Source organism: Varanus komodoensis, unplaced genomic scaffold (assembly GCF_004798865.1).
Source record: "Varanus komodoensis strain SLA01 unplaced genomic scaffold, ASM479886v1 scaffold11, whole genome shotgun sequence".
NCBI lineage: Eukaryota > Metazoa > Chordata > Lepidosauria > Squamata > Varanidae > Varanus > Varanus komodoensis.
Genome location: NW_025335317.1, coordinates 1,816,010 through 1,887,913, shown reverse-complemented (window position 1 = coordinate 1,887,913; position 71,904 = coordinate 1,816,010). Strand labels below are relative to the sequence as shown.

Genomic DNA, 71,904 nt, shown 5'->3' with positions numbered 1-71,904 from the left:
CTTAATGGACCATAATGAGTGGTGCAAGAAAAAAAATAATTTATAGTGTGCCACTGAGCCCTGGAATTTGTCCATGAATATTTCACCTATGGCGGGCAAGCAAAGGATTATATAATGTTCAGCAAAGTAATCTCTTATTCCCTCCCTGCACCTCTCCCCCGCTCCCATCCCCCCCCCCCCCCCACCCTTACGGTGTGCCTGCGCGCAAAGCTATCCCGGAGGACAAAAACCAGCTGGGAGTGCATGTTGGTGCCAAGCGTGCCAAAGTGCTCACATCTCAAAACGCGCATCTGCCCCACTCACCACTGATGCCTTGTAAGAGCTTTTCCAGGTGTTGCGACTTCTGTCTCACTGACGGGATTCCAGCCAGAGCTTCCACTGCGGGGGATGAGACTTCCAGAGTTCACCCCACTGAATCGAATTGCTGGCCCCTGGAATGGGCTCCACTACATGTTAAAATGGCGTGCGGAATTTGGCTGCCCTGGGTACCTATTAGCTAGTGCCCCTGGCAATATTCTTTTCCCAGACACCACTCTGCTGACAACCCTATTTTCTTTAGGCTACAGTGCTGCACCCATTTACCTGGTGCACAGGATTTCTGCCAGGTTCATAAAGATGCAAAATTGCACAATGTGACATGCTGTGCCTTGACACGTCCATCTTATGCCATTAAAGCAGCGAACCCCACTTAAGCTTACCATTTTGATGACATGTTAGTGCCCCCCATGACTCCTTTCCCATGGATTCAGCATTCCCAGAAAATCTCTTAGGATATGGAAGTTGATTATTATTAAAGAGGAAATGGAGAAAGAAAAGCAAAGATAGAAAAAAGGTGCTTGCATACATGGGAAGGGTTTCTTTGCTTTTAATTTTCTCGAAGGTAATATTTTGTTCAGTGTGGCATTTTCACCTCTAATGATAAGCAGCATTTTCCAGAATCCTCTCCTGTTTGGAATCGTTCAAAATACAAGATTGCTTGCCTTCTTTGTTGAAGAGAAAAGTGGGCATAGAACTTTTCCAATAATAAAAGCGGGAGTGTGTCTGTCAGGGCACCAGCTCCAAGGCCGTGAAACCTGGACACCGGGATCCTTGCGTGAGGCTCGGAAACACGCCGGCAGGCAGGGCCAGTAGAACGGAGCTGTCGCCTTCCAGCTGCCATGTGTTGCACAAGCCACAAGTCCTGAGCAGGCTGCAAGGTCAGGCCTGCAGAGAGTGCACTGCAGGATTCTAGCCTGGAGGTTACCAGCGCATGGCCAACTGAAGCGAGTTTATCTCCACACAGATGCACCATGCACTCGCCCCTCCCGAACCCCACGCTGAGAAGGGGGTGGGTCTCAATGGCCTTATGTGCCCCCTCCCACTCCTGTGATTCTATGCTTCCATGGGGAAGGTGAAAAATGAATGGCCAGTGAAATGCCTCTAAGTAGCCAGTTCCAGTTCCTTCATCGCTGCTTCTCCAGGTCTCCATTTTCTTCTAATTTCTTCAGTGGAGTCTCCCTTTGAACTGATGCCTGAGCCAAGGGTATGCAAAGTCTTCCTTAATTTCAGCTTCTTCTTCGTAAAATTCTGACGTTCTTCTGCATCCAGGATTCATGCTTTCTTCATGTTCAGCTGCAGTCCCGCCTTTGTGCTTTCTTCTCTGACCTCCATCAGGAGTTGTTTCGATTCCTGACTGTATTCTGCCAGTAGGAGGGCATCATCCGCATATCTTAAAAGTATCTTTCACCAATTTTCCTTCCTTTTTCCTCTGGTCCTAATCCAGCTTTCCTTATGATATGTTCTCTACATGGACTGAACATATAGGGAGATAATTGTCTAGGCACTTCAACTAAAGGTTTCTTTCTCCATATTCTGCCATAGTCCTTTTCTGTCCTATTTCTCCAATCTTATTCCATTTCTCCATCATCTGACCTCACAATAGCTTCTTGGCCATGCCACAGATTATGAATCAGGGCAATCAAGTTCTGCGGCACATCCAGTTCTTTCACACTTGATGGAATGGATGATACGGACAGTGGAGGGCACAGCACAGACTTTTCTTCTCAGAAGCAAATTTGATTGGAGATTGCATCTTCTACATTTACTGCTAACCCCCTGTGCTTGGAAAAAAGCAAGATTTTAACCCCCACTATTTGAAACAAGTGGATATGCCCAATAAAGTCCTTCAGTGCCATGGTGTTCTATTTGCAATTTTTCTGTAAATGTTTTGGGCACTCTACAGCTTTTTGCTGGTCCCAGACATTCCCTTCTCCTCATCTGGATTTGGGCCTGAAAGCCAAGGAAAAGTCCATTTTGTGGTGGCTAAGTTTTAAACAAGCACAATTTGCACAGTTCTGTCATGAAAGCATGCAAGAGGTTAATTAGCCTGGCTTCTATAAAAATTAAATTATCGTAATTATTTTAGTTATGCACATATATTTGCATATGTAATTTAGTGCCTAGAACTTGGGGTGATTTCGTGCATTATGGGCCTGTGCCCCAGATCATTCAGGGGCTGAGCACCAGCCCTGCAATACCATTTATTGGCTGGGTGTCTGCACAGTTTAGCTGACCTTCCTCTCTGAAAAACGCCATGGAAAATGGCTAAATCACAGGTCCATTTGTACCCGTCCCTGCCCAGCTCTCATGGGACTTGCCCTGAGCCAAGGGCCTGAACCACAAGTCTGTGAACAAATGGCAGAAGTGCTAAGCTATAACGTAGCCAGTAGTGCTTAAGTGTCCTGTGGATGCTACGAAGACCTATCGCCACAGATAAATTAGAGGAAAACAAATATTATTGCACGGTTTTGTAGCCACGATAAAGTCACTGGTAAAGCCACTGATGCAGTAAGATCCAGTAGAGGCATGCGGGCGCTCGAGTAATTAAAAATTGCAATTTACTACTTGTTTGCAAACTATTTTATTTGTGCAAGACATGCAGGCAGGATTAGTGAATCATTTATGTTTTTGCAAGCACTTTGAGTACTTCCAGGCATCTATTTCTTCCAGCAAATCGAACACGGTGCATTTGCAGGAGACTGAAATACTGACAGGCCGTCATGCTGGACACCCCTAAGCTGCCCAGCAATCAGTACAGGGACTGCTGCTGGTCAAACATCAGCAGGAGCAGCACTGGGTGTGAACCAAAGCTAAGCACAGAAGCACTGAGCCACTGGGACAAAGGGTACCTCTTTCTGGAGGAGGACGGTCTGTGTCATGAGCGAGGCTCCTCCTTCCGTACATTCCAAGCCACAGACCTTTCTTGCAAGAAGTTCTTTATTCACCAAAGCATTTTCCAGAAGCGCAGCCACCTAGAATGAACCTCTGAGCATGCACAGAGCGGTTTGTTGAACCCAATCATTCTGGGGCTGAACAATGCAGCCACATCATCCTTGCTCTGCTCCGAAACTGCCACATCTCTTCCTTTTGAAAGTACCTCTCTTTTCAGAGATGTAGAAATAAGAGTATGGTGGAGTCCCACCTCTTGAAGCTAGGCAGGACTGGAACTAGGAAGGGGAAACGGGGATGTCCATAGAAGTCTGATGCCTATTGGAGCTCATGAAAGAAGCAACCCATTCAAGAATATTCTCCTCCAAAGTAGAAAAGGGGGGGTGGGGCTTCTAGTCTTGTCTGAAATGTTAAGGAGCAGCCTCTTTGGGTGGGTTTTAGAACTTCAGAAGTGGGACTGCTCAAGCCCCGTGTCTCCTCTTTGCGGGCCTTGTCATAATGGGCAAATTCTGGAGCACACAAAGACGTGTGATTTGGAAGGCAGTGGAACCGTGGGCTGAATGATGTAACACTGACACATGTTTCCCATCGGGAAGGCACGTACTGGTTTGAAGCTAAAAATAGTTAACAGTGCTGTTTCTGTTGTTATTTTGAAGCCTAGAATTCCAATGGGACATTTCCAACTTTCTCTGGTATGTTCAGATGTTTAGACTCCACTAAATGAATTTACATGTCCGTTCACTAAGAAGGAAACTTACGATGTGGTGGATGTAGGTGGTGACAATGGCATATCTAAAGAGCATCAGAGAGGCTGCAGCTTCACAAGCACACAGCATAGCTGCCCCCTCAGGGTGGGAACACTGGAACCAGGACCTGAAATGCGTCACGTGGAACATCATTAGCTATTCTTCCTCTTGCGCACATATTAACATTCTTCCGATGACATACTTGAAAAACCACACTGGATTTTGTCTCTTGTTTTCCATCTGAATGGCTCGATGTGAAAAATGGGATTTCTGGATCTTCCAGTCCTCTATAGAAAGGGTTCTAAGATCTGTCTGGAAAAATGGTATTTTATGGCAAGATAAGTGTAGTTCTTTATTCAAAGCACAAAATATGGGGATGTATAAGAAAAACATAATGATATGAATTTTACTCTAGAGAACAATTGCACGGTACAACAAGACTCCTGTTTCGCATAGATGCTCTGATTTACTTTTGGAACGTTTAACAATTCACCAACTGCTAACCAAGAGTTTACTGCATTTAAAAATCCCACAACACATCAAAGTAATATCCTAGGAGACACTCCTCATCTCTAGTAGAACAAACAAACAACAAAAAACTGTGCATTTTGTTTACAAAGAAAAAGGATAGGAAAGACGAGGGATGGAGAGAGAGAGAGAGAGAGAGAGAGAGAGAGAGAGAGAGAGAGAGAGAGAGAGAGAGAGAGAGAGATGGTAAAATGCAGAGTGGACCAAGCAAACAGGGTTGGCATAGTTTCCAAAGGCAAGAGAGTTGGTAAGACAAAACCAAACCACGTACTTTGGAGGGATGAGAACAAGAACCCAAGAGGGCGGTGTCTGTCACACATTGCGGGAACGTTTGCCATTCGGTTCCCTACCATCTCCTGGATGGAACCCTGTTTCCTCACATGGAGCCAACACTTTCCTGGCAAACTTGCATCTAAGTGGTTCATTAAAAAAGGCAGCCCAACATACCAAGGACAACTCTGAAGGTTTTGAAGCCTCTGTGAACATTTGCACATTAAAGTAAAGGTTTCCCCTTGACGTTAAGTCCAGTCATGCCTGACTCTTGGGGCGGTGCTCTTCTCTGTTTCCTGGCCGAGGGAGCCAGCGCTTGTCTGCAGACAGTCTCCGTGCTCATGTGGCCAGCATGACTGAACACCAAGGTGCGTGGAACGCTGTTACCTGTCCACTGAGGTGGTACCTTTTTCTCTACTTGTATTTGCATGCTTTCCAACTGCAAGGCTGGCAGGAGCTGGGACGGAGCAACGGGAACTCACTCCGTTGTGCAGATTCAAACTGATGACTTTCGATCAACCAGCTCAGCAGCACAGCAGATTAAACCACTGCGCCACCTGCGGTCCCTTTGTGCATTAATGGGGGCTAAAAATTAATTTGGGCAAAAATAAAAATTCAGACCTACTCTCACTGAGTTTTTAATTGCTGACTTAAATCCAGGAAAGGAAAGGGTGACAAAAGGTTGCTAAAAGGGATAATAAGGAGCAAACGGAATGGCTGAAGGCTCGGCCCATCACGAGAAACCATCCAAGCAGCCATGGCTTGGTCTACTGCTTCCCACCATGTCTGAGAGAGTTGTCTGAACCAGACAACAAGCTAAGCCATGGTCAGGTAAAAAAAATCTAAGTCTCCCTAGGCAAGAGCAGCAAAGAAGGTTTGCTTTCATTACAATAAATAAATAAATGATAAAATAAAATAGCAAGTTTCTGGCCTTGTAGAACTCAAGATATAACACAAAACTTTTTAGTCACTCAGCTGAGATGCCAATCATCAGCTGCCTATCATTCTTTACTATTTCTTAATATTCAGATCTATTCATTAAGACTAGCGTTATTTTCTATCCGACCTATCCGCATCAAGTTCTAGCATTTTTCTATTTTTGTTCTGCATTTGCTATGTTTTTACTGTCCACCCACCCCTTTTTTCTCTTCTGTCTCTTAGTTTCTTTTCCTCCCTCTCCTTTTTAAATGTTTTCTCTGTTCGACTGTGCATCCATGAATTAATGGCATATCAAGTCTTAATAATCAGTGATATGAGTGCTCACCCTGCTCCCAGGCATCTGCCCTGGAAGGCTTACCAGGGACAGAGGGAGCGAGTCCAGCTGGAAAGACATTCCTGAGGGTGCCTGTGTGGGCATCTGCCCAGGAAAAGGGTCTGGCTGACCACAAGGAAAGTATTTCTTCTCCAGCTGTGTGTGTGGGAATACCAGGAACAAGGTAGGAGTGGTGGGGAGGGTGAGAATCAGAGCAGAAGACCTGGGCTTCTCTGGCTAGTGCCCTGTTTGGTTGTGATGCCTGCGTGTCATTGCATGTATCAGGAAATCCAGATTAAATCAATTGGCACGCAAATGCTCGGTGCACATCCTAAGTTCCAGGTGCCGTGTTTCAAGGATGTCGACCAGATACTTGGAAAGGCTTGTGCAACCGCTTCCAGAATGGATCCTTGCCCATCCTATTTTATAAAAACAAGTGCAGTTCTTTTATTGAAACTTCAGAGATGCCAGAAAAGTATGCACCCAAAATCATCCTTCCCCCGTGCTACACGCAACAGTCATGGTTGTTCTGCTGCGTGCAACGTGGGAAAAGCTTGCTGCTTGAGCAGCCTTCATCCCTCAAGCTTCTGTGGACTTCCTCGAGGCGCAAGAGATGGCCGAGCATGAGAGGAAGTCTGCAAATGCTAGGAGGAAGGGTTCCACGGAACTTGCAAGGCTCCCCACTGATAAGGGCCGCTTTCTCACCTTCCCTCAGAGTGTCCTCCAGACTTGCAGCTCTTGCTTCCATCAGCCTCACGCAACCATCCACAGACTCCACAGATCCCTGCAGTATTTTAATTGGCAATAGAAGCTGACGGTGCTGTCCCATCTCCTAATTTTCAGCTTTCAATTATAATTCAGACCACATCGTTATTTCATTATCAGCAATTCTGTTGCTATTTTCTGTTTGTTCGCTGGATCGCTTGCTGTGCCTTTACTTTCGCAGCTGCTCATTCCTAGAGAGGATTGGTTTGTTCAGGTGCACCCAAGGAATGCTCAGCCACAGCTGCTTCTAAAACTAAGAAAGGCTTTGGATTCTCACGAAGCCCCCCTCCCATCTAGCCCACCACCCACTAAGACATCTAAGGCAGAATTAGTGAGGGGAGGCAGGGATGAAATCATCATTTTGCTGGAAAACATGCCATTGGATGCTCTCCAGCACTCTAAGGAGGAGGAATATATCCCTGGATTAACAATGTTAAATCCCCCCTCCTACACATTTGCCAGAATTGGAGACTGTCTGATTCTCTGTGCGTGTATACCTTACCCCGGCTCCATCAAGCCTGGCCTTTCAGAGAGACTCTGGCCCCTTCTTCCCATCTTTGTCAGAACCTGTATCTGCAACCTTTGGAGGATCTTTTAAAGGAGGAGTGGTCTTAGTCCTATGGGAAGCTTACAAGATTCTCTTTCCCATTTTATCCTCACAACAGCAAACCTGTGAGCTGAGGTAGGCCAGGAATCCAGGACTGACCCAAAGTCATCCAATGAGTTTCATGGCTGAGTGGAGACTAGAACTTGGCTCTCCTGAGTCCCAGTCCAAGATTCTAGCCGCTATGCCGCTCTAGCTCTCAATCTGCACAATGTTTTCTGATTTTTAACAAAATTATGCACCCTCCTGCTCTTGCATCTCATGGAAAGCAGCCCTGCAAAGGTTCATAATTAACACCAACTTTTTCTACTCCTGAGCATGCTTAGGCTGGTTTGTGCGATCATTTGAAAAGAAAATGTGACTTCATGTCACCTACATAGGCATTTTGGAAAGAATGGGGAGGGGGAATATCCTGGCTTGGAGGTCTTTAGCCACTAGGTGGCAGTCCAGCCAGCGTGAGAGTCTGTCCTGGTCTGGGTGGGGAGGGGGCAAGGTGGAAAGGCGGAATGTGCCCCCCCCCCCCTTTGCATTCCTGTCACTTGACCCTCTCTGCAGAGCGGTTCTCACTCAGCCTCTGTTCTGCCGCTCTGGCTTCCTCCTGCCGCACGTGCTCTTGGTTGTTCAAGGCAGGAAAGAGGGGAGAGGAAAATGAAAAGCACATTGCCCAGTAGTGATGTTAGGCTGACAAGTCTGCAGTTTTCTAAATCCAGCTTTTTCCTTTCTTGAGGATGGGAGAGCATTTGCCCATATACAGATATGTGGCACAAAATCAGGAATTTTCAGGGATTGGTGAGTAGGGGCAATTTGCTGTGGCTCCCGGGGAAATAATTCATCTGGCCCCTGAGAAAGTGTGTAAGTGCTCTCCGATCGGGTCCTCACCTATTCTGGGCTTCAAATCCCTCTGTAGATCATTTATTTGTTCTTCTTGTCTCAGGTCGAATGCAACTCTTTGTTGAGGATACTTCTGCTTTTCTCTATCACATGTTTTTAAAAAATCAGCATTTTCCACAAACCAAGGACCTGCCTCTTCCTTGCGCTTCTTTTGCTCCGAACGGAGACAAGGAAGAGTGTTGATGCTTTTGGCTTCAGCTTGTTTTGGCTCTTCGCCTTCCTGACCCGCTGGCACAGGTCCAGCCAGCTCTACTGCACTCCTCTTTGCTGATCCGTCCTTCCATCCATCTTCCATACTTGACTCTTTGAGGCTGAGCTCCGCACCAAAGTCCTGGTAGAACCACACAAGCTTTTTGAATTAGCCCCTGTTTTTCCTTCTCATGTGTGCGACTATTCTTTCAGTATTTCAGTAGCTCCTATCCTTCCTAAATGCATGTTCTTTTCAAGAATTCTGGCCACTGGATCCTGCCCACCCTCTGCAACCTTCCCTTTAGTTTTTTTAAGTATTATTTTTGTATTCTCACCATCCTCTCTACCGCAAATTCCAAGATGGCATAGTCACGTCTCCCAGATTCTCACCACTTTCTTTTCAGTATTTTCTGCTTCCTTTGAAACATTGCAATTTGCTTCCCAAAAGTTTTATCCTTGCCTTTTCCTGACTGGGTGGTCAGGAATAGACTCCAACCACTGTGTTTCTTTCATTCCTTGCTCCATTTATGTTAATCCAGATGCCCTTGATGGGGCTCTCGAACTTGTCCCCCTGCATTTCTGTGCAAAAACATGTATCCTTAACTTCTAGTGTGATTCCACCTGCCTTTCTCTTCCTTCTGTTCACCTTGAACAGGTTGCATCCTTCAATTGGTGAATTCCAGTCTTATATGTTGAAGGTTATATCTTTCAATTGCTGAATTCCAGTGAGTTTTACGTTCTGATGGGGCAGCACACCCTTAGGCTTGGGAAAGTTTAAAAAGCTTAGCTCCCAGTGAGTGACCAAGGCTTAAGCTGGTGGACTTTACTGGTCTGTGTGACTGGAGGGACCCAGGATTAAACCTTTCCTCAGCCTCGATGCATTTGGGCCTCTGAACGCACCCTACTTCCTAAGTTTGGAGGAGACCCCTGTGTGCCTCAGGGAGGAAACTGTTAAAAGTAAATGAAATCTCATCATCTTTGACCCTGACGTGTGCCCTGAACCAGGCAAACTTGGCTGCCCTGAGGTAACGGGTGTAATTTCAAATTCTAGAATGAATTTCCCACAAGTCTCAATGATCCAGAAATAAACGAGCTCTTACCCACTCTGAAAAATCTGGCATTTCTAAACTAACACAGCCTGTGAAAGAAACCATCATTCCAAGACGGCAGCAGCTTTTTTTTTTTTAAATACATTTATTGCATCTTTATTTCCTAGCAATGGTCTTCTGAAAAATACTATAGGCATCTCTACTCAAACACTTAGGACAAATCATCTCAGGCGACTTCAAATTAAAAGCTTGTAAAATACGTAACCTCTCCCAGATTTTGCAATTAATAGGGTATGTCTGCAATTAGCCTGACTTACAGAAGGCTGCTGCAATGTTGTCATTAAAAGATGTTCTGTAAAAGTGCTGCTGTTATTATGGGGGCTCAGGAGACCCAGTCCCTCCTAGAGGGCAAACAGTGTAGTGGTGGAAAACAACAGCCATAAATCACATTGTCAGGCAGAAGAGAGAGCGGGAGCAAAAGCACCGGCACTTGAAGGCCATTCGCCACAGACTCCACGCAGCAGCCTCCTACTCAGGATTTACTGAACCTGTAATTAATTAGAATTTCCTTCAAGCCAAATATTTATTAAACAAGGATTTGTGCTGACAGTGAAAAAACACACAGAAAGGCAATTCATCACCAGCCACTTCCACAGTTCAGGCTAAGGTTCCTCACCAGTTTTTTACAAATTCAGTAAAGAAAGGCATTCCTGGGTTCGGAGGAAACCCCAGAGCATTTCTGTCGAGCACAATCCCACATTTTATAAGCATATTCAGAATGCTTCTCTGAGGTGGTGCCTGCGCCTTCACTCCTTCCACAGATCATATTTGCCCTGGAACGGCTTCATCCATGCGCTTTCCTCTCCACATTACAGGCTGGAACACTTCAGAATTTCATAAAACCCGTGAGTCTGCGACAGCTCACAAGCCATGGAGGACCCGTGTGTCGTCTGAACTCGGGTTGCTTCCTGCGGATAGTTTGCGTTTGGCTTGTAAGCCAGCGTGACAGACCCAGATGCCAGAGGCTCGCAAAACCCGTCCAGCCGCTGCTCCACTTGCAGAGGAAACTGCTCCTGAAACTCTGCCCAGCAACAGATTGTGCCATGGCCACGAACAAGCACACTCCTTCACACCTCTTCAGCTCATGGGAGGCACCAGGGCTGCCACCGTCCTCAGCTGAAGCACACGTTATTTGCACCCCCACCTTGCACAAGGCTGCGATCCGTCCAGCTGCAGCTGCAGTGCTCAGCCTGCCTTCCTTTGCCCGGCTGAGCCCTCCTGCAGTTTCTTTGTCATCTGTTATCCTTTCTCCATCCTCCTTGTGTAACTGAACCATCATTCTTTCCTCTTAGCTGTGCACGTGATGGAAAATTCTGCTGCTGCTGCGGTTTCCCGCATCCTTCACTACACTCGGCTCCTTCTCAGCTCAGTCCTGCCTGAGTGGGAGGACAGCGCTCCAAGCGGTGAGGGCAGCGGCAGCCGCCAGAGCAGACAGAGCCAACTGGGGCGCTTGGCAGAAAAGGGGGCCAGGGGTGCTACACACGGGGCTTCTTGAAAACAGCCACTTCTGGCGTGATGATTGGAGGGAAGAAAGGAAGGCCGTGGGTCTACTGCCCGACCACTGCAACGCAAACCATAAATTGGGGATAAATGAGGGAAAAAACCATTCCCGTTCATACTAGGGAGCACTGGGCTGAAAGAGGGGAGGTGGAGATGGGCAGGGGGAATGGCAGACCAGAGAACTGGTAGGTGAACCACGCTTCTTTCCCACACCGATGAACAAGAAAACTACGGATGTGGTGAGGCTGCAAAGGATCATGGGATGTCATTTGCCACCAAACCCCATAGGATGCGTCCCCCTGCTAGCCAGAGGACTGAGGAGAGGAGGGACACAGCAACCCCACAAAATGGCTGACTGTCTGTCAGGCACCCCCACGTGCAACTGTGATGGTTGAGCATGTCACATGAAACTTGCCACTCTTTCTAAAACTGTACCTTCATAGCCATTCAAATTTTCATGGGAAAAAGAGAGTTCCAAGATGGATGGAAGGGCAGTAGAAGGGTAATGAAAAGTGAACAATTATAAATCCTATTAAAAACACATTCTTCTGTAACTGTGCAATGGTTAAATATTGCCGTACTTGGTGTGAGTGAAGTAAAGTGGAATGGGACACTTTTGGTCAAACCCAAAGCCTTTTCCTCAGGAAAGGACAAACTCAGAAGAAATGGAGAACTCTTGGAAAACCTATCAATATAACCATCATGGAAGTTTACAGTCCAATAGCAATGTTGAGCAAAAAGAAATTGACAGTTTTTATGCAGGCAACCAAAAGGAAATTGATAACATAGCAAAAGCTGATAATTATGGGTGACTATTGTTCCCAGCATCAGTCTCTTCTCCAGGGAGTCCTTCCTTCTCATTAGGTGGCCAAAGTTCTCGGGTACGTTTACAGTAAAACAAATGGAGAGAAAAAGGTGCTTCAGATTCTTACAGAGCAGGCCAAATGGATAAAAGATGACAAAAAAAGGCCATGGTGCTCAAGTCCTGCTTTGGCTCAGTTTCCCCCAAATCAGGTCTGTGACCCCCAGAAATGAAGTACAAACAAAGGGGTCAGGACTGAAGCTTGAGATTAATAAACAAAAGGTCAAGGAATTCCTAATTTCTTTGAATGTTCATATGTCCAGGGCCTGATGAACTGCTTCCTGGAGTAATAAAGGGACTGGCAAAAGAACTCTCAGAACCATTTGTCTTCCAGAAATCATGAAGGATGGGTGAAGTGTCAGAGAACTGGGGCAGTGCAAACAAAGTCCCTACCTATTGTGAGCTATGGTCCCCCTGCTTCGCACTTTCAGAAGCTACAGACCTTTCTTGAAAAACATTCTTTATTGAGAATCACCCAGAATGAATCTCCGAGCATGAACAGAGCAGTTCATTGAACCCAATCTGGCATTCATCTCCAGAAACTCTCCTTACAAGCAGGTCTGGGCCCTATCCCTCCAGGAAGGGCCTTCTGAAAATGAGCATGTTTCCTCTCAACATGCCAGTCCTGGGGTTGCAGTCCTCTGCTGACATGGCGCCATGGGGTCACGAGCTGTGCCCACCTAGTCTGTCTCTGAAAAACGCCCTTGTTCCATGTCCCACCAACTGTACATCTTGGTTATTCCCAGGGACTACCTGTCCACCTGGGGAGTCTGTCCTTGAGAGAAGAATCTCCACTTCTCCAAAAGTCTGGAATTGGCCCACATTCCAAGCCCCCCTCAACTCCTCCTCCTCCTCCTCCTCCTCCTCCTCCTCCTCTTTTAAAGCACAGCTGGCAGACCTTGAGAACATGTTCCCAAAGTGGGCAACTTTCTCACTCTCAACACTACCTTCAAAAAGGACAAAGAGTAGGATCCCTGGAACTGCAGACCAGCCAGCCTGACCTCAACCTCTGGGGAAATTTTGGAGCCAGTAATAAAGAAGCCTAATCACTAGGAGCCAGCATGGATGTATACTCCGTGCATATAAAAATTATAAAATGACTGTCTATCGAAAAGCCTTTTGGACAGCATCACAACACCTTATAGAATATATTATGAAACAACATGTGTTGATCGTAGATCATCGGGTGACACAGTCAGAACTATACACTTACTTTATTTGGCAATAAAAATACGCTGCAAAGATATAATTTTAAAAATGAAAAATGACAAAATCAGTATATCTGGATGAGAAGTGTAATATTTGGAAAGTAACACAACAAAGATAGATTTACAGCTGCAGAAACATTATATGGAATAGATCAAAACAGAATTCATTGAATTAGTCTGGAGATCATTTTGAAACGAAACAGCCACTGCAAGTGTATTTACATTTCACATAAAATATACATAAAAAGCAAATTTTTATCTTAACTCTCATTCAAAAAAAACCTAAACTAAATAATAATAAAATAGAATTCATTGTTGGTATCTGCACATTAAGAGAACCACTGTGGTGCAGTGGGTAAGAGCATGGGACTGGGACTCAGACGATCTGGGTTCGAGTCCCCGCTCAGCCATGGAGCCTCCTAGGTGACTTGGGCCAGTCACAGACTCTCAGCCCAACCTACCTCACAGGGTTGTTGTTGTGGGGATAAGATGGAGGAGCAGATGTAAGCTGCCTTGAGCCCTTTGTAGGAAAAAGGCAGGATATAAATCACAATATAAATAAATAAAAATAATTAGCAGAAGTGGCTTCCAACACAATATACTTTCTAGCAACTGGAAGAGTTAACAGCAGGAATAGCAACTGGCTGTACCCACAACTTCCATTATCCCTCACAATTGATTCTGTTGCCTAGTTGTCCACCTCTGTTTTAGAACAAAAACAGCTGTACTCCAGGCTCCATAAGGCTCTTTCTAATAGGAAGGATTGTTTATAGTGTTCTCTTGGAACAAGGTGGGTATTCATGAACGTAGTGAGATAAATCGTCCAATGATACTACTCCCAAAAGCTGATACACCCCCATAGAACCATTGGCTCTCTCTGTTCAAAGAGAAGGTAAATAAAAGTCTCCATATATTATATTTTAAAGGGAGGTAACATGCTTTTTGCAGCTCTCACTCCATGCTTAATACGTGAAGAATGGACAGCGACATCTGTCTGTGGATGCCGACTTGCAGTTCCAGGAGGTTCCAAACATTTCCCCCAGGTGCTCCAGATGGGAGGTATCTGTGAATACAACGGGTGGCATAAGCAAATCGTCATGTCCCATTCCTGGATGTTGGATGTCTATGCTGAGAAGAGGAGACGTTTCCCCACTCACTCCTGAATCTCTTTCACCACCACAAGGAGAAAGGTGACTTCCTCTAAAGTAGTCATCTGGGATCTTGCCAGTGCAAGTATTTTAATATAAAAATATAATAACATGACCTAAAGGTATTACATCTTTGAAAATTCCATACTGTATAAACTATCAATATTAACATAATCAAGTTTGTAAACAATCCAATTGTGCTATCTAACCTTAGACACAATATTGACCCAAAATATCTGGTGAGACTCATCTGTGAAATGAAGTATCAATGCCTGGAATTCATTAAGAGTGTTACATGTTTAATTTTTCCTGCCCTCCAGATCCATTGTCTCGTAAAAAATTTCCTTTGATGTCCCCACTAAAAGAATTAAAGGAATATTGTAATTGAAATGTCATTAATAATTCACAGGGCCCTCCTCCATAGCAATACATCTAATGAAATATTAACTGAGCTCTACAGACTGACAGTCTAGGGAAGAGCACTTGCCTGTAATTTGAACCACGAGTCCTGCAGCTCAGACCTGCCAAGAAAGCAATTATCCGAATGGTCTTGCCCAATCCCATCATCTCCCAGAATTCCACCCACCTGCTGGCAGTGCAATTCCAGAGACACCTAACACCTGCCCGCTGGTACCTACAAATAAGAAGGCAAAATAGGTTGGCAAACAGAGGGCCAACTAGAAAGAACTCATGAATAAGTCATCCGTCAGGTTCTAACCTAGTTACCGTAACATGCGGCATGCGTTGTACATGGGGGGCATATTTATGTGCCATGCATTTTCATGCCATACATATGAATTCTTCGTGCAATGCTAAAAGCATGTCTCATCAAACCGAGACATGATAATTACAGGATAGTTCATATTTTAATATGCGTGTGTATTTGATATTTTGTTTCTTTATTCTTTATTTATTTCATTTTTATACCGCCTGATAGCCATGACTCTATGCACAGTTAACAAAAGTTAAAATTAAATGAAAGTTAAACAGACACAGGAAAATTAATTTAAAAGAACAAGTCATAATAGAAATGACAAGGGCTCTGATTCAGCATAGAAGCACAATTGCGATACAGAATAAAATGCAATATATAAAAACAAAGCTAAAAAGTTAAACTATTGAAATACTGGGAAAATTCTTCGCCTGACACCGAAAAGAATACAAATTGGACACTAGGTGCACTTCTTCAGGAAGCTCATTCCAAAACTGGGGTGCCTCAATCAAAAAGCCTCTCCCCCTTTGGAAGGGGATCCTGGAGAAGGACCCCCAGTGATGACATCAGGGTCTGGGTAGATAAAGGGGAGATACCCTGACCCCAAGCTGCTTAGGGCTTTGAATGTTAGTGCAACAGTAGAAACACAATAAAATATCATAAAATCAGGAAAGAAACAGAAATTTTAAAACAGGTAGAACAGGCAATAGTGAAGAATGATTCTGCAAAACACCTGGAATGGGTAATCATCCTCCAGCCCCTGGGTGGTCAAAGGAGTCTTTAAAGGCCATGGGAAAGAGGGCCATCTTAACCTGGCGCAGAAAAAAATGACAGATTCAGCACCAGCCAGGCCAGAGTTGGGAGGTTATTCCAAAGATGGGAGCCACCACCGAGAAATCCACCCACCCCATTGCCACCCTTCATGCTCCCCTCAGAATTGGCACTTGGAGGAAGGCCCCGGAGCCTGAGTGTAGTGTTTGAGTAGATCATGGCTGGGAGAGTCACTCCGACTGGTACTGCAGTCCTAAGCCATGTAAGGCTTCATAGGTTAAAACAAGCACATTGAATGGAGACCAGACGCCTACAGGCAGTCAGTGCAAGGGGCCGGAAGCAGGACCTGGGCTTCCCGGTTATTCATCTGCACAGCTGCAGCTCCTGAACCGTCTTCCAGGGCAGCCCCACGCAGAGTGCATTGCAGGGATTCCCAGGGATTACGGAAGCCAAGCCGCCCCTGTCCAGATAGGGGTGTGTCGGGTTGGGCCACCAGCTGAAACTGGTAGAAGGCACTCGGGGCCACTGAGGCCACCTGGGCCTCAAGTGGCAAAGATGGCTCCAGCTGCAAGGCTGCTCCTTCAGGGGAAGGACGACTTCATCTAGAACAGGGTGAACTCCCTCCACCCCGTCAGAAGAACCGCCCAGCAGCAGCATCTCAGCCTCGTTTGGGCTGAGCCTTCGTTCGTTAGCCCCATCCTGTCCAATGGCACAGCCAGGCACCAGTTTAACACCTCCGCGGCCTCACCTGCTGATGAAGAAAAGGAGAAATAAGGCTCTGCATCATCAGCACAAGGACTCCAGTTGGGGTTGGGATCCATCAGATTCCCTTGCCTCCTCTGGCTGGACCCTGGTCCACTGTCGCTCAACCCTACACATGGTTTGGCATGGGCATCGGGTAGGTAGCAAGTCCGCTGTTGTATATGATAGATGTGCAAGAACAGGAGTTCTTCATGAGGCTGACTTGTGCACTCATTGTCCCTGAACCGGCTGTGCAAGCAGCATTCCACTTGTGCAGGCCTCTGCCGTGGGCAGCAGGGGCTGCGCACTCAGCACTGGCCCCACGTTGCACAAGGAAGGGGCCTGCCTGCATTCCTGAGCGTTCATGGAATTGATCTCAGCTCAGTTCACTCCAAGGCCAGGGCCGAGAGTGGGGAAAAGGTCTGCTAGCGCCAGAGAGCCGGAGCTGGGGAGTAGCGCGGCGCTCCTGACAGCCCCTGAGACAGAGGGAGAGAGGAACTGGGTGGAGTCCATGGCATGGGGCATTGTGCTTTGGGTCTCTGCTTGGAACCAAGAATGGGGAAGGTGTCCCAGTAACTAGTACTCCGGGAGTACGCATAACTTCTCTCGCATTAGGAAGCCCTATGACTGGGCGTCTGTAAGCTCTTCTTCTGCTTGTTTATTGATAAATCTGCTTCCACATTTCATCAATATCTGCATTCAATAAATGGTAGATCGCTGATACAGCTGACTTCATTTCTTCATAAGTATCCCTGAATCTGAAGCAAGGTGCCTTGGCTGGACCAGGCCTCTGGGGTTGAAACACGTTTTCTTTCCTCTTTCCTCTCTCCCCTTTTTAGACTGCAAAAGCCAACTGAATTCACTTTTCCAGATGTCCCCAAGACTCTAGGTGCTTGGGAATAAGGAAATGCGCTAGCCATCTCATTTTAAAAGGAGCTGTCAATTCCTTCAATGTTTGTTTGTTTGTTTATCGGGGACTGTAGGACCCCATCAGTTTCCTTACAAACAGGTATGCAGGTATAAAAGCCATGGGAAACGTCTCAAGCGACCCCTTTTAAAGAGAACTGGAGTCCCGATGGCTCACAGGCGCAACACTGATTCCCTTAAAAAGAAGGTGCACATGTCCGTATCCCTGAACACCTAGAATCTCAGAAACAACTGGCAAGTCTAACAACTGGCAAGAATCTCAGCAAGTCTAATGCCAAAAGCAAAAAGCGAAAGGAGGGCCTTGCTGTGAAGCGGGAGTAGAGTCCACCACCCCCGTTTTGTGCAGAACGCTCACTTGAGCCTCCAGCTTCCTTTACCAATTGATCATTTGTCAGCAGCCAAGAGAAAACAAAGTGACGGAACCGCCTCTTTGGGCCAATGTCCAGGGTTTGTTGCTGAACCTGGCAGGACACGTACCCAGTGGGGGCTTCCAGTTCCATCCACCACACATGTCCAACCGCAGCAAAAAAACAGTCTTAAAACGCTAAATGGGAAAAAAGTCACCCAGTCACTTAACAGCCCCTTCAGTCTTTCGGGAGAAAGTTCGAGTGACAAAGAAGCAGCAGCAGCTGAAAATGACTCGTGAGCACCGCAGGGAGGGGAAGCCAGCTGAAAGAAAGACGGGCCAGCCGAGCTGTTCTGTTCGGGATGGTGGCTCACGCCCCTGCCCTCAGCTAACCTCAATGAAAGCAACAGTGGGGGAGGATGCAGGCCGCCGACGGTTTGCTGAGAAAAACGAAGACACGGACACAAGCTCACTTGAGGCTCAGTTTCCCTCGCCGCCAGCGGTGTGGTCAGAACAGACTCCAGGCCTGCTGTCAGCTCCCATTCCTGCTCGAGAGAACTCGGCTTTTAAACAGTGAGTCAGACAAAGCATTCCGTTCGATTGATCATTTTAACCACTCAGGAAGTTTTGACTCAGGGTGGTACGGGGATGCCCTCAATTAGGAGAACTTATATTGCCGGGACTAATTTTTAGTTGACTGGTTGAATTCCCTTTGGATTGCCTTGATCATAAATCCATTTTTAGAATAATGATCCCAGCACATAACAGACGATTGTGGTCCCTGCCGGAAGCCCTGCCCACAGGTGCCAGGTGCCCGCAGGTACCCCCCGCCACCCTCGGGAGTACAACAATCCCAGTTTCCCTGGACCCTGTGCACCCTGAGTCCCTTGGAGACACCTGGCTAAGGAACCTCGTCCTTTGTGCTGGGCTTCTTTACCTACAGCCAACCTGTGTCGTCCAGGGAGCACAGCTGGGCTGCAGGTACCTGCAGCACGTGGCATGCAACCTGGGGGTTCCCACAGTGCGACACGGCTCCAAAACACGGCACACTTCTTGTGAGCCGCCCTGCATCACCCCCGAGCACACAGTCTGGGTTTTGGTGGAAACACAGTAAAAGCTTTACTATGGATTTGACAACACACCAGTCAGATCCTGAGCACCTGACAGAGGCAAATCGGTGGCAGCGTACAAACAATAAGCCTGTCAAAAGAGCAAACTGGTGACAAAGAACAAATGAAGAAACTCCATCTCCGAGCCCTGCGCTACGCTCCTCCCTAGCTGCTTGGAGACCCACCATGTCCATCGCAAGTCTGCAGCCGGCCTTACCTCTTGTGGAAAAGCCGCTCTGTAGCAAAGAAACCTCACACAAACTCCCTGCATGTCCTTTCTCAGCAGAGGAGTTTTCCCAGTCCCCCTCCCCTTGCCGGCTAGAAATTTCAGTGGACCCCCTTGCTTGTGTGGAGCTGACTGTCCTGGAATGGCTCCTCCCCAGCTCTGGGACGGATTCTCAGGGATTCCTATTGTTGCTATGGAATAGATTGGCTAAGTTTGACCGGCAGAGGGACTCAGCCAGATTCCCTGCACTGTCAGGCCAGCCTCAGGTGGCCCAGCCCTGTGCTTAAGCAGAGCCCTGCCTCTGCTCGAGAAACGGAGGGTTCTCCCTCTGGCACCCAGGTAAGATGGAGTCGGAATGGCTTGTGTGGTTGGGCTATTCCAGGCTAACCCTAACACCCCTTCCCTCGAGGAAGCTGGGTCCTTACTCCCTGTTCCGGTCATAACATGCAATGTAGATTGTACCGCTTACAGACATGAAACAACAGGGAAGTGGACATGATGCACAAGCTAAATCCACCCCCCGGCGCAGCATCAGCAACAGTATTGCCTTCCCGCGTGATGAGTTGGGTTCCACAGTCAAAGTCTCACAGGGCCGGGCTCCAGGGCAGGCACTTCCGACCGTGCCTTTTGGTCCCTGTGACCTTTGTGAAGGAAGATGGTCTGTCTATGGAAATGGAAGCTCAGACTGAGATTCCCAGACACACAGAATGGCAGCAGCACTGCAAAGGTGGTGTTCAGAAGTTGCCAATGCCCTTGTTTCTAGCCTAGCAAGTAAACCCATAAGAGAACAAAAAGATCAGTATGCGTGAATCAGCTCTAAACTGCTCCTCCTCTACTGAATACTAAGTCATACTAATTCTCTGAGAAGATCGAAAGACAAGAAGTCACCTCTAACGAATAAACACCGTTGGATTTTCTCTAGAGAAGGAGGAAACTGGGCGCCCCCTGCTGCGTGATAGTTGCATCGGTCGTGTTCAGGAGGGGAATGCGTTCAACCATATTTAGAGAGCCCCGACATTCAACTGGTGGTTAAATTATAATAGTACAGATTGGGAGTAAGCAGCTGAATGTGCTTTTTCAAAAAACTCTCCTGCCCAGTTTTTCCAATTAAAAAATATGGATTTGGAGGAATAATGGGGGCGAGGGAAGGAACCCTCCTCTGATATTCCTGCTGATTTGCCATGTTTGAAATGCTGTTTAAAGCTTCTGCTGATGCAGCTCTCAGCCTAGCCCCCTTCACGGGATAGCTCTCCATAGGAGGAATGCTACATGCCCTTTTCTGTGCTCCTTGAGGATCAGAGTGCAGTAATTAATGCAAGTGCAACCTGCAATATGAGACAGTAATGTGGCATGCCCTTCGGTCGGGTTCCTAGAATCACAGAATCCTAGGAGAGCAGAGTTGGGAGGGGCCACGGAGGCCATCGGGCCCAACCCCTGCTGGTGCAGGACACCACGTCACACCCTCCCACTCAGGGGGCTGCCCAGTTTCTTTCTGAATGACTCCAGTGTGGGAGAGCCCACCGCCTCCCCAGGCAGCTGGTCCCACTGTCGTATTGCTCGGACAGTGAGGAAGCTTCTCCTGATGTCCAGCCTGAATCTGGGTTGTCGCAACTTGAACTGATTATTCCGTGTCCTGCACTCTGGGATCAGCAAGAAGAGACCTTGACCTTCCTCTTTGTGGCAGCCTTTGAGGTCCTTCTAGAGGGACATCATGCCCCCACTCAGTCTTCTCTTCTCAAGGCTGAATATGCCCAGTTCCCTCAGTCTCTCCTCACAGGGCAGTGCTTCCAAGCCCTGGGTCACTTCTGCTGCCCTCCCCTGGACCCTTTCCGATTTTCCCGCATCTTTCTTCAGCCTTGGTCCTAGCCGCTCCTTCCCATTGCCATCCCTCCCCAACTACGTTCTGCAGCAGTCCCCACTGAGCTGCTTTGGCTCACCTCCCTGCCACTTTTTTTAGAGATTTGTTCTGTTTCTTTATTTCTTGTGCACATTTGGCTGCAGACAGAGAAAAGCTGTCTTAGTCTTAGTGCGGAAGACGCTTCCTCCGCAATTGCAGGTTCATAATGCTGAAGGGATTAGTCTTACAGCTTTGCTAAGCCTGAGGGCTGGGAGACTTTTTGGACCTCCCAGGCATAACGAGAGCAATGATTCCTCGGTCAGCCCAGCAGCGCAAGAAGATGGAGCTTAAACGAAGAGGCTGTGTTTGATTTTCCTCGGCACACACAGAAGGAGGCAGAGGAAGCGGCAGTGCTCAGCCTCGTCCATATAACCAACAGCCAGCATAGTGCAGCTGCTCTAATGTTTGGAATCAGATTGCAGGTGGAAAACTGGATTCCTGCATTCAAGCATGAAAAACCGACCTGGGCAACCTGCCCCAGTCCTGCTGACACCGATCCCATCCGAAGAAGAAAACGAGGCAGGCAGCTGTGTCCTATCATGGCTTGGTCCTTCTGCCTTCCGGGGACCCCTGCCACCACGGAGGCCATCCGAAGAGGGACCAACAGCAGCGCCTATCTTCTCTTGCTGAACTTCCCCTTGACTAGCTGAACTGGCTTTTCTCCTCCACCCCCCCCCCCTTTGCATTGTGTCTCTTAGACTGTAAACCTGCAGGCAGGGACTGACCTGGTTCACACGACATGACACCTCGTTGTGAGTGACAAGCCATGATGGGCTTCACAGCTGTGCAAACTGGACAACTTTCCACCTGCTGGTTTGTTTGAGGACAAGCTGGCCCAACAACCGATGGCTTGTTCTAGGCATTACTGGGCACCTGATGGGTTGTTATGTCATCCAGATCTGGATTATTGATCCCACTGAAGATTGTGGGTAGCAGAGGGGAGTCACATGGTAAAAGTGGCAAAAACCTCTTGCCAAGTCAGCCAGACCCCCTCTTGTGTCCACCATACCCCCTGAAACCAAGCTGCGCAATGGGGCAACTATTGCTGATTTAGTAACCCTACCACAATCATGACTATTTTTGCATATTTTAGCATTTTCCCCCAGGGATTCCCCACCCACCGCCACCACCTATCTCCTTTTTGATAGCCAGTGAATGTGGTTCTCTTTCATCAACACCCAATGATGTTTATATTACAGTAATCCCTAAACCAGATATAGGTCATACCCTCTGTGCTAACTATCAATTTGATTGATTAATGTTGATATTAAAGTACTAACAGCAATTTGGCTGACAAGTTACAGGAAATTATTCCATTAAGCCAGCCAGACAGGTGGGGTTCATTAAAAATACGGCAGGGCCAATTGGGTTGGTTGGGGATCCACTTGCATGAAATAACCACAGAGCACACAGAGCTGCTGGGTGCAGAAAAGGCTTTTGATAGCATTCATTGGAAATTTACCTTTGCCACGTTGATAAATTTTGGCTTTCCTCCAAAATTTCAAACATTGTTAAAATTTTATATGAAACACCAAGAACCACATTTAGGCCAATTGTATCTTGTCTGAGTTTCTTTTACTTGAGAGAGGTCCTAGGCAGCTGAAAAGTTACACCTGCCTATTTTTTATACCTATACACATTTATTATCAATGAATAAATATAATTCACTGAATCTTAACCAAGAATGTAATGATGAACTGGAGCGCCCCGTCTTGCCCAGTCAATGGGTGCACCATTCCTATCTATTTTCCAAGGGGGCATGGACCTTAGGCTTAGCAATATCTTGAGTGGGCTGGACACCAAAACAACTCTTCGATTAGGGTTTAATTCAATTATTTGTTAGTTAAACAGCTTTTGTTTAATTCAGTGCAAAAATGTTCTGAAATAAATGATGTACAAATGAGAAACTGAACCTAATTCAATTATTAAAAATCTACCCATTTTTCCAGGTGAATTAGTACCAGCCCTGCTACTAGCTTTCTCCTTAGAATTTACAAGAATTTATGTAGAGAAACATTCAGTTCAGGGAAAGGAATAGTCCAAAAACAGTTCTAGGGTACAAGTCTATCACCCCCCCCCCCTTGATACATGGAATTTTGGGGCACAAGCCGATCACACCCCCTTGATGCATGGAATTTTAGGGTACAAGCCGATCACACCCCCTCGACGCATCTTAGAGGCTTATCTACACCCTGTGCCTCAAATGAAGTACAGCAAGGGCAACTTCTGCTGCTGGCACACCTGACATGTCCTGGTTTTTATCTATACAGCCTTTTTCAGCCAACTAGATAAAGTCCTGGGTAGAGGAAGGAAGGATGCCGGGATGCCCTCAGGAGGCGTGTAGGTCTCCCCCGTGATGAACATTTGCAGCCTCTGATCTCCAAGGCCAAGGAGGTTAGAGCTGGGCCGCTGAATGATCCTGTGGCACCCCAGGTGTCCCTGAGGGCCATAGGATTGCACTCTGAGCATCTAATCTGCTAATCAGGCTAAATTCTCAGTGCAGTCTTCTTCACACATCACACCATCTTGCTCAAGGGAAGAACCCTACAGATTCTTGGATGGTTGAAATAGATGAGAGACATTTCTCCTCTTGAGGAATGTCTATCTCAACACTTTCAAAATTACTGATATAAAGAGCGGAAAACTCAAATTACTCTGGAGTTAAAAATAATAAGAGAACCATCAGGAATTCTGTTATGTTGACTTCATGATTCCAGTCTAATTTCATATGATCAGGCATCTTGTATCTTACAGCCACAGAAAAACTATCGATCATGCAGTTAAACTACTTAATGTAGAATGGAATGAAGCTGAAAATTTCATTTTCTGATTATTGCAGAGGCCCAAGAACAACAGAATGTCCTCAAGTAATCACAATTAGTCTTTTTCAAAAGATATTCAGGAATCAAGCTGGGTATTTAATATAGTTTGTATTTCTGAAACATAATAATTTTCTGTTTCAGACAGCCAAGAATCCCTGAATGATCATTCTCATTTTGTAAACTGAGACAATGAATTAATCTTCTGATCTGACTTTTTATGACTTGTGCAGGGTCGCTCTAATTGCTGCCTCCCTGGCAGATGAAATGTACGCAAGCCTTAGAAAATAAGCAAAGCTGACAACAAGAATTGGGCATTTGAGCTTAAAATGAAATCTGATTCTGGCTCTGAATATTTCTTCACTTGCTTTTTGAAAAGCTATTAATATTTTCAGATTGTCTTCTAAGCACAGAACAGAAGGCCACATGACGTTTTTAAAAAATGAGAGCAAGGAAATGGTCAAGAAGGTTAAGAAAAAGTTCTCTCCCCAGTAGTGCCTGATGAAACCCGAAACTGATGGGAACTGTTGCATGTGCTGCTTCAGTGCACGTCTTTTTCTTGCTTGCTTCAGAGATATCTGCAGAAGGCAGAATCTGTAAGACTCTCAGCCATTACTTGCAGCTTTCAAGGTGTGAGGCCAAGAGGGCACAGAATTATGGAAAGGTGAAGCGGCTTAGGTGAAGCAGTGACTGGGTTTGTACCACACAATCAACCAACCATGGTTTGTAACATTTTCCTCCCCTTGCCAGTCTAAAAACCATAGAGGGTTGATGTGAACCCAGCACTGATCCATAGGGTGGATTATAAGCCACCTCGGCTACCCTTGACTTGTGGTAGGGTTTGTTTAACTCATCATGGGTTAATGTACCATCTGAACCCAGACACTAGTTTCTTCCTGCCTCCATGTGCTGGAGATCTATGGCCACTCCTGTTCTTGCAAGCAGCTTGGTTTCCCAGCCTCTGTCTCGCAACAGGCTGCACTCCTTCTTCTGAAGCTGGCTGGCCATCCAAAGATCTACAGTGGTGCCTCGGCTCACGAACGCCTCAGTTCACGGCTAAATCTGGTCACAAACAGACATTTCTGAAAAAAATTGCCTTGGGTTGTGAACTCCTCATGAGGTGACGATCATGATCGCGCCCACCTCCCCCCGAGCATGCCCACCTCCCCTGAGCATGCCTGCAATCACGTCCCTCTCCCAACACCCCAGCACACCTGCTTCAAATTTTTGTGATTAAAAAAAAATAGTTGCAGGACGGATTAACCTTATTTGCATTGACCCTTATGGGGAAATTTGACTTGGCTCATGACCAGTTTGGGTCACGACCAGAGTCCTAGAATGGATTAAGCTCGTGAGCCGAGGTACCACTGTACTTGGTAACTGCTGATACCAAAGCTGGAGCTCAGATGCACAGCCATCTGAGAGTGATGGTGAGCCTGGCACTTTGCACTGAGTGTGAGTCTGGGGGAGGGGGGTGCTCCTGAACTTGTATTTTCAGGAAGGGAGTCCCAGGATCTAAGGCAGATGGTGACAAAGATGAAATATTCAACCTATTCGACAAACTGAAACAGATTATATCCATCCAAGCAACCACACTTAGAATATCGTTCTGTTCTCTGTACCTCAACAGGATATTGTAGAGCTGGAGAAAATGTAGGAAAGAGCAACTAAAAGATTGAGGGGTTGGAGCCATTCCAGACAGTTGCAACAGGCTGGTATTGTTTAGTTCAGAAAATAAGGTGAGAGAAGGAGACCTAATAGACACATACAGAATTGCACACTGGGTAGAGAAAGTGGACAGAGGGACATTTTCCCCTTATTTGTTTTCCCAAAATACTAGACCAATGTGCTTTATAGCCGTCTCCTAAGCGGATGGGTGGGAGAGTTGGCACAGAGAAAAGGAAGCATTTCTTCACACAATGCACAGTTGAGGGAATTCGCTGCCATGGGGAGCGGTGATGGCCGCCAGTTGGGACAGCCTTAAAACGGATTGCAGTGAATCATGGAGATTGAGGCTTGGGACCTGGATGCCTGAAGGAGCACCTCCTTCCTGCCTGGAGGTGCCTGGCTTCCCCTTAAGATCTGGGAACCAGAGGCCCCATCACCACTCTCACCTCATCCTGGGCAGGGAAAGCTTGCAAGCCATACATTACAGGAAGCTGGTCAAGATCACTTCTGGACTAGTCAGTAAAGCAGGGTGGGAAAGGCTTCAGAAGGGACCACTTCACATGGGTTTATTTTTCAGGGAAAATTCCATCTCCTATGTTTGTGAGGGCATGCTGAGAGTTGCAGTCCAGCACTTCTGGAGGATGCCAGCTTAGAGACCACTGTTACACTGTATGTTGCCCAATAATAAGTTCATTATTATATGTTTAGCAGTGTTTGAAACTGCTGTTGTCCCCAGTCACTCTGTAGAGCAGGACTGCTTTTGCTGTAAGAAGGAGACTCTTTGCCTCCCGGAAGCTGCTTCTGCCCACCACCCCATCTCCCCAGAAAGGAAGGTTAGGACAAACACCGTGATGGTGGGAGATAGGAACATTATAAAATCCATGGCAAGAAGCATTGTCTTTTGTGCTCAGCCAGAGGAGCTTGCCCAGGCAGCTTCGGAGACCCATTGTAAGAAAGGAATGCAAGCTTTCCTTCATCTGTCTATATTCTACATCCATATTTCCTCACTGGATTCAACTAACTGCATATCGCTTCTGACACAGGTGGTGTCATTTCTTCTGAAATATCTCAAATCGAAAGTGAGGTGCCTTGGCTGGACCCTGGGGTTAAAATGGAAACACCCCAATATCCCATGCATAAGAAAGCGAGCTCCCTCATTTGCCCGTATCTCTTTCTTCTGACACACACGTTCCTTCCCTCCCTCTTACTCAGAACAACCTGCAGCAGAAAAATGACAAGCCAAAATTGCCACAGAGTTTCCCTGTTTGCAAATTTCCAAGCCTCCTTCTGGGATCACAAACTTTTAATTGGTCTTGTGCTTCTGAGGAAAATCACAGCTGGTTCACTGTCAGACTTCCAAATGTAATATTTTCACCTTGATAGAAGACCATCTTCCCAACACAGTCCTAAAAGCTTCACAGTGGAAAGAAAATTTATCTTCTGTCTTTTAAAATAAGTGGGTTTCCCAAATAGCGAAGTGTGCAAGCCAGAAAGACGGCCTCTGTTCTTTGGGGTGCAGGGCTTGACATCCTCCCATCCAGTTGTTTTTATCAACCGCTATAACAGATTTGAGCAAATGCTTTCTTTTTAAAACAAATTCTCTCTTATCTCCTAGCAGCAGTTCCCATGGTACGGATTACCTGGGGAGCGTTAGCAAGACGTCAGTGTGGACAGCTGCAATATAACAGCCACAATAACAAGAGCAATGAAATTTTAGGAGATGTAACATTTTGCTGACAATTATACTTATTGATATTTCTAAAATTCATTTAGGCTTTTACTGTAACCTTAGCAACTGCAGGAAATGCAGGGATAAATTGTTACAATCTTAATGTTATTAAAAAAATTCGTCTGACTGAATTTAAATTGTGAATCATATTAAAACTTTCAATCAAAATAAATTACTCCTGATGAAACACAGAATTAAAAATGACTTAATCTTGAGCTAAGCCAATGGAAAAAAGTTCAGCTTCAATAAAACAGGAAATATTTCATAGATTAATACATACATACATGCATACATATGTAGCATATCTCCCAGAAAGGCTATTTTCCTTAGCCAGAGGGATCTGTTGTGTTATTCTCCTCGGAGACCCAGATTAGGAGAATATGGTTCTTTTTTGAACAGCAAAACATTCTACAATTTTTTTAGTTGTTGCCGTGCTCTCTCAATTCCTCCCAGCATAATACAGTACTCCAGAATAATTAGATCCTTTATTCTGTGGCAAACACAGGGCCAAGGTGGCTTGATTACTCTTAATTATTGTTGTTATTTGCTATTTTTATTTATATTAGATCTTTCTAAAATGGAATTTAGGTGTATTTTTTTAGAAGCTACAGCCTTTTCTACTTGAGTATCAATTTCTCACATACCTTGGCTCAGTCGTTCATTCCAAGGAAGGCTGCAGCCAAGAAGATGGAGACTTGGAAGGGCAGCAATGAGGGAACTGGGAAAGATCCTCAATTGTGAGGATGTTTCACTGGAGACCAAGGCCAAGAGCATCCACACTATTGTATTCCTGATCACTATGGCTCAGTGTGAAAGCTGGACAGTGAAGAAAGAACAAAGGAAGAGAATTGATGCATTCAAAACATGGTGCTGGAGGAGAGCTTTGCAAATACCTTGGACTGACAGCAAAACAAGCAGCTGGATTCCAGATCAAATCAAGTCAGAGCTTTCCCTAGAAGCAAAAATGACGAAACTGAAGTTATCGTACTTCGGACACAAGATGAGAAGGCAAGGCTCCCTGGAGAGGACGATCACATTGGGGAAAGTTGAAGGCAGAAGACAAGAGGGAAGCCCAGATATGAGATGGGCTGAATCCATGATGGGAGCCCCAGCCTTGAACTTGGAGGGGCCGAGAGGAGCTGTCTTGGACAGGGCAGTTCATTCATAGGGTCTGCATAGGCCCGAGGTGGCACATGACGACAAATAAATTGATCTGCCACTCATCAGTATAAGCACCATCTGTCCAGCTGTGAGCTGTTCCATGCACAGCTCAAAATGGAGTTATGCAGCTGTGATCGGCTGCAGGTCCCTGTGGATACTTAGGCTAAGAAGGTATGAAGAAAGCATTTGAAAGAATAGAAAGGTCAAAAGGAGGGTAGCTGAGTTAGGGCACAGCAGCAAACAAGATACCTGACAATGTGAAATTCTTGCCCACAGGTATGATGCTACCATATTTATCAATTAAATTCCATTAATTCCAGTAGGTCTGCTCTATATCTGAATCCAAACAGATTTAGATTCTTGTACCAATGTATATAGATTTAAATATATATTATTTCCAGCAGGAAAATTTATGTTGGGTAGGGGGAATCCTCATCTCTGCACTGACTGAACACTGGGAATGCCCAAATAATTAGTTTCCTGAAGGACTCATCAAGCTAAGACGAGTCAGTGTAGGACTCCCAGTTAAAACCAGCCCTCTCAGTCCAGTTGCATCTTGAATGCCTCCAGTGTGGGGGAGCCCAAAACCTCCCCGGCTAATTGGTTCCATTCTCGTCCTGGGCAGGGAGTTCAGCTGCAATCTGGCTTGCATATTCCATATCCTGCACTCTGGGATGATCGAGATCTTGTCCTTCCTTTTTGCGACAACCCTTCAAGTACTTGAAGAGTGCTATCATAGGAACCCTCAGTCGTCTCTTCTTGATGTAAAACACGCCCAGTTCTTTCCATGTCTCCTCATAGGGCTTTCTTTGGAATAGAATATATGCTACTGTTTTAATGCCATATACGCTCATTATGTCAGGAGCAACAGTTTTAAAAAGTCAAAGCAAATAAAAAACATATTCACATAATTCTTAACGAAGATATTCTTGACAAAATGTGTGATGCTCTATTTAAAGCAGATAGAGATGAGGAATGAAATGATGGTTTGTGGGGTGATTCTCAACAATCAACAATTCACTTGAAAAAATTAACATAAATTAATGAATTTTAGTGGGATTTTTAGAGAGATTTAGCACTGTTTTAATGTTGTGCACCTGCAGAACTATTTATCTGAGTACTCATGTGGGAATCTTTGGAAAGAAAAATAAATCTCAGCTCGGTACAGAAGAGATATCAGTTCTCAGAAATCACTGGAGCATTGCTTTTAATAAATTGGAAATGTTAATCAAATTAGCTGAGCTGCAAACAAAGTTTACGTTGACAAGCACTGATAGAATTGCATCATTTAGTGCAATACTATCAATCAACAAACACAATTTTTAACATATCAAAAGAAAATTGTGTAAATACATAAGCACCTACTATGCTGTGCTGGGAGATGCTGCCTTCCTTCTACCACAACTTCTGGTGGAGCGTACCTTCTTCAGAACATCAGTGATGGTGCATTAGTATATTGAATTAGAAAACACAACCTGTACTTTTGAAGAAACATTGGGATTTAGCTTTTATTTCTTGTTGACCTTCACCAGTTGCCCATTTGACACTCCTCAAAGCATTCATGTTCCAATTTCTGATGCTGCTCTCCTTAATGAATGCACAATGCTCCTGCCGTGCTGTGCTCACTCATCAGGTGTTTTCAACAGGTCGTCTGGCTTCGGATGCTACTTTTACATGATAGCGCTGAGATCTGCTCTCAGAGCAGCGACCCTTGGGCCTCTCTGAGAGAGGGATGTCCGAGAAATCCACAGCGGATTCAAGGCTTTGAATTTCTATGAATCTGACCAAAGACTCCACAGTGGGAAACTTGCGAACTTTGTTTCCCAGAAACCTTTCTTTTGGGTGGTTGTGGGGAGGGAATGTCTCCCAGTGTGCCTTCAGCATGAGTGTGTGAAAATTTGCATACCGGAATGGATTTTTTGTTGAAATTCATTTGCAAACAGGGATAACATTCTTGAAATTCTTTTTTTAAAAATACAGTTATTTCAATGAGCAGATGGCAAAACAAAAGATGCCTGATAATCCCCCAAACACAGACAAAACAGATCTCTTCATAGTGGCTAAGAGCACGGGACTGGGACTCAGACGATCTGGGTTTGAGTCCCCGCTCGGCCATGGAGCCAACTGGGTGACTCTGGGCCAGTCACAGACTCTCAGCCCAACCTACCTCACAGGGGTGTTGTTGTGGGGATAAGATGGAGGAGGAGAATGATGTAAGCTGCCTTGAGCCCTTTGAGGAAAAAGGCAGGATATAAATCGAAAAATAAATAAATAAATAAATAAAATAATTCTCTCTCACCGCCCTTTTCTGTGCATTGGTTTGATGTCACCGCACCAGCTCGTCGCTCCACGTATTGTACAAGGTTAAAACTGCGCCGTCCATCTCGGCACCAGGGAGTCCCTGAGGCAGCTTTCTGAAGGCTTGCTTCCCATGCAATGCCTGGCCCACACGGAGTACTGCACACGTGTGCCCCTTCACTCAGAGCACAGCCCTTTGGAATGTCATCTTAGGCAGAGGTGGGGACCCCAGGCCTGCGTGGCAAGCCGACCCCTCCTGCAGCACCGGCCTACGCCTGTGGAGCACCTGAGAAGCTCCTTGCAATCATACCCCCCCCCCACGCACACACACACACACTTATGGCTCAGGGATGGCCCCTCCCTCCCTCCCGCACTGTTTCCCCCATTGGGAATGGGAAGAGGGTGACAGAGAAAGGAAGTGATTTGGAACATGGAAACAGGAAGAGTGGAAATGTAACTAGGAGAATGCCTTAGCCATAGAGGGGAGGGGGCTGCAATCAAATAGCGGGGGAGGGGGAATTGGCTTGTAGAGAAAATAGCAGTACACTTGCTCAACGCCCTCATGAATATTAACTAACACACCCCACATAGAAAATAAGCTCATTATAATGCACATGGGAGATATGAAGCGGAAGGTATTGGGGCGGCATGAAATGGGTGGACGGAAAGATTGCAGCCACCTGGCCCTTCGGCCAACGAGGGAAAGCGGCAGGAAGAGCACATGGGAAAAGGGCATAAATGTGAGGTGTAAACCTGCTCTGGGAGTTGGAAAGGGGAAGGAAACCCTCTGACTCCCTTTATTGCAATAAACTTTTGAAATAAAAGAACTCTGTTGCCTGGCGTGTTTTCTCTTCCGAAGAAAAGGACAGAGTGTTACTAACCGAAGGGAACGGCTCTCCGCAGGCTTAGTTACTTCTGCTTAGAGCCGGTGTGTTTTCATATGTGGAGACCAGCCCTTCCTTGCCCGCCACTGGAATGTGGGTCCTGAGAGCATCTCCCAAGCGGAATTTGGACTCAGGCTGAAAGAGGTTCCACACCTCGTTGCGACTTTCCAGCACAAACGAGTAGGATGCCCTCATTCTCCTCCCACATCCGTCCACCTTTCTCGAGCTCCCTGAAAACCACCAGGGTCAACAGGAAGTGCTCACCCGCCATGTGGATCGTGCAAAAAGCAGTCGTGCACCGGGAAGCTGACTGCGTGGTACCCTCGTGCTCTATGGTTGCCGTGTGCCAGCCCGCCATCTCTGGCTTCTGGCGAGCCCTTTTGCAGGGATGCCCAAGGCAAGGGGCCCAGGCCAGCCCTGCGGACCAGGAAGCCCTCTGGCAAGCCACCATGCTCCTTGCAGGCCTTGATGCCCAACTTTGGCTCTGGGCGCAAGCGCAATTGCCCAGTAGCAACTGGTGGGCAGGTTACTCCTCTGAGAAAGCCAGGCTTTGTTTTAGAGGAAAGTAATGCCCAGGCAATGAAAGGAAATGTGGCAGCCCCCTTCCAGCTTAAAAGGTGGGCCGGTGCCTTCAGACTGTGCTTGATGTTTTCAGGAGAAGCCAAGTGATGAGAGTGGATGTGCCCTGAGTGACCGGGTTTGGACACAACAAAAAGCTATGGTGGAAACCATGGTGGCATGGCTTATTATTTCTGAGTCAACCATGGTGAAGCATGGTATGCATGGTCTCTGTGGAACCACGCAGAGAAACAATAGGCTGTTCTATGATTCCATGGGCCTGTCTGAACCCGGGGCCCAAGGTAAGACACCTTGATGCGCAACAACTGCGTGGCGTGGTTTAGCATTACGTGTGAGCACAGCCAGTGCGCTTTGAAAACTGAAGCTCCAGTCCTCTCTCAACGGGATCCAGGGAGAGGCAAGGGTGAATGTCCCTGGCCCAAAGATCATCACAATGATGTGATCACCAGGGGGCAGATCCTAATCTACATGCCCAATCCAGAGCCCAGAGCATCTTTTTAAAGCAAATCCATCAGATTCTGGAAAATGAACCTCTTTACTCAGATCAGACACTGGTAGGTCTGCCCCTCTACTAGCAAACAATGTATAATTTGTAGCAGACAATAATGACGAAAAATAGGCTACATACTAGCAACTTTAATATACTGTGGGAATATCATCTGTCAGCTCTTTGCAATACCAGGCACCCATCTGCAATACAGTCCAACACAGGTCTACTCAGAAGTAAATGTTGTTGTGTTCAATGGGACTGACTCCCCAGTATGTGCGCATAAGGCTGCCGCCTAAAATGGTTAAATTTGTTGTGGGAACTTCTGGTGCATTTTCTGTAACACTACAGAACTCTGCGGAGCTGCACCTTATTATATCAGATTTCTGTATAGCACAAGGAAGATTTCTCAAGGTGCTGTTTAAGACTTCCTTGTTTGTGATGGCAAATTGTTAATCACTCTATGACAGCATAAATAAAATTAAAGGGTTTAATTAAAACTAATGAATGAGTGAACTGAGAATAAGCAGCATGTTCCACTGACAGACCTGTAATGCTCTCAATAATTAAAGTGTCACAAAGCTGGGAATGTCTTCGACTTGTCAGAACTTGCAAAAGAAAAGATACAGCAGCTTCTAGAACAGCCTGAGAGTTCACATGAGCACCCAGGAAGGATGCCAGTCTGCCGGGAACGCCTTCTGCACAAGCCACGTGCCTGCGAACGTGCGTATTTGCCTTTGCACAGTCACATGGCAACGGCCCTTGTGCCAGTTTGCAGAAATGCAAAACCATTTAAGGAAAACAACCCTAAGAGGGGGGACTTCAAAATTAGCCCAATGAGACTGAGCATGCGTATTAAATACAGAACGCTCAATGTGCTTTGCAAGGACAAAATGGGGAAGGGGGAGGTAATGGAGTGGCTGGAGTCCTGAACAGAAGCATTGTGTTCTGCAACATGTTTTTGCAAGCTCCCCTTCCCTGTTCTAATTTGGGATAAATCTTCCAAGTGCTGAGGCGTATGCAGCCAAAGGGAGACCAGCCCCAAACAAATCTCGAGGGAGCCCAAGGCAGGCAGAAACCAGCTTCAAGAAGTTCCCCGAAAGCAAAGCTAAAATACCAGGTAGAAAGAAATGGCCATTTTTCTGGAGCAGCGGTCAGGGAGGGAACCTTCCCCAGTTCCTTTAAGGGTGAAGGACCAGAACTGGGGGAGATGAAGCAGGAAAGCCACCCTGGAACACATGCCTTGCTCTGTATGCTGGCAATGTTCTTTGTGCAATGGTATTTCCAGAACAGAGAGGGGAGAAGGCTGGATCCATGACATCCAGAGATAAGACTGTTGGTATTTCACAGCACAAGCGAGAATTGCCACAAACGCTGCAATGTGGAGCGTGTTTTATTCCAACCTATCAGCAATGCCCTTCTCTGTGTCACTCCACCCTCCCTACCCCTGTCCCTCCGTGGCCTCGGAGCACATTCTGCTCTCATCCAGCCATTCTGGGTTAACCCCCTCAAAGAACTGCCATGTGAGCCAGCGAATACTTCCCCTTGAGTGGGGGGGGGGGGCACCATGTGATCCATGAAACAACAGCACACGCAGCCTGAACTCCAGAAAGAGAAGGAACGGAAGAAGTGGCTTCCCTGCTGCTCGCCTGTGCCCAGAGCCCGGGGCCAAGGGGCCTGTGGAAGCAGGCGTGAGCACTGAAGGCCTGCCTTTGACCCGGAGGTCCCGTCCTGGCTGTACCACCCAGGGGCAACGGGGCTGTACTTCACCAGGCAGGCGAACCCGTGGCTCCGCATTACGTCAGGGAAGTACCTGGCTATCTATCGCTTGCATGCCCTTCTCTGAGAGCTGCCCAGTCCCCTAGAAGCAGCGCCTTCTGCTGAGATCTCTGCTTGGCCTTCGGCTGGTCGGCAGAGAGCCGTGGCACAGCCCTTGCGTGACCTGAGGTGGACTGCATCCACCTGCCTAGTCCACTGACTCGTGCTCTGTGTGGTCGAGATCCAGGGGAATAAAGCGTGGCTGCTCCGGGTGCTCAGCCGAAAAGGAATATTGTAAAGGCGGGAAGGTGTAGAAAAGAGCCGCGAACACGATCAAGGGGTTGGATGAATCTCTTACAAGGCACGGCTAAAACGTTTGTTGAGTACTGTCAGGAGGTAAGCAAGGGATAGAAGAGGTGATGAAAGGAGATGGGGCTATCATTGTTTATCTGTTGCATACTAAGATGGGGGATCATCCAGTGAAGTTAGTGGGAGATTCAAGAAGGATGAAGGGAGCATAACCCTAAGCTCAAGGATTAGCCTTTTCCCCAAATCTCCATCATGCGCCTTCACACAGAGATGAAATCTCTGATATCACGCCTCATCTTTGGAACTCTCTTCCTAAGGAGGTGTATCTGGGACCCTCATTATTATGTTTTTGCCACCAAGTAAAGACTTTTTAGTTTAGCATTTGCCATTAGAATCCTGGTTTTACTGCTTTTGCTGCTGGTTTTATTACTGTTGTTATTCTTGTTTATATTATCTTCCTGTTTCATACTTTATATTAGTAGAATTTTATGTGGTTTTAGATGGTATATTTTTATTTTTCTACAGGTATGTTAGGTTGTTGTTTCTGTTTTTTGTGAGCTGCCCAGAGAGCCCCTGGGCAATGGGGCAGCATACAAATACAATAAAAAATCAAATAAAAAATCGAGTATATCCCCTTCTCGGAATCTGCCTCTCTCACTGGTAGGTGCAACCATTGGATGCATGTTGACATCAAACCGTGTTGGTTTAGCGATGGCGAACATGTCTGCCAGCAAACTGCAGCCTTCGCATGCACCTGGGCGCCTGTCTTCTTAACTAGACATTGGCAGAAAAACTAGGGCAACACACAGAATGATTGGCAAGGAAATAAAACAAGGGACGTGACATGAGCTGTTCAGGGCGGGTCCTGTCACAAATTCTGCTCTCTTTCTTTGAGCCCATGAGCCTCTGCACTTGGAAGATTTTGTGCTTTTACCCAACTTATGCTCTTCCCATAAGAAGAGCAAGGTGGAAGAAAATTAGTCAGATTAACCTAACTAAAAGTGACGTGGTTTAAAGATTAAGTCAAAGCTATGCAGTTTATGTTTACTATGAAACCAAGTATTACCATAGCCAAGGATTTCTCAATCCTACACTTTGAAGGTTATGTTTCTGGAAAGAAAACATCTTTCTCTGTTAAAATGTTTTGAAATCCCCATATATAAGATTCTGTAGGCATCATAATCTTGTTTGTGATGCCATGTTCTTTCCTTCCTGTTCATTTGTGTGCTAGCAGAGACTGGAGGTAACTGTTGTGACCCTTAAGAAGTTGTGTTGCACCTCACTCAATCCATGGGTGCTCAGCTAAGGACCTCTCCTGACCATACGGTAGCATGAATAAAAGTCTGCTTGGATTGTAACTTTCTCTTAAGTGGACTGGAGTTTCTTTATATTTAAAGGGTTTTTCCCCTCCACAACCCTGTAAGGTCAGGCTGCTAGAAAGGGCTTTACTCTTATGACCAAAATGGCTCTAATGTTCTTAATGTTGACAGAGAATTGTGCCTAATCATCTAAGTCACATTCATATTGCACAAAGATTTAGAAAGCTTCATTTTCTCTTCACCATTCCATCCCTCGTCTGCCCCTAACTTATTATACATAAGAGATTTGTATTTTTATACATCATACGTACAATTTAGTTGCAATGAAAACAGAAACATCAGCAAATCTACAAAGCCAAAACCATTTTAAGTGATCTGCGGTGAAGTAATTCCCTCCACAACAGGTATAAGCAAACCCAAACTGATGCTTTCTACACAAATGATAATAAATAAAGGCCAAAATTTTGTCAAGTTTATAGTGTAAATGTAACATATAGGTCCCTCGGTATCATTTGAAGGAAATTAATGTGGGGCGCCAAAGAGATGGAGTCTGCAGTATGTAATACTCAAGAGGTTTGGCTGTGATTTTGTTCCTAGTGTAGCAGAAAGAAATGCTCTTGGCAAACCTTAAGGGGGAAATAAGACATATATGTAAGTAAGATTAATCTGCAAATCTGGCATCTCTCATGACTCATCTTTTACATTATGAACCCTAAAATGCAGAGATTGTTATGGGTCAAAATTGCATGGCTAACGTGAACATCTTGGACCTCCCTTCAATCAAGACAGCCCTGGAGGACGTGAAAGAGGCAGGTCTCCCTCACCTGCTCTCTGCTCTGTAGGTCTTCTCAAAGGACGCGAAGAAGAAGAAGGATGCTGCTCAGCCACAGGCTGCGTTCAAACACACTGGAGCGCGACCTGCCTCCGTCTCTGGTGGAGGGAGCCCAGTTGGCGGCAGGCAGAGTGTTGCAAAATGAGAACAGCACCGTAGCTCAGGAAGCCCTGATGGCACAGCAAGAGCCTCGGGGCTCCAGCAGGATTTGAGCTGTGGTCCTTGCATGGCAGAACAAATTCCCTAGTAGGACTGGCTGCTTAAAGGGCCACTGCAAAAGGAGAAAGGTGGTTGGATGCTGGTGCTGAGCACGGGTGCCACGCAAACAGGAGGCACTGGGAGGTTCCCAGTTTCTTCTGCAATCTACCAGCGCAGGCATCCTGCCAGGAGGACGAGACGGCCCTCCACCTTTCTGCTTTCTGTGGTCATCCGTGTTTTTAATGTAAGTGTACATCTACATTTACATTCTGGAAATGTACATTTACAGATTAACTAGACCCTAATCCCAATCCCAGATGTTCCTTCTTGCATGGAAACCAAGCTGGCTCACATAGCTGTCTCCTTTTTATCATCACAGCAACCCTGTGAGGTAGGTTAGGCTGAAAGTCAGTGACTGACCCAAGTCTCCCAGTGACCCTCATGGCCAAGCGGGGACTGGAACCCACATCCCTCCAGTCCTGGTCTGAGACCCTCACCACTACACCACACTGGCTTTCCTGGACTTGCAGCAACTACTTAAAAAAAGACACTTTGCCCATAGTTGCACCTACTTTCTGAAACACCCTCTCCTCAGAAGATAAAACACGTGTAGTCTAAGGCAGTTTAAATATATGCTGGAAGTTTTTTTAAATTTTGATTTTTAGTTGATGGCTGTTTGTGTTTTTCTTGCATTGGATTTCTTTTATGGTTGTTCTGTTGTGCACCGGATAGATTCACTGTGGGGCCAGGGTCTTTATACATATTTGAAAGCAAATAAAAACAAAGGTGCCTCTCAGATCAAGGTATGCTGTAAGACAACATGTTGACGCTTTCATTATTTCAATATTTCATTATTTCACTATTCACTTGAAATACGGCACAAATGTGAGTCTAAGCTAAGCCCAAGGTCATCACGTTCGACTTCTGTTCTGTATGCTGAACAGAAGCTCACAATAAGAAAACAAACGGGTGATATTTCCAATTGAGCACATTACGGAAAGTTCTTGACAAGGGGAAAAAAACAGACTGAGGAGAAAAAATTGGAGGGAGACTGCAGGGTGTGACCAGTCGAAAGAGGACATGCACGCGGCGTGCTGTTACCCTCAAAGGAACTTCCAAGATGGCATCTGTATGAGATGCTTTTATAACCCATCAGTTGCACGCACATTTTGGAGAAGGTGGGGGATCAGGTGCACAGTATGCTAGAAGCACACGAGAGTAAAACAACGGGCTAAGACAATGCGAAAGGAAGACCCTTCGGGACAGACTCGCCACTGGCATTCCTGAGCGTACCCCCGAAGGGCAGGCAAGCTGCAGCACCGCTGCCTCAAGTGCCCAATCAGGTCAGGGATCCTGCCCGGCATCTGAGGCAGCTCTTACACAGTCAAGCCCTGAGCAGCCATGATACGGCCGAGCTTTCACTCATTCTGGCCTGACAGTCCCAATTATGAGCACGCCTAACAATGGAGTATTTCTGACCTTGGGAGAAACTGGTGAGTCATTGGGTGGAAACGGCTCCCTTTGTTTCAGTGTTTTCCAGTGCAGGCCTGTTGTTCAGGTTTTAATTAGAACATGTAGGGCCCTGAGACAAAAGGGTCTTCAAATTCGAAACAATGGAAGGTGTCCTTAGAAAAGCCCATCAAATGTGGTTCAATGCACCAGAGAGAAATGACCTATCGGAGCCAATGGGTGCAGACTGGGAACTCCCGTCCTCCACTACCATACTGGGAGGAGTGGGAAACATCTGTGTGAGGGGCAGGGGAGAGGCTGAGGGGCTGGCAGGGTGCGCAGGGCTGGGCATCAGAACAGCATTAGCCCCAGGGCACCACGCCGGCCCCAGCCTCCTCCGATCAGGGCCGCTGAGCTGGCGCAGTCAATTCAGAGGTGCAGGAAACCCACTCGCTCGTCCGGCCTGGGCTGACCCACTGCAGGGGTGGTGGCGGCTGGGAGCTATTCCCGGCCTTCAGGGCAATTTGGAGCATGGCGGGGAGGCCAGGACCAGCCTGGCATGGGCGCTGCATTTGCTTTTCTGCTCACCTTACATCCTCAAGGGCACAGGTGGGGAGCTTTCCGATGGGAGCCTTCCAATCCTCCACCAAGCCCACCCCCCTGGGACCTCCATGGTGGCCTCATCTCTCAGCTCCCGCAAAGGTGGCTTGCTGCAGCACCCCCAGCCTTGGGTTCAGTAGGCGCCTGGCCCAAGCCCAGAATGCAGAGCACGTTCAGTCCCAGCTGTGCCCACAGCTAGTGGGTGCCAGCTGAGGACTGGAACACCCTTCCTGGCCCTTGCGGCCCCAGGCCAAGTTGGCCAGCAGCGCTGCTGCCAAGGGGTGGCTGCTCCTCCTTCCCGCCATTGCCGTCCTGCCCTCATGCCCAGCCTATGCTCTGTGGGTGGTCTTTGCCAGCCCACCTCAGGCATGGCTGTTGCGCCACAGCCTGGTCCGCCTTTGCTGGTCCAGGCAATCCGGCCTCTGCAAAGGGGGCGACCCAGGACTTCTGCGGGAGTTTGCCTGCTGTTGCTGGCCCTGTCCTGGAGCTGGATGCCCCAAACCTGGCCTCTGCCCTACCTGAGCCTTTGCACCTGCCTGGAGGTCTTGTGGCCCAGCCTTGAGGGGAGCCCTTCTACCTGCCATCAGACAGTTCTCCCCGTGCTAGTTATACTGCTCTGCCTACAAGAGTGACCTCTTTTCCTTTGGAAGACCATCTTTCTGGGCTACCAAGGAGAACATTTTACAAGGCAAATCCATAGACATCTTCTCTGTGCTCTTCAAGGAGCCGGAGGTGCCTGAAAAACATGAGGATGCTCAAAAGGAATGCCATAAGTCAAAGAAAAAGAGTCATTGTTTACCCAGCTGCCTTATCTACATTGGAATCATTCAGCAAAGACTTCCTGAGTAGCTATTATTTATCAGGCATTCTCAGAACACAGAGGAGGAGCTTGGCTGACCTACACCAAGACTTGAGCACTCCCTGAGGTGAGATTGCAAAGACGATGCCCTCCGGGTGGGATTTACGATTGCAGCCAGACTCTGTTGCGGGAGGCAGAATACACAGCCGCCATGTGCCAGCCATGCACTCTCTGAAGTGCTGAGATTCGTGCCAGTGTAGGCATGAGCGTGCAGATGGCGTTGGCCAGCACCTGGTCCAGAGCCAGGGAAATGAGCAGCCTCAAGATGATGCAGCAGCTACAGGAATAGCAGCCCCCTCCAAAAGGGCCCCACCTCGGTCAAATGGGGCACATGGGCTCTCTTAGGCATGGTGATGCGACACACATTGGGGAGGGGGGGCTTTCCGTGGGGTTCACCATCCCATTTCAAGGACCCGAAGCATGATAAGCAGCCCATAATTTTAACAAGAATCTGTGTTTGAGATGGAGGCAGTGGCCAAGATCAACCAGAAATTTTGGTCCGTCATCTTCCAAGCCCTTCTCCATCCCTGCCTGTTCCTACCCTGCAGGTGCCATCCTTGGGCACTGTGCCCAAGAAGCGTCTACTGAGTTTCACCTGATCCACAGCCTGGCCTTTCCGAAGGGTGTCAACCGAACATCAACCACATTCTGGCATTTCTCCCAGTTCACGTCACAGCCCAGCTCTGGGCAGACCAGTTGGCAGACTTTGTGGGGCACCTTCAGTATGACAGTCAGGCCATGGGGCAGCTCATCAGTTCCCAGTCATCCCGGAATCCCAGAGTCGAATGTCTAGATACAGCATTTCCACGGAAGTTTAGGAGCCTCTGTTGCATTTGGCCCGTTCTGGGACCAGGCTGCAGCGTTGCTCCTGCCTCGTTGCCGAATCGGATGAGAGATTCTGGGCCTGGATCTGCTACAGCAGATTAGGGGAGTGCCGCAGAGCTGGCTCTTCTGCAGGGCTTGGCTCTCACTCCAGGACACAGGAGCCCTGTGGGGTCAGCCCTGTGGGATCCATCTAGTCCAGCACGTGGTTCGTGCAGTGCCAGCTGCCTGTGGGATCCTGCAAGCTGGACATGGCGGCCACCTCACCCGTTGCCCAGCTCCACAGCAGCTGGGGTGCAAGCCAAGAGGAGCACATGGCCAGAGACAGTCTTCCCCTCCATGCAATTGCCCAACCCCCTTTAAAGCCCTCCAAGCTAGCAGCCATCGTTGGCCACACCTCATGAAAATGAACTCCAGAGTTTAATTATGCTCTGTATGAGTTCTCCTTTTTATCTTCCCTAATCAGTTTCATGGGGGAACTCTGCATCCGAGCAGAGGAACAATTCACTATCTGGAATCAGATGCCTTTCATGGAAGAGGGAAGACTGGGGATAAATCACTTCTCAATTATATCAGTTTCTTTCCTATTGTTCTGTTGCAGGAGACTTGGGCATGTGAACAAATAATGTTCGATGGATGTACTGCTACCTCGCTGGCAACCATTAAACCTTCAGTAAACACAACCAGGTACCTTTTATCCTATGTGGTGGACCTGTAGTAAGGCAAAAAATTGAATTAAAATACACAAATGGCTTGAGGAAATGTTACAAAAACCTCTAATATTTAAACCTGAAGTTTTCTTATTAGGCATTGTACCTGAGGATGCTGGTAATCAAGCAATGTGTTTGATTTTACATGTAACCACTGCGGCAAGGATTGCATTTGCCCAACATCGGATGAGTGAAGAGCCACCTACCGATGAACTGATTCTAAAAAAGATCTTGTACTGTGTGGAAATGGACAGATTGACTTTGTCTCTGAAGGAGAAAGAAGATACAGACTTCTATCAAACCTGGTACTCTTTTTATCATTGGCTAGAGAAATGGGACTATGCATAGATTTAAATATGTTTATGGATTATCATAAAAAGAAAAAGTTTGCGGGGGCTGACCCAGTAGGTCTGATGTTTCTGTTGATTGATGATTTTTTAGTTTCTTTTTGTTAGTTTTGTTCGTTAGTAGAAAATAACAATAAAACTTATTAAAAAAAACCAATTAAACCTTCAAAGAAGTGTAGGCCTAGAGCAGGATTGTTATGCCTACTCTCAGCATCTCTTAAGGTGGAAGCAGTGGCTCTTCTAGTGGAACTGATGCTGTGGCAACCCTCATTAAGAGTAGATGGTTTCAAATTTTCATAGAATCATAGAATAGCAAAGTTGGAAGGGGCCACAAAGGCCATCAAATCCAACTCCAGTTTACACCATCCCACTCAGAGGGCTGCCCAGTTTCTTTTTGAATGCCTCTAGTTTGGGAGAGCCCCCCACCTCTCCAGGCAGCTGGTTCCACTGTTGTATTGCTTGGACAGTGAGGAAGCTTCTCCTGATGTCCAGCCTGAATATGGGCTGTTGCAGCTTGAGTTGATTATTCCATGTCCTGCACTCTGGCATCAGCAAGAAGAAATCTTGACCTTCCTCTTTGTGGCAGCCTTGGAGGTCCTTATAGAGGGATATCATGTCCCCCCTCAGTCTTCTCTTCTCAAGGCCAAACATGCCCAGTTGATGTTTAATGTGTATGAACCTCCATCCAGTGGCCTTTCTGATTGTAAAGCTCGGTGGGAAGAGTTAGAACAATATTTCACTCATACCAAGGTAAAGTTTCCATCAGCCCAGGTCCTTCTGGCTGGTGACTTTAATGCCTGGCTGGGCCCTGATGACAATTTATTTGTGGAGTCACAGAACCATATGATAGGATACAATCCATGAGTACTAGCTATTGTAAGGATGCCATCCAAAACTTTGCTGGTGTAGTGTGCTTAGCTCTTTTAGCATGCGGACACCATAAAGCCATCTTGAACGGAAGTACTCCATGTGAAAGGGTGAGTTCACCTTACGTTCAATGCCAGGGAGCAGTGTTGTTGACTACGTCCTTGTTTCTCAGGCACTTAAGAGGGCAATTAAGGCTTCCTGTGCTGATAATTGTGCAGCGTGACCACTATCCATTACTGGCATTAGTTGACTCCCTAACACCACCACAGCGATCCACTTGCCCATTAGTTCTTCACTGCCAGACACATCTTTGTCCCCGTGTGTGAAGGGAAGTAAGTGGACAGAAAGGCACAGTGTACAACTGACTTGTTCCTGGCATCCCCTGCCAGTCTGCAACTATATCCTAACACCCTGGTCTCCCCTGATGAAGAAAAGTCTGTACATTACATGATAACAATCTCGAGTATACAGAGGACCCTCATGGCAGATTCTTCTCTGGTTGGAAATAAATACCACAAAAACAAAAACTGATTTGACAAAGAGTATAGATTGTTCAAAAACAAGATGAAGGACGTTTGTATTTCTTAAAACATCATGAGTTTTTAAATGAATGATGGTATATATCAACGATAGATAGATAGATACAAATTTATTCTGCATATCAAGATAATGGAGACAAATATTTACTGGAGATACATTATAAATTGAAATGAGAATATAAGATTGTAATTAATTAAAAGAAAAGAGGTGGAGAGAATGAGAAAGAAATTGAATTTATTATTATGTGCTATACAAAAGAGGGATAGTAAATCGTTTTGGCCATTTAAATTGCCCAACTTATTTATATTAATCCCATTTGGATCTTGGGATTTCACTTCTGAATGGAGAAAGCTTGGTTTATTTTTCCTAGGAACCCTTGGGCCTTCCTCCCCAGGTGTGGAATGCAGCCACCTAGCTGGAGGTAGGGACTCGGTCTGCCAGGTGCAAGACATGGGCTGAAGCTTTTCATTTTCTAGCTGCTCCTGGGAGCTGCCTTTTGCTACTGCATACAGACACGCATGCTGCCCATCAGAAGAGAGAAATGGAGAAGAGGCTGGACAGGCGAGGCTTCTCTGAAGTGTTGGCAGTCACGGGCTGGAGAAGGCCCAGTGCGAAGGCCTGGCGCTTCAACATTTGGGCAGTGCTGCTAATAAAACCTGCTCCTTATTATTTCCCTGCAACTGCAATAATTGCTTTAATTCTGGAATTACTGCATCCCCAAATCCGTACATATCTGTGGTCTAAGGAACAGAAGAGCATGTATTGTAAGCCACCTAGAGAGCCTTTGGGCTACAGGGTGGCATATAAATGGAATAAATAAATGAACATAAATAAATGAACTCTTTCCCACTGTAATGTGCTACTTTTAGCACTATTAAGGATGTTGCTGGAGCAGTAGAAACAGTGGTTCATGCCCCTTTCTGGGCAATGCGGAGAAAAATTATTTATACGTACCATTAAGAACAGACCTTTCTGGAAATAATTTATTCACTTTGGTACCAGTTTGTTTAAGGGATGCATTCTCTTATATCACTGAAAACATTGCCAAGTTTTTTATGACTGCAGTGCAAATTGGGGGACATGTGGTCCATCCTCTGGAGTGAAGATATTGCATAAACCATACTCATGGAAACTGTTTTTATTTTACTCATCCTATTTTTATTTGTTTATTAAGTTTTTTGGTCTGTAGCCATAATAAATTGATGATGATGATGATGATGATGATGATGAGAATTCACAATATAATAAAAGCCAAAACACAGGAATAAATACTTTTCTCCACTTCTCATATTTCATTAAAACCAGTGGGCAAAGGTGAAAAGTTAATGGCAATTTTATTTAACATTTGTGTTCCAAATGTCCAAAACGCTCTACATTCAATTGGAGAGTGGGTCAGTATTTCAATCACCACATTGCAAGGGGGGGCCGAAGGGCACTGGCTGAATGATGGCCAGCTAGTGAGGCCACGGGCAAGATGAGATTCACGCCATTCCAGTAAAGGATGTTGTTCCACTGTTTCTTGCTCTTGATGGGTTGAGGTTTTCAATCTTCACACGACCAGTGGATGTGAGTTACTGGGTGGTTTAGAAGTGCAATAAATAAATGAATGGCATGGCCAGCGTCACCAGACATTGGACAGGAGCTGGGCCAAAAGCGGGCCAGAGTCAAGAGGCCATCATGCCCCACCTGGCTCCTGGCCCAAAGACCTTCTTCGGGACAGGAGCAGGGGACACTGGGCAGCCCGCAGAATGGACTTCTGGCCCCGTGGGAGCATGGGAGCAGTCTCCCTGTGGGATCCCGCCTGGAGGACTATGAGGGAAGGAGGTGATGGGAGGGGGAAACCTACCACCACAAGCCAAGTCACTCCACCACAGATCCTCTCATCATTTAAGGAAAATGGCACCCCTTTGGGCAGCCACGCAGGGCTGCTTGTTGCGATGTGTGTCCCCAGCCAATCTCGTCCCGCTGTCTAAGAAGGGAAGGCCAAGGACGCAGCCAAGCACTTCTTCAGGCATCGATCAGTTAGAACTGGCCGAGGAAGTGAGGCCAAAAGGAACCTCCTTTGGTTGATTCGTATCCCCATTTTGGCAGATGTGAGTTTGACAACAATAATACGCTGCCTGGAGTTCATTCATGTCTCCTAGTAGGCCAGTTTGCAGGGAGTCCTGAACCACTTGGAAAACTCCACTGGATGGCAGTGTGAAGACACCGTTGTGACCAGGAAAACACTCGGTTGCACTATACCCACCAGAGAGCAGACGCTGTGTTGCGTTCAGCATTTAGAATGGCCACAGCTGGAATTCCCAAAGAAACGATACTCTGTTCATTGCTGAAATACTGCGGGGAAGCAAATAAAAGCATCAGGAATGAAATCCGATCTCTAGAAATGAATTTCCTGAAATGGCTCGATGCAAATCAAAGGATTCTTCTGCAATAAGGTCTCCTTTATGACCCAGTGTTCTGTCCCCAGCATTATGCAACCGAATTTCTCACATTAAACTTTGATGGAATTGTTCGCAGCAGCAAAGTCCTCTGGAAGCAGATTGGATTCGTTCAGAGCGGAGTGCCTGAGCCCTTCCCCTCCTTGTCCTCAGGACTCCACATTGTCTCACAACACAGACATCTGCAGCTGTCATAACACTAAGAAACTTCCCTTTCTCCCCCAGCACAGTTCGGCGCAGCTCAGCTGCCTGGTTTTATTTAGCAGAGAGGCGCCATTCCCGCATGTTGGCCTCCAGAAAGCTCATTGTCTCCACACAGACTTGTGCTGGACGGCCCAACAAGAAGTCCGCACTGACCCAGTCTGCTTCTAAGACTTTGCAACCTTGACAATATTAGAATTACGTGGATGATGCAGACACCATTGTTGGGAGCTGAGTGGCAGCTCCCCAAATTCCTTCCTCGGCCCGTTCTTAGGATTAAATAACAGGACAAATTACCTTTCCCCTAATTCAATTAGATTATTTGAATTGTTTACTTCCTCTCACCATTTTTCCCACAGCACAACTGTGGCGCAACAGCAGATTATAGCAATTTTGCAAGCACTGAGGTACACGAATGCCCCGCTTTGGGAAGAATACGTGAATTGCATGTCACGGGCACACACAAGCCACAGAACTCTGTACATAAGGCAATGCTCCTGGGATGGAGAGAACCTTGAGGGGCAAATAGGAGTGGAGAAATAACAAAGTGCAGGGACGAAGTTAAGCAAGTCCTGCACTGCCACTTCTGCTCTGCATCCCACTTCTGGGGAAAGCAGGATGACTTGCTTTCTTCCCAAACTGGTATGCAACATGCAATTAGGTTATTAAAGGTCGAGCAATTGAGGAAAATCACTCAAGCATCATTTTCAATGCAGATCAAAATTCAAACGGTCAAGGATAGCTATCTAAGGCTGCATTCACCCTGTCATGGAGGGAAGATAAACCAGAGGCATGTCTTTGGCCTTTTGCATGTGTTGCTGGCGAGCCACCTGATCGGCATGATTCCAGTGCAGCAGGTGAGGCGGTGGCTTGTAAAGCGCCCTGCAGCCCATGGCGGCTCCATGGTCTGGAAACCCCCCAGCCAGTCACCCTTGCTGAGTCTGGATGTTACAATGTGGCTAATGAATGGCATGAGCCACTGCGACGTATTCTCCCTCCATGATCATGTGAACCCATGCTAAAACTTAGTGAGGTTAGAAGTTAAAGGAGCAACCTTGGAGAAGATGCCTCTAACCAAACAGAAACAAGTTTTTGTTTCTTTGACCACCACTGGAAGGTTGCATTATTCAGTGCTGAATTGCTTTCACATTTTAATTCAACACTTCTAGGAAGAAGGGGGCCTTTATGAGAATCGCAGCTGCTTCAGAGTCACAGGGACTTACCATGTTATCCAGACTTGCAGAGTGTCTTCTTTGTGCCAAGAGACCCACCCCAAACCCGGGTAACACAACCAGCTGCAGTCAAGTCAAACACCTATGGAGCCATTTGGCAAGAATGGCAGAATGGCTCACCACTTGGGCCAAGCAACTGGCTGGCCACCACTCTTGCCAGCCACCCCAGAATGCCCCAGGGGGAGCTGCAGGGACGGGAGCAAAGCTTGGCTCTCCTGCCGTGTCTCCTGGGATACCTGCAGGAGGACCAGGACGGAGGTGGCTCCAGAGCCCCACGGCAGCTCTGAGGCAAGCAAGCCACTCGGCATGGTTTGCTGTGCCGTGTGAACCCATGCCTTGGCTAGGTCCACCCAAGGCAGGAGGCCACCCGTGGCTTATGAACCACCACGGCTCCTCGTGTTGTGTGGACCTTATGGGGAAACCAGACTGGAAGACTGGAAAGAAAACATTTATATGGCAGGCTGGAATGGAAGGGCTGGCTTTTCCTTCTGAGGAGCTTGTAGATTCCAAGGATAACAACCTGCCCTTTTCTGTCTCGTGCGATTAATAGATGTGCTTTAGCAACTACAACTGAAAGGCAATACATGCAATTTAAGCAAGACTCATCTCTGCCACTTTTACAGCTTCGGCGCTCCCTTGGTTATCAAAGAATCATAGCCCAGTAGAAGTGACAGGGTCTGTAAGGCCATCAAGTCCAACCCCTCTGCTCCCCAGAGAGGTTCGCCTGGTGCCGTCACTTTATTCTTTTTGGTGCTGGGCCAAAATCTCTTTATTTTCCCCGTGTTTTAAGACCTGGCTGTTTTAATTAGGGTTTTATTGTTAGTTGAATTTTTAGGATGACGTGTTTTAATTTTTAATTTTTTTACATTTTGTATTGTTAAACCATCCCAAGACTTCAGCAATGGGGCGATATAGAAAGTTTTAAATAAATAAATAATGCAGGACTCCAGTGGAAGCTTCCCTTGCAGAAGGCTGTCCAGCTGCCTCCTGAATGACTTACGATAGAAGGGGTGACGATTGGTCGTGCTGGCTGAGTGATGCCTCCAGTCGCAGAGGCAGTGGCCTTTCAAGAGCAGTTGCTCAGGGAAAACACGACTGCCCCGAAGTTCTGCCCCTCGCTCCGAGACAGGCTGAGCAAGAAAGAGCTCAGAAGGAAAAATGGCTCAGCGTTGGAAAGAGAAGACATCCTCTCCACCAGCTGCAGCCCACAGATGCCTAGCCCAGATCCCAGCTTCCCAGAGCTGTTTTGGACGAGCAAGAAAAGCCGTCACAGCAAGCACCCTGAGAACGAGACCTGTCCAAAATTCAGCAACAAATTACATGTCCATCACCACTAGGCGGCGGACTTCTCTCAGTTGTCTATGGGATCCTTTATCACAATTTAGAAGGGAGCTTTAAATGACTTTTGAATTTACAAGTAGATCAATTTTTAAAGGTTTTCCAAACTATTCCTGGAACACCCCAGCACCTGGAAGTTAAAGTCTGCCAAGAACGAAAGGTCTAACAAATCTTGACTTACCTTACTGGCAACTGAATATTCCAAAAGACAGAAGGAGAAATGTGCGGGGAGCTATGCTGGGCCAGCTTTCTCACTGTCAAGGAAGGCCTGTTTGCTCTCTCAGGGGCTTCTCACCGGTTGCCCCACGTCCCTGCTTGCTGCGACACCTGCAGATGCCGCCACAAGCAGGGGCGGCCCGTTGAGCTGGGTCTCCTCCCGAGGGAGTGCTCCGCAGCCCACAGTGGCAAACACCCCCCATGGAGGAGGCGCGTTGGGTGACATCTCAGGCCCAGCCAGAGGCAACGTCGCACCCCTGCCTGCAGCACCATGGCCCCATGGCCACGGTTTGGGGGGTGGCTTGTTGGGCCACACCTTCCTGCGAGGAGGCCCACCACAGTGCACCCGCCTGGCTGACCAAGAGGGGACAGGCCACCCACCACTGACCCTTGAAGGCCAGCGCCAGTGGCTCATGCCACCTCCACAGGACGCTGGCTCTGCCAGGCAGGACCTGCCAATGGACCACCACTCTCCCCTGCTGGAACCAGGCGTTCTGCCACGTCGACACACGCAAGAACAGCAGAGCAGGAGGCAGAGTTGATCCAAGTGTTCAGGCAGACGCTGGAAACCTCCGGGGTTTGTGTGCTGGGAGTGCCAGGAGGGGCCCTCAGAGAGGAGGTGGAAGAGGCTGCCCCAGTTCTTGGCCTCATGTCGGGAGAGAAGGGCCAGTCAAGCAGAGAGCCTGTGTAGAGCGAGGAGGCTTGCTCTTCACAGGGGGGTGGAGCCTGTGCATGCTGAAAGACTGCCTTGGCTGGCTATAGCCGGATGGATGTACAATGCAAATAAAGAGCTTTTGCCAAAGAACAGCCCATTGTCTGAAAGGGAGAAAGGAGGGAGCCCATCCCCTGCCGCCATCACAGGTATCCATTAACTTCTGTCGATGTGAGCATCGCTCCTGGAGAGGTGGGTGCATCTGCACCTGGCTTCCACAGTAAGCTACACACCCAAGAGGGGGACTCCTAGTTTACCCCACTGAATTCAAGTGTCCACAATGCAAGCCATCATTTCAAAGAAGAGCACCGTCAAGGTCTCAGGATGCTGGGAGCTGAGGGAAGGTTTGTTCCAACAAAGAAGTCTCCAGAGCCTGAGCCAAGATTTGCTGCAGCACATCGGAGGTGCTCTGCCAGAAGTCTGCCCAGGATTGGGATGAACCCCAGCAGAATCCACCCTTCTAGCAATCCTCTCCTGCTCTGCGTGTTCTTGCAAAGCAACCTGAGCCAAGCAGAGTCCCACGGACGCTCGGGGAACGGAGGCTGCGCAGCCGACGGCCTTCTTCTCCATCAGATGCAGCAGCACAAGGGGTGCTGTGGGGGCACAGAGCCAGGATGCTGCTTGGAGCCACACAGGGCTCCGTTCCGGTGAGCCCTGCACGAGCAGCCTTCTTCCACGCTGGGGCGGCATGGCAAATGGCTGCCACATGCGGTGTGGAAGGAGGACGCTGCCGGGGTCCCATTCCTGGTGAGCCCCATGGGACCACTAGCAGCAGCACACCCTCCCCCCCCCCCCCACCGTCAGGTGCAGCCACACGTGGGCTGGAAGAGGGACGCTGCTCGCTTAGTCGCCCAGCCCCTGGAGAGCGGCCTGCAGGCCCAGTGTGAGCCGGCCAGGACTTGGACTCAGGGCCGCTGTAAAGCAGACGGGGGCCGAGGAGCCAAGCCCAGGGGATCCGATGGAGCCCCACCCCCCAGACAGATTCCTCACACATCCCTAAGCTTATTCGGAAAGAGAGCCCTGCTCATGAGGAGGCCCCTTCGCAGAAAGGTCCTTCTTTGCCTAGCCTGGCCCACAAGGTGCCAGCGCTCCGGCAGCGTCCTGCCCCCGTCTCACAAACTGCACGCTAGGAAGGAAGAACGGGACATGCTGGCTGTCCCTGGAGTGGCGGTCCAGAGTCCTCTGGGGCAAAGCGTCCCATGGGGAGATCTGGCCGTGGGGGCTTGAGTTCTCCATCTGGCAAGGAATCCCCAAGGGAAGCCGTGGCAGGCGAGGCATCAGAGGAAGGCTCTCCTTACTGCCGAAAAATGCGCACGATCTGGTTCTATTTATAGCATTATAGATTTCCAATTATATATGTTCTTGCTGAGCACGAGGGCTAGAACTCACAAATAAAAAGCAGTAGAACCTATATTTTTATTTTCTTTGGCTTTTAATTCGGAATTGATTTGTGGTAGGAAAAGAATAAATTGAATGGCCATAGGGGAGCTTTAAGTGGTCCGTCATGTCCAAGCTTACATCCCTTTGTTCCCCATTTGTGTATGTCTCGTGAGTCTTTAATGTTTATTGTTATTTAGTTTTCCTAGCAGTGATTTTGTGTGGTTTTAATTATTAACATTTTCGAGGGTTTAAGCTGGCTGCTGGGAAGCACCACCTGATCGGCCGTGCCTCCGTGTCGCCCATCTCAGCCTGGTCTCCTGGAACCTCCGTGTGAGGTTTTCAGCGTGCTGACAACTCCTTGGCCAGCCACAAAAGAAAGGCCGCTGTAATTAATAAAATGTGTTTTGCTAAAGCAATTTCCTTCAGGCCATTGCCGACCTCTTCTCTCAATTTTCAACTTTTGCCCTACAAAAAATTATTCTTTAAAATGCCTGCTTTATGATACAACTTTGAATACAAAGCCTGTAACCAGAAGACCAGTTTCTATGATCGCCAAAGTGATTTTAAAAAAGAAGAGGGGAAGGAAACACTGGGCTTCTTGATTAACATAAACACAGAGAGTAATTTCCGAATGTGAAAGATAGGGAATCAGTCATTCTGAATCCTCGGAGCCGCTGCAGCGGAAAATGGGGGCTTGCGGAGACCTCGTCCGTGTGGCTTGACAACCCACTGAGGGTGGCGAGCCACAGCGACGGCTCTGCCATCTGCATCTGGACCGTTTTCTGCAGGAGGACTGATTTGCGGGAGGAAGCCACCCGGCAACCTACGGCTTGTCCCAAGTGTTCTCAGAACCACAATGGGTGCTCAGGGCGCCGAGCACCTAGGAGTCCGATTTCACGGAGGTTTGCCAAAAAGTCCCACTGAGCCTTCGGGGCACCGTGGCCGAAAATGGCGCTGCTCCATCCTCACTGGTGAACTCATTTCCTCATCTGCCTAGCAGCACATTGTGAGGAAGTGGCCTGCACCTTCCTCGGCAGTCTCCTCCCGTCTCCTGTCTCGCTTGTTGATTTCTGTTTGCCCCGCCAGCCAGCTGTGTGTAATCTGCACGGTGACCTTGAAGGAGCTTGCTATCTTGCCAGCTTTGGCTGTTTCTTCCAAGCCATCGTCCCGACACCTCCTGCCACAGCAATATTTCCAAACAATTTGCCTGGGGGAAACCCCACGTTTGATTTTAAAAAGTGACTTATGCAGTTATTCAACACTTCATATTGTACAGCCCTTTGACTCTTGTTGTGCATAAAACTACTCTGCCTTGTGCAGTAGATAGGTAGCAATACTCTCATCAGCCTCTCCCTGGTGAAACGTCCCCATCATCACCCCATCCAGGCAGGTCCTGGGGTCCCACTAAGCCACCTCCAATCATTGTCCTGATTGTCTTAAGAACAGCTTTCTCAAAATCGAGAGTATATTTATGGCTATACTCCATGTTTGCTTCCTGTAAACTCAAGAATTCAAGCATATTGTGGTTCTCTTCCCTCAAAGTTCCTGTAACTTCCTATTAGTCAGCTTTACATTGATGGTAGCTGATCCTCTAATTCCTTCCTCTGCTTTCTGTCAAAGAAAATTATCTGCCACACAGGTCAAGATTTTCTTGAAGGGGCCACATTTGACAGAATTCGTCTCCCAACAGATATCAGGGTAATTGAAGTCCCTAATTGCTACCACATCGTGCTTCATTGGAATAATGCAGATTTGAACAATCGGTTCATCCTCATAGAATCACAGAAGGACAGAGCTGGAAGGGGCCATGAAGGCCATCAGGTCCAACCCCCTGCTGTTGCAGGGCACCAAGTCACACCACCCCACTCATCTTCTCCTTGAATGGCTGGTCCATAGCTCTGACCATCATGTTCTTTGTATTCCTTGGCACATTTATTTTGAGCCAGATGCTCCCAATAGGCCTACCAGGTTCATCTTCTTGCATTTCATTGGCTTCCCAGCATTTTCCATCTCTGCTTCCACCTCCTGCTGCTCTTCCATCTCTGGTGTGTCTTTTTGTTCCTGCTGTTCTGCCTAAGAACCCTTCACTTTCTCTTATTCCTTAGAGAGCAGGCACATGGCAGTCAACCAGTCTCAGTCGGTCTTCGACGAGTGCCGCCAGCTTGCATTGATTGCAGATCTGCTCTGTGCTACCCTCAGGCTGAAACACAAACTTTGAACACACTCTGCAGGTTATTACCAGTGGAGACTCCTTTCCACCCATTGTGCATTCCAGAAGAAGGAGGGAGGAAATATCGTTTTACTGATTTTTACATGCTGTTAAGTCTTGAGCTGGTCAGTGGAAGTCTGGCTTCTCTGCTGCTCATAGCAAACTCCTCTCACTTTCTAGAATTCCTCAGGGAATTCATGTCTTTAGTGGCTGGCATCGATGTGAGAAGCACATAACCCCCAAATGCTTCACTTTATCCTGCGAATGTAATTTTTTTCTGCATCACACCTAAAAGAGAAGAATACGGTTCAATTCCAACAAGTTCTACGCATCATTTTTCCCTTGCATTTTATGCATGAGATTAATCAAAGGAGTATCTGATAGTATTTCATAAACCAACTGATAGGGGTAATACAGAGACATCAGACAATTCTTTGACCCAAGGGATGATGACTTAGGTTATCTAAACCAAAAATCCCCTCCCAAAAATAGGGTATCATATAAATTAAGGAAAATAATAAATGCATTACTAAAAATATAAACCATTCTGCATTCCCAAATGCTGTTCCAAACAGTCCCTTAGTCTTTCCTTGTACTCAGCCAGACTTTCCTTCTGCTTATATACATGTATCCTTGCATAATCCACTTTCTTAAGAGAGATGAATTCTTTGGTCCACCAAAACCCACTTCATTTACTCCCAGGTCTTGGGCTGGCCACCTGGCTTTTCAAACACTAATATTTAAGATCTGGGCACAGCTGCCTCTAGCAATTGATTTAAATCTGCCCAAGTCATATTGCAAACCTCAATTAATCCTCTCAACCCTTCTGTGAATTTCTCTGGGTTGTCCCTGATTTTTGGAAAATTGCTAATCATAGATTTGTGTGATTCCAAGGAGCGTAATTTATGACCATGTCATCTGTCTTGACCAGCACAATTCTTCTGGCAAGACATTTATGCTTCTATTCTTTCATCCGTTCATCTAAATTTGTAGTCATCAGTTCTTCTCTTTCTATGACATTTGCCTGACCCTACTGTGAGACCTGCTCTCTGGATTTCAGAATCTCTCTCCCTGCTGTTCTGTCAAATACAGCAATCCACAGTTTAGGAGTCATACCTGGTGAACAGACCAAAGGGGTCAAAGAAGCCCAACCTGGGAATGCGGATAAAAGTTCTATTAGTACTGGGCCCAACAGGACCCCTTGTTCATTCTCTGTCTGTAGCACAACAGTCCCAGTGTCAAGTTCTCTGGGATTCTGAACTACAAACTCTGGGAAAGATGGGATCGGGAAGTTTTCTCATGATATATATTCACTGCTTTACCGTTTGCCAGTTCAGAAGCTCTGGATAGTGCTATTAATTCAGCCCTTTGCAACAGACATCTTGAAATGTTGACATTATAGACTATTATTTCAGAAAATATGCTCAGAAACAGCAAGACCGGCTCCCAAATCCCTAACTTATCTCCATGCTGCAATCATGGGGAAAGCGGCACAGCCTTTCAGATTTCTTGTTGGACTTCTGAGATGGTTTGTTTTGAAGAAATTCATTTTTTTGCCTGATACACCAAGGTGAACACAACGAGAATGCAAAAATAGTATGCCACGGTTTGCACAAAGGACTGAGGAAGAAAGGGTCAGTAGAAAAGTATTTCCTGATAGTCTCCCATCTGGTTGAGAAATAGAATGAGTCACCTCGATCTGAGATTCTTCTGGCATTTATACATGTTTTGATAATGGAATACTCGGGCAGAGTGACTGGCTCCTGCCTGTACTAGACACTGGTCTGAAAAAATGCCACATAAGGACCAGTTTGCTCTAAGGACCAAAGTGGTGCAAGAACATAGTTGGCTGCCCAGCATTGCTACTTCAGGTCCATCAGGTGCCCCTGCTTACGCTCCCCAAGAAGGGGTCCAACTAGCACCTCCTGAGCAGCCTAAATGACCCCTTAGGAGTTGGTCCCGAGGAAGGAGTGCAGTGGCACTTCCACGAGTGGCTGCTCCTCCAGCCCTCCTGGCATGGGCATCCTCTCCTCTCGTGTCCCATTCACTGCAATTAAAACAGGACTCCATCCGATTCCCAGCGCTCTCTTCTCCACCGTGTCCTCTGCTTTTGCCCCTGCTTCTGCCGCTCAGCATCCCCAGCTTCTCGTCCAGCCTCTGGATCTGTCCAACCACCAGCTTTGTTTCCACATCCTCTTGACCCCTCAGCATCGCCCCACAAAACCATCGGCTAGACCCCCAGAGTGCACGGCACTCCTTGACCAACATCCCACCACTTTGGCTTTCGACAAGCTCCAGAAGCAACCCCACCCCTCGTGGCTGCACTGGAGGGACGTTTGGCCCCGAGGATGGAAAGGATACACGTTTCCTCGCCTTGCGTTATGATCTGCAAGTGTAACGTGCAGCCTGGTTTCAGGAGCAGTGGTTTCTAGAGGCCCTGGGGGCAGAATGAAGCCTGCCTCTCGCTGGTGCTGCACCTCCCCGCCCCGGGCCCGCAGAATTGGATTATGAACTGATACGCTGTGCGGCCCTGTGCTTAGCAGCCAGATGTCTTCAGTCTCTGCGGGGGTTTGTCTTGTCTCCCTGGCTAAGGCTGAAGGACAGTGAGTCTTGGCCCAACAGTGCAGGAAACAAAGGGAGGTCCTGCAGGGCAGATGTTCATCAGGGTTCATTAGAATTAGGGGGATTCCACACCAATGACCCCAGCCACTGGCAACTTAAATAAATAGGAAAATGAAAAAGTTGGGTTTTTTAAAGACAGTTGGAGAAAACATTATTTTTAATAGTTTGCCCATTACGTAAGTCTCTTGTTTCCTTGACTGAACAGGGCAAGGGGAGAACAGATGAGGAAAAACAAAATGTCGTTCCAAAACATGGTTTGTTTTTAGCTAATGAGATTGCCCTTTCATGGTTTTACGGGCATCTTCTCTCACGGAAGATCCAAAACCAAAGTTCCCCTCTTCGTCCAGTATAACACGAAGAGCAGCATGCACTGAAAAGTAAGTGGCAGGACTGGAGTCTTTTAAAATTTCAAAACCCCAAATAGCATGAAAGCTTTAAGAAAGCACCTGGATAGTACAGCACAGCACAGCACAGCAAAGCACAGCAATTCCATTAAAGCATTTTGGGCAGTTACATGGTGTGCTTGCTTGAATGTGTTGTACAGCAGCAGGTGCTTGAGAATCTGCCAACTCTTCCAAAAATGCACATCTGGAAACGGGTTCGCCCTTTGCCCTGCTGGCTGCAGTTCGATTCGCGGCCTGTCCTGCCCAAAGTCTTTTCCCCTTTCTCTTCTTTCCTTCCCTCCTGGCTCTCAGGCTGCTACAGAAAGACGAGGCAGAAGAATCTTTCACGAACAGCCTCCGCAGGCCACAAGAACACAAACAGACACCTTCGGTATGAAGCTTCCGTACAAGGAATGCTTGCTTTCCACAGCTGCTCACACAGATCTCAGGGAAAACCGGCACTACAGACAGTCTCATTTCTGCAGCACCAGCCTGGAGGCAGACGGTACCCAAGGCAGTGCTGGACGAACAGTGTTTGCAGCACTCTGGAGCCCCGCACACAAATGCTTAACATTTATTGATGCAGCTCTGGGGCAAATGTGGGGGGGGGGGGGCATCTCATTTCTCCTTTGCTTTGCTTTGCTTTGCTTTGCTTTGCTTTGCTTTTTGGAATCCTTGTAATGGAAAAGGCCAGAAGACGGGTGACCACAAGGAGACTACACTATGTGGCGATTCTGCCTGTGCCTTCTCCGTGTAGCCATTCTGCTTCTTGATTCTTCTTGACGGGGATCAGCACTGACTGTTTATTACTATCCTCACTGCCTGGTGCCTGGTAGCAATGAGGTCTGGAGTTTCCTGTGAGAAGCTTCTTGATTTTGCTTTTGAATAGTCTTGTGTGTAACCTAAACAGCAGTGGAGGGTCACTCAGCTGCTAGCTGGGCCATCCTTCGGTTGTTTAGAGAGCTGCCACCCGTTGTTTGGGTGAGCTGGGACCAGAGGTGGCCTGGGGACCAGGTGGCTCCGGGCAGCACCTTGGCTTCTTTGAAAGTGCAGCTATGAGCCTGGCCCAGTCCAGCTGCCTGGTGTGGGAATGTCCAAGATGCGCGTGCATATGCATTTGCCTTTGAATATGTTCCCCCAACATTGCTTCTCTCTAGTTTAATGAGAGCAGGTACAGCTATGGCAAATCCTAAAAAACCTACATAAGGGTAAGGAATCTTCCTAAAAGCTGCAGAAGGTGCCATGTGCTCTGCACTGTCATTTCTTCAAGGGTTCCCAAATAGCAGAAGGGACATTAGCATTGTGTCCTGTGCCTTCTTTTCCTTTGTAATTATGTCAGACGTTGAATTTTGGGAAGGGAAGGCAAGAACTTCAGGGCCCAGGTAGTTTTAATTTAATCCTTCCAGTTCTTCAAAGAGGAATAGACAGGGAAAGAAAAACACTCCAGGTGTACTAAAAAGATGGTGCCAACATGGCAGATTTGGATTCTAGCATCATGGGCTACTTGAAGATGGACTGCTGGTGAGGGATGGGTTGTGCCTTATGAGGATTTGGCCGCAGCATGAAGAAGTTTATCAGGAGGGCTTTAAACTGAATCCGACAGGTGAGAGGGGACACCTGGGCGTGACAGCAGACAAAGGCTTATGCACCAGAAAGAGGGAACAGCTCCAACGGTGCCCAATAAAAGTCTTCTAAAGTGCAGGAAGACAGCTCGACTGCAAAGCACGTGGTTTTCAGTGTCTATATAGTAATGCCCAGAGTATGGGAAACAAACAGCATGAACTTGAACTCTTCATTCAGGAGGGGGAATATGACCTGACAGGTATAACTGAAACTCAGTGAGATGACTCCCATGACTGGAATTCCACGACTGAAGGAATTAACCTGTTCGAGAAGAACAGAAGGAACAGAAAGGGTGGCAGAGTTGCATGGCTAAAGATACATATCTCTGCACAGAAATACAGGAAGATGAGCTTAGTAGCCCCATTGAGAGCATCTGGATTGATATATGTGGAGCAAGGAATAAAAGGAACATGGTGGGTAGAGTCTATCCAAACCACCCAGTCAATTGGAAGAGGAAGAGGAAACTCCCGAGAAGGAAATGGCCAGTGTTTCAAGAAGGCACGGTGTCGTTATGGGAGACTTCAAGTTCCCCAGTATCTGTTGGGAGACTAATTCTGCCAAACACGGCTCCACCAAGAAATTCCTAGCATGTGCTGCTGGTAACTTCCTCCTACAGAAAGCGGAGAAAGGAACTGGGGGAACAGCTATTCTTGACTCTAACCACCAGGGAAGACCAAGCGGACAACAGGAACCCTGAGCGAAAATGGCCATGCCATACTTGAATTCTTGATTCCCTGGATTTCAGGAAAGCCAATTCTAATGAACTCAGAACAATGACAAGTCAAGTGCCAGGGCAAGTGACTCTAATGCAACGAGGAAACCAAGATGGGTGGGATTTCTTTTTCAGACAATTCAAAAAGCACAATTACAAATAATTGCAACAAGGAAAAGGGGTAGAAGACAGCAGAAGACGACCAGGGGGCTTCACAAAAAGCTTAATGTTGATCTGAACATGAAAAAGGACATGTACACAAAGTGGAAGGAAGGCCAGGTGACAGAGGAAAAGCACATGTAGGTGCACATAACTGCAGGGTGCCTCCATTTCCCCTTACTTGAGGTTCCTGCTCTTCGGCCTCAACTCACTGCTGCTCTTCTAGCTTCTGTGCTACTCACAGCTGTGGCACTTCTACCGCTCCATCGAAAAGCACTTCATCTCCTCTTGACGGCGGACCCTCCAGAGCTCTCGCCTGTTCTCCCCACAGGGCCATGCTGCCCTCAGCAAGCTAGCATTGCACAGACCTTGCTGGCCACCCCCATGGAGTCCTCTTGGTCCATGCACTCTGCGGCCCAACCGGTAGGTTAGCAACAGATTCCTACTAGTAATGAGAGCGTGTTGCAAGGAAGGAAAAGGAAAAGAAAAGGGGGGAAAGATTGAAAGGGGAGGAGGAGACAAAAGTTAGGGCGCTCCTCCTTGGGACAAAATGAGCAAAAGCTCAGCCATGATACGGGTGCTGAAAGCTGAACACCCCTAGACCTTGTCTGATCAGGAAACCCTGTGGCATGTCTGGGTCCCCAGGTAACGTTTGCCTGCCCTTCTGTGCCCGTCTTAATTCATTCCACTCTCTTTGTTTTACTCTCACGTGTCTCTAGCAAACTGCCTGCATGATTCCCCTGCCCTTCTCCAGACGATGTATGTACAGACCCCATCCTGGTAGTCCCTTCTGGGGGCTGCCTACCTGCTGCGTGCATTTCCTGTATGTCTGAATAAACTGTCCATGTTCTCTTGATTGGACGCCCCTGGCAAACCTGCATTCACTGTTCCTTGACGCCTCCCGCGCCGAATCCCCTGCCAAATTCCTGTTGGCTCTCCCTGTTCGCTCACGCTGGTCTCTTGCTCCCTGGGAGCTTGGCTGCTTCTATCCCAGGGTCCCTAGACCAGCTGGAGCAGCTTCCTTGGAACTGCTTGACTACAAATCAGGAAGCAGCTTCTCCCATGCAAGGATATGCAACAGGACGTGATGAGCACAGGACAGCAGGTGTGGGCTGGGAACAGTTTCTATCGTGGTGTTTTGGTGAGCGTGTTTAAGCATAAGGTAGAACAGCCGGCCTGCGGGCCTAAGGGGATGATCCTTCCGCGTTCATGAGTGGTTGCTGCACCAGACTCGGAAAATGCATGTCAATCTGGATATTTCGATGGGAGAGAAAATGGTAGAAGACGTGGAATTCTGAGATTAGCTAAACAAGTATCGGTCCACACTGGCGGTCATCGGTGGGACACGTCTGGGAGTGAGAGTGGTTTCGGATTCAGGGTTTTTTGTTCTATTGTATTTTATTTTCTAGTTTTGCGATGTATCCAACATAACAGAAAAATGTATTGTCTCTACGTTTTCCATTGATGGCTGTGAAAGTTCAAGAGACGTAGCACATTGTACAGGCTTTGCTGGAAGAAGCACAAGGAGGTTCCCAAGTTCACCGGTGGTGCACTGACCTTCCAGGTGCCCCAAAACTTCTTGAAGGCCCCGAGTCCTTCAGCTTGTTAGGGAGAACAGCAGAGAGGGTTGCCTGCGCCAATCAATCTGAGGATAAGGCTTGCCTGGGGAAACTTTGGGGTCCCGCGGGGCATCTCAGGGCCTTGTTGGGGAAACAGCTGCCTCGGAGTAGGGGACCTAAGCTTCCTTCTGCCTGCTTACATTCTGCATCCATACCCTGTCCTTTTAATCAGTAAACTGTGTGTCATCTTTGACCCGGGTGGGATCATTCCTTTCTTTCATAAGTCTCCTCCAGTCTCAGGCAGGATGTCTTGGCTCTTCATGAACCTCCTGCTGTGCAGAAATGGGGGCTTAAAGAGGAAACCTTTGCCCACTGCTGTGCACTTCTGTAGCTATGCAGTGAGAAGCAGCTGCAAAAATTAAAAAAAATCAATTATGTGCAAACCTTCATTCCCACACAGGAATGGCAGTTTAAAGTCTGTGGTTAATTCACTGCTGCGCAACTATGTAAGTGCACCAAGAAAAATAGCTGCAAATTCCCCAGCTCCTCACAAATTTGCTGCCCACAAATCCTGTGAAAACTGATGTGGGGAAAAGAGCAGAGAACAAACAGAGGAGGAGGCATGCAGACCCTGTCGTGGGAGGCAAGGAGGCTGGGGGGAACGTTGCAAAAGGTTCACGCAGTGCTCGCACCAACCCTACGAGTTGTGCTGCCCTGTTTCCGCCTCAAGGAAAGCGGCTTCCCGGCTATTGCTTCCTTCTGCGAGCTCGGGGCTTGTGTCCTGAGTGAAGCTCTCACTGCCCACAAGTGGCGAAGGCTGTCCGATGGCATACAGGATGCCTTCCCTGCCAGTCCACAGCTATGATCCCGAAGCGGGAGGCCCCAGCGAGGGTCGCCCCTTTGGAGGGAGTCCCTTAGCGGGCATGTAGGTGCAAGTCCCCCATCCGCCAGCTCGTGCTTGACTTGGTTGTTTCTCAGTGTCTGGGCAGAGTTAGCTTTTCCTTCGCAGGCCTCAAATATGTGCCTAAGGGAGGGGAGATGGGTCCCAGTGGGAGGACCTGGGGTAAACCAATTAGTGTGATGATGAGGAAGTCTTTCTGTCTACATGGCACAATGTTGTCTCAAAAGCCCATGAGATCTGTGGGAAACAGAAACATAGAAACAGAGCAAGTCAGGAGGGGCCTCCCAGGCCATCTAGCCTGACCCCTGGCTCCAGTTGGCTCCACTCACGACATGCCTACCATGTGCATGTCCAGTCTGTCCTTAAACACCCTCCCTGATGGGGCTTCAACCACCTCCCATGGAAGCCCTTTCCACACCCTCGGGGTCCTGACTGTCAGGAAGTGCTTCCTGGCATCCAAATTGAACCTTGGTTCCCTGAGCTTTGCTCCATCGGAATGCGTCCTGCCCTCCAGTGCAGGGGGAAAAGGTCATGACCCACGCCTGCATGGCACCCCCTCACTTACCTGTATGTCGCTAACAGGTCCCCTCTGAGCCTCCTGCTCTCAAGGCTGAAGAGGCCCAGCTCCCTTGGTCTCTCCTCATGTGGCTCCCCCTGCAAACCAGCCACCCTCTCAGTGGCCCCTCCCTGCAAATTTAACATGAAGGATGGAAATCCTGCACTGCTTTTCACACATACGTTGCCATATGATGTAAGTCCTCTGGCCCGAGAAGAGCTTCGCAACTAGCAAGTGGACGGCTTCGCTGAGCGCGGCTCCAAGTTAGGCTTAAGCCTGGCAGATCATTGCTGAATTAATACAGCAGAAGCCACACAAGACCAGAGGGTTCTCTCCACTTGCATCCACCAGCGTATTTCATTCCTTAACACTTATCTCATCCGACATTTTTGGGAGTTGCTTACCCTAAAGTATTATACTGATTTTCCTTACAAATGCAGCAGTTATAATTTCCTTCCTGTTTAGAGAAAGCCTTCCTTAATTCGAATTGGTAAATTAATATGTTGAATATACAATGTAAATATGCTTCCGTGGCGAAGAGGCTGGCACAACTGCACTCACCCTAGAAGCACAATGGTCATTGTGTCCCATGAATGGGGGCCATCCATTCCCGGGGAGCCGGTCCACAGTCAAGGTGTTTCATAAAGCCGTCTTCCAATTGGCTCATGGCAAGCATTCCAGCTTTCCCCAGAATAGCCCAGATGATGGTATTTTGCACTTGGACAAGCCAGGAAGCCTCCAGATAGTCTGCGGCTGCCCCTGCCGTACAATGCCAAACGTGCTCACAAAACAATCGGATATTGTTTGCTGGCTTCCTGGACCTAAAATCCTGACTTCATTAATTTTCCTGATCTAAATTTTGCAATGTTTGTAACTCTTTCCCCAAGGACAAGAGCACTGAGTTGACTCTTTGGTGGATTGCTCCATGGAGAACAAGCCACAGTGAGGAAAGTGGATCCCGGTTTCCAGCTTTTATTTTTTTAACCCCTGGGCACTTTGCTTCTGGCTAAATTCAAGAGGTTCTTTGAGGCACACTTGTCCTGCAAAGCGGATACAACTCTAAGCTCAGTATGGCTGTTCACCTGCCCAGGGCTCAAGGTTGCCTGGAGCCCCAGCTATGCCTGACAGAGGAAGGATCAGCACCTCCTTCCCTCCAGCATCCTGGGAGCACTGAGGGAGGCAAAGACGACGGCTGTCCAAAGGACCCGCTTTGACGGCTGTCACCGCCTTCTGCTCCCCTTCTGCCCACAGAGGCCAGAGCAGTAGCATGGCTTGTGAGAAGCCCACACTTCCAGCCTCAGCAGGAGTGGGGACCGGGCACCCCGAGAAGGGCCACCCGAGCTGCCTCGTGAGGTTGGGCTTGGAAGCCCCGTGCACGCAGTCTTCCCAGCTGCTCAGCCATGCTGCCGCTCTGCTTGGCGAGATGCCCCATTAGTGGAGAGGGGAGGGGCTTCTCCATTCGCCCCCAACATGAAGGCAGCAGCGGGAAGTCCCCCCTCCAGCTTATCCCACAGCACTGCAAAGGGAAGCACGGTGCTCAGATGGGCATCCCCGTGGGGAAGTCCGCCCTGGCCATTTGCGAGATCAGCCACACCGGCGACCCGCCGATCAAGGTGCAAGAGGCACACTCAGGCGCATCTCCCTGCCAGCAGGCCCCATGAGCCCCACGCCGGCTGCAAGCAGGAGGGTGCGCAGGCTCCACTGAAGGTCCTGCGGGGCCCCAGCAGCGCTCAGGAGTGGGTGGAGGCGCAGGGACCTGCTTGCCTGCGAGGGAGAGCAGATGGCACAGGGAGAGGAGATGCCTTCCTCCAGGCAAAAGGGAGCCATGGTGGCTCACGAGAAGGAACAAGCTGCCCAGTGCTGGCCTTGGAAGCCAATGCGGAGCTGGCCAAGCCCCTCCCCCTTGGAAGGTGTCGCCAGTGCAAGGCTGAGCACTGGCCCTGCTGGGCCACGAGAAGGACGAGTGGCCCAGTGTGGACTCCAGCTCTGCACAGACTCCACCAGGGAGCAGGAGGGAGGCAATGCCCCCACCATGTTCTCCTCCCTCTCCGGTCTCAGGGGGAAGACCGGGCAGAGGGTCCTCCTGAGCTCCCTTCCTGCTTTGCTCCTGGGGAAGTGCAGTGCAGGACTAGCCCCGAACAGGCTCTGAGCAGGCAACACCTGCCAGACCTCAGCAGCTCCCCGTGACGCTCTGGCCAGTGCAGGGGAGGGGGTCTCAGGATTGCCCCAAGCCGCGCCACTCTCCCCCTGCCCCGGCATCCTCAGGGAGACCAGCGGCAGCTGCTCGGAGTGCCCTGGCGCACAGTGCCATCAGCAAGAGCTGCACGGCCAGGGCAGCAGCTCGTCGTTCTCCCACTCCAGCCAAGGGGCGCCCCAGCTTTTCAGCTTGACCGCGGGTCATAAACACACTAAGCCACGGAGCTTTAAGCAAAGCCTGCTGGAGCCACGCTTTTTTCAGCATCCCAGGGAGGAGGGGGCTTTGGGTGACCTGTCCCAGTGGCTTAGTGTGCCAGATGAGCCCGGTCAATGTGTCCCACTCTGCCTCTCTGGAGCGGTCTGAAGAATATCACCGGCGACACACAGCTCCTCACCCAGAGGGCAAACCCTGGGTCAGTCAACCAAGAATGAAACCCACAGTAAGTCGCTTCTTTTTCCCATGCTTGTGCTGGGAAGCAGGCAGAAAGAGCAGCTGCTGGACTTAACCTCTCCTGGGCTGAAGCCACGAACAGACCTCTCCCTTCCCCTGCCTTGTGCCATTAGCGATTGGGGTGGTCTCAGCTTCCATTCCCCCAATGAACACGGGCATTCCTATGTGGGCTGGGGATTGTGGGTATTGTAATAGGATATGCAACACGCCTGGAGGGCATCAGTTTGAGGAAGGCTGGAGTAGTGGACCGCACAAGATCACCAGGCCTGTTTCCCACAGGCGGCACTAATTGCAAAGGTAATCATCATCCAGAAGGGGAAGTCACTGCAGACTCAGATCTGAATCCACAGGTTCTGCTGGATCAGACAATAGCTGCCAAGGGCAACCCTTTCAGCCTGATGGAATGTGTTAGAATTTCTCTGGAACTCCATGGAGACAAAGACCTGAAGCTAGCAGAAGTATTATAAATTTCTAAGACTGGATATATCAGGCAGTCAATAATACCTGAAAAATATTGATCTTACGGGGTGGGTCTGGATGTTAGGTGCTCCTGATATTTTTTGGAATTGGGGTAGTACTTGGTGTACACAGAAAATTCTTTCAATCAAATACTGTGTCCAGTTCTGGGCACCAAGATTTAAGAAAGATGCAGGTAAATTAGAAAGTGTCCAGCAGAGGGCAACAAAAATGATCCAGGGTTTGGAAACACTGCCCAAGCGGAGAGACTGAGAGAACTGGGCATGTTCAGCCTTGAGCAGAGAAGACTGAGGGGGGACATGATATCCCTCTATAAGGACCTCAAAGGCTGCCACAAAGAGGAAGGTCAAGGTCTCTTCTCGCTGATCCCAGAGTGTAGGACACAGAATAATCAGTTCAAGCTGCAACAACCCAGATTCAGGCTGGACATCAGGAGAAGCTTCCTCACTGTCCAAGCAATACGACAGTGGGACCAGCTGCCTGGAGAGGTGGGGGGCTCGCCCACACCAGAGACATTCAAAAAGAAACTGGGCAGCTACCTGAGTGGGATAGTGTGAATTGGTGTCCTGCACCTGCAGAGGGTTGGGCTCAATGGCCTTCTTGGCCCCTTCCAACTCTACTATGCTAGGGTTGTATGAAATGTTAAAACAATGCATATATCGATTTTCTTGGCTGCCAGGATGGAAGGAGAAAGAGGAACCCCCAGCAGATCTCCCCCATGGAAGGCATTGCTCAGTTTTGGTGCCACCATTGAAAAGGCTCTGCCTAATCACAGGAAGGGCACCATGGCTTCTTCTCCCCACCCCGTGGGAAGTCACCATGTGCTGCACGAAGCCTCTTTCAGCATCCATGCAGGGTGCACCGTGGGGACGGCTTCCAAACCGCCCTCCAGAAGCAATGGAAGCACCCACACCCTGCTCGGTTAAGGCTACACTGGAACCCACCCAGCAGAGGGTCCTGAGGCAAATCGCACAACGCATGACCAGCGTGCACAAGGGCAGAGAGAGGATGCCCCCGTGGCATCTTTTCTCGGGCCCGGCCTCGGCCCTGACACCCCACCCTCCCTATCTGGGAATGAGTTAATGACCAGGGCTTCTGGTGCTGATTTTGGGGCACAGGTGGGGAACCAGGGCCTCCAGGCACTTGGGTCCTGGCCTGTTTCAGGATTTCAGCATCAACACTCGCATTGTGCCAGAAACAAGCAGGGAGGCAAGGGAGCACGTACAATGGATCTGCTCCCAAGCCCCAGTCAGGCCCCGAGAAGCTTTGTGTTGAACTGAATCCAGTTTCCACACAATTGAAAGGAAGCCCATGCAGAGCGCGCTGCCGTTTCCTCACGAGGATATAACTGGGGACCAAGTACGAGGTGGATGCCTCCATAAAGGAAGCCGCTGCCTCGAATTCACATGAGCAGAACAAGGCTGCCACAAACGGTGTTTTGGGGAGTTTCCACAGCTAGGGTCACCGCAGGTCAGAGACAGCCTGACGGCCCATCACAACAACAGTTTCTTTGGACGACTGAGCCCAGGTCTCCCTTCCCCGAGAAAAGCTGGCTCTGGATATGATGCAACTGGCCAGGAAGAGGGTTGGATGCCGGAGCATCCTCAAGCAGCACAGAAGGTGCAGCTCCACTCAATGAAAGCTGGATACCTGTCTCCAGAACCACACCTGTCCCCACCAACCACACCTTTCAGGTATTTGCCTACCCCGCATACCTGTCTTCCAGTCGCTCTTACTTTTATTAATAATAGTGCACTACATATGTACTCCCACCTTTCTTCCTCTTGCCAGGAGCTGAATGCAGCGTGCAAGGCCCTCTCCGCTCCACCTCATCTTAGCAACAATCCTCTGCTGCAGCCAGGCTGAGAGAATGCCTGCGACAGGCCCAACGCCATCCAGGGATCTTTCCAGACTGAGTGGGGACCCAGCAAGTCCCAGGCCCAAACTGCAGCCATTATACCGTACTGGCTCTCCAGTTTTGTGTGTTGAGTGTAGTCTTTCTAGGGCCTTGCAAACATATTCAGCTGACCACACTTAGCGAGGTCAATGTATCCATTACAACCCAGTGGATAAAGCTTACAAGCATTAGAAGCATTTAATACACAATACGCCATAGAAGCTTACAAGTATAAAACTGCTTTATTGAAAAGGAGAGCAGCTACACAGCAATACAAATATTTAGAATATAGTAAAGAGTTTGTAACTGAAGTGACTGAAGTTGTTGGAAAACAGTGAGGTCTTTACCTTTCTGATAAACACAGTCAGCTGCACACAGCAAGTGCTGGAGAAGAACCAATGCAGCTGGACTGAAACGCGGCGGCTGCACCCAGTGGCACTGGCTCAGAGGAATACTTCGGGCTTAAAGCAAAAGGAAGCACAGATTTGATGTCTGCTTGTGTGGGAGAGGACTCTGCTAGTCAGGGTGGCTCAGAAAATGAGCCAAACTATTCCAGAGTCTTTGGAAGTAGTGCAGCTAATTAGCCGAGTGAGTGCGGGGGAAGCCGCCCTTACAGTTGATGTGTGATAAAGTTGCAGCCACATCACATTGTTGATTCATATCCAGCTTGTGATCCACAACGATTCCAAAATCCTTCCCACTTGTACTGTTGTTGAGCCAAGTATCCCCCATCTTGTAACTGCCTTCGGTTCCCTTTTCCTAGTTGCGGAACCCAGCGCTTGTCCCTGCTGAATTTCACTCCGTTGCTTTCAACCCAGTGCCCCAAATTATCAAGGCCACCTGGACGTTTGCTTCTGTCTTCCAGGGTATCTGCTATTCCACCCAACATCATGTCTCTTGCAGAACTGAGGAGCATTCCCTGCCCTTCCTCATCCAAATCATTAAGAAAAATGTTGATGAGCACTGAGCCCCGTCACACCCGCCTTGTTGCCCCTCCCCAGTCTGAGAAGGTGCCCCTGAGAGACATTCTGAGTCCAGTTCGGTAGCCACCTGTGGGGCTACCTGATTGCTGTTCCATCCTGTTGTATCCAGTTTTCTGATCAGAATGTCGTGGGGCACTTTGCTTTGCTGAGATCAAGATATATTATGTCCACAGGATTCCCACAGTCCTTAAGGGAGGTTACCCAATTTAAAAATGCGATTGGATTTGTCTGGTAAGACTTTTTCTTGATAAATCCGTGCTGACTTCTAGTATTAGTCCATTGTCTTCACGATGTTTACAGGCAAGGAAAAGCAGTAGAGGGCTTGAAGTGGTAAGACGTTTTGTTGTTGCATCGGTTAATGGGTTTTTTTTTCCTGTTAAACTCTTATAGAGTGCAGAAAGATGGAAGATTGATAGTTTTGGAGGATTGGATGTATAGGTTGCATTTGTTTAAAATTCCCTTGGCAACTTTGCTTACTTTGTTTATTTTAGTGTGCTTTGTTTATTTTAGTTTGTTCTGTTTTATATTCTGTTTATATACTTGTATCTGTTAAGAAACTTTTAAAAAAAGAAGACGTTTACAGGCTGACTCCTTCATTATCTGCTGCAGAATCTTCTCTGGGATTGATGTCCGACTAACTGGTCCAAAGTTCCCAGGATCCTTCTTTTTGCCCTTTGTGAAGATCCAGACAACATTAGCCTTCCTCCTGTCCTCTGGCACTCCCCCTGCCCTCCGTGGTTTCTCAAAGACAATAGACAGTGATTCTGAGAGTTCTTCTGCCAGTTCTTTAATTACTCTGGGATGCAGCTCATCAGGCCCTGGAAATGTGAACTCCTTCAAAGCAATTAAGTGCTCCTTGACCTCTTCAACATATAATGCAACTCCACCACCTTCCTATTTCTCCTGTTTGTCTACTACAAGTTTTACCCTTCCATGGCTGTAGTCCAGTCCTGGGAGTCATCCCCCCCAAGTTTCAGTAACACCCATCAAGTCGTATTTGCCTTCGTGTATTAAGAGTGCGATTGCATCCCACAGACTGGGCATTAGTGTACAGACACTGAAGCCCATGTGAATTATGGTCTGGCTTACTTCCTACATTATTGGGAAGACTGGAGCTCTTCTCCGTACTATGGTGCATAGGCCTTCATCCACCGTTGCCTCCATGTTTTCACCTCCCTCCCCAGTCAGAGTCAGTTGCTCTTTGGAGTGTTTCCAGATGAACAACTTGGCTGCCTCCATGTTTTGCCTTGGCAGTGGTTGAAGTGTCTCAAATCAAAACGCAAGAAAGGGATTCTGCCGGTGCACTGCAGCCCAGCAGCCTCACAGTACGCCGTGCCTGAGCAGACATGTCCTGCAGAAGACTGAGTGGGCATCTCCTGGCTGGGCCCACGGATCGCGAGGAGCATCACGAGGCAAAGCAAACGATCCAGTAGTCCTTTTAGTCTTATGATGCATATTTCTCGTGCCTCTGCTTACGAACTGTGCAATTGTGCTTTAAGGCATGACGGGACTGGGGGAGACAATGCACTCCTTTGCCAGGCAGGCTTTTTCTGCGTGTGGTAAAAACGGCAGAATCTGGATAAAGAGGCGACTTTTGTCAGAGGCTTGTTCGAGAGTCAGCTGGTTTGAAGGGGCCTCAGCTGGATGCAGGAAATGAAACTGAATATTTGAGGCCCGAGGAAGTGCCGACAGTTCAAGGCCCATTTAAAATACAAATATGTGCTCAACACTACAGGACCCCCTTGGGCCTCTGATTTCAAATCCTTGAGGGTTACCATGGGAACCACAGTGCATAGCCAAGTACCTTAAATAAATTTAACTAGTGGGGAAAGGGGAGTAATTGACGGGCTAGAAGGGCCTCACAAGCGGGAGGAAGTTCAGAATGCTTGCTCGAGATAACTTGTTCATTAATACTTTGCAAACCAAGTGCAGGCTGAGACCATGGAATCTAGAATAAGATGTTACACTCCTCGTAAGGATGTGCATGTGTGTATTTTAGCACTGTGGCACATTAAGGCATTTTGGGGAATCTCGCAAATGTGCATAAAGGGAAGCGCTTGGCCCTGCCGTGCACAAGTGCAGCCCCAGGTCACGGAAGCAGACCCCTGGGCCCAGAGGAGAGAGGGGCCCGTGTGCTCCACCAGGGGGCGCTGTGACACTTTGGTCCTCTCTGAAACAAGTCCTGGAATCCATGGGAGAAACTCAGGGTACGAAGGGAGGGAAGCCACATAAACCGGCCTCTTTATGATCTGGCTGGACCTTTCCAGATTTTGTCTGTGAGGCATGATTTTCTTTTTCACTGGCGTTTGGAGAACTGTGTGTACAGTTTATGTGTTGCACAGCGACTGGTTAGGTGGGCTATGAACAGCATGTCTGGAATTAGCAGCCCCATTGAGAGTTTCTGGACTGATATATATGGAGCAAGGAATAAAAGGGACACTGTGGTGGGAGGCTATTACCTACCAAGACCATCAGAGGACAAGGATGAAACCGCTGAGAAGCAAATGGCCAGTTTTTCAAGAAGGCATGGTGCTCAATTTCCCTGATATCCGTTAGGAGAGTAATTCTGCCAAGCACGGCCCCTCCAGAAATTCCTAACATGTTGTTGATAACTTCCTCCTACAGAAAGTGGAAGAACGAACTAGAGGAACAGCTATCCTTGATTCTAACCAACAAGGAAAACCTAGTGGACAACGTGGCAGTTACAGGAACTCTGAGGGAAAGTAACTATGGCATACTAAAGTGAAGTGAACATGATTTTAAGACAAAGCCAAGTGTAGCCAAGCATGCACCCTGGATTTTAAGAAAGCCAGTTTAATAGATTCAGAAAAAGTATTTAAAAAGTCCCATGGCAAGTGACTCTAATTGGAAAAGGAATCCAAGATGGGTGGGAATTTTTAAAATTCTAAAGGCATAATTGCAAACATCTCGAAGAAGATAAAAGAGTAGAAGACAACAGAAGAAGGCCATGTGGCTTAGGAAGTAGAAGGAAGGCCAGGTTACAAAGGAAGAATACAGGCAGGTAACACGGAATTGCAGGGAAGGTGTCAGGAAGGCTAAAACTAGGAATGAACTGAGGCTGGTGAGGGATGCTAAAAGCAACAAAGAAGCCTTCTTCAGATGTGTCCAGAGTAAAAGACAGAGGAGAGAGACAGGGCTGGCAAAACGATAACAGATGCCGGAGAAAAGGCAGAATTGCTCAATTCCTACTTTGGCTCAGTCTTCTCCCAAAAGAGGATCTATGACCTTCCTAATGAAGGGGAAGTACACGCAGAAAGAGGAGGAGGGCAGCTTGAGTCTGAAAGGCAAATGGTCAAGGAACATCTAGTTTCTTTGAAGGCGTTCCAATCTGCCCTGACGTTATCACCAGGATGCACAAAATATCTAACTTTATCTCATTTTTCTTATCTAGCCATGAAATATCCAAACTAGGGTTTGGTGGCACTTTTGGATTGGATCAAACTGAAGCTAAATCCAAAAGAGATGGGGGTACAGTTGTCTGGGGGCTCCAACAACCTCCAAGTAGCCATCAACTTGTTATTAATGCTACTGTGCCCCATTACTCACTTTTTCCTAAGTGAAAAAGCCCAAACATTGCACCCCTCCCACGCTGGGGAAGCGTTCCAGCACCTTGATCCTTGCGGTTGTTCTTCTCTGCATCTTTTCCAGTTTTCCACTCTCCTTTCTGAGATGCAGTGGCCAGAACTGTACAAGGGAAGAAGGATGGTTTTGACAGACCTCCTCTACAGACCTCCTTACAGAGTCGTCCTTCTTCAGAGGCCTTGATCCAGTTTGCTCCTTCAACAGAGATTTAAGAAGTAGGTGCATGTGATTATGACGTTTCCAGCTGCAGGTTCCAAAATATTATTATCTCTTTTTAGCTGCTTAAAACTTTTATTTTTTTCTGATTTTCTGATACTTCTATTGCATTTTTCTCATATGTTTTACTTCCCAGAGAGCTTTGGCTGTGGGTCGGTACAGAAATGAAATGAAATGAAATGAAATGAAATAAATAAATAACATCCAGAATAGCAAGCCAAGGGAGTTTCATCAGACTCTATTAATGCTGCCTTGATTGAGATACATCGAAAAGATTGCTTAATTTCAGTGAACTGGTAAAGAATCTCATTGTTAATGCCCTCTTCTTTCATTCTTTCTGTCCCATTGAAATCAAATGAGCATTAGTCATTACTTAAGTTTCATTGATTTCAGTGAAGGCTGCAATTCTCTGCCCTCTAACCTGGGATACTATTCTCTGTCCCACTGAATTCTATCCAACTTACTTCTGAGTCAACATATATAGAATTGGCCTATGCATACAATTCACTTAGTCATCAGATGTCCCAGTGGTTCTTCTGCTATTCAGATGTGAGTACACTTGCACAAGTTTGCATTTGTGTCTTGGGAGAATCC

At 47.8% G+C, this 71,904-nt stretch overlaps 2 long non-coding RNA genes across 2 annotated transcripts; both read left to right on the top strand.

The window, feature by feature from the left end:
- Positions 1-34,246: 34,246 nt before the first annotated feature.
- LOC123018325 lies at positions 34,247-41,501 on the top strand. The gene is made up of 2 exons (XR_006413746.1): positions 34,247-34,787; positions 41,381-41,501. It is a non-coding gene; the product is annotated as an uncharacterized LOC123018325 (long non-coding RNA).
- A 236-nt stretch (positions 41,502-41,737) lies between these two features.
- On the top strand, positions 41,738-44,380 carry LOC123018241. The gene is made up of 2 exons (XR_006413737.1): positions 41,738-41,794; positions 43,614-44,380. It is a non-coding gene; the product is annotated as an uncharacterized LOC123018241 (long non-coding RNA).
- Positions 44,381-71,904: the final 27,524 nt, after the last annotated feature.